The 72,089-nt window shown below is 43.2% G+C and overlaps 1 protein-coding gene across 3 annotated transcripts; it reads left to right on the top strand.

Moving 5' to 3' along the window:
* The first annotated feature begins 39,322 nt into the window (after positions 1-39,322).
* On the top strand, positions 39,323-60,517 carry GJB7 (gap junction protein beta 7). Of its 3 annotated transcripts, none has more exons than XR_006388804.1 (2): positions 39,323-39,461; positions 47,205-47,259. XR_006388804.1 is itself a non-coding variant. In XM_044291372.1 (2 exons), exon 2 carries the CDS (start codon positions 59,563-59,565, stop codon positions 60,319-60,321), a length of 759 nt encoding a protein of 252 aa, XP_044147307.1. In that variant the 5' UTR covers positions 39,323-39,461; positions 59,543-59,562; the 3' UTR covers positions 60,322-60,517. The 3 variants fall into 3 exon arrangements, 2 of the variants coding, with proteins under 2 accessions (XP_044147307.1, XP_044147308.1); XM_044291372.1 differs by lacking the exon at positions 47,205-47,259 and adding an exon at positions 59,543-60,517; XM_044291373.1 differs by lacking the exons at positions 39,323-39,461; positions 47,205-47,259 and adding exons at positions 47,295-47,346; positions 59,543-60,517.
* Positions 60,518-72,089: the final 11,572 nt, after the last annotated feature.

Genomic DNA, 72,089 nt, shown 5'->3' with positions numbered 1-72,089 from the left:
CCTAATGAGAAAGATTCCATAATAAGGATTTGGAGAAGGGGCAGAGGGATAGCAGAGCAGGGAGAGGCCGGTGCTGCTACTAGGGGGTCATACCATGGGGAGTAATAAAGCCCAGCATAATGCCCACCCAGTAGTAATAATTCTCCTTATAATGTGACAGTGCAAAAATACCCCCTTGTAATGCCCCCAGTTGAGCTAATGTCCCCATAGTGCCCCCATAATGTGCCAGTATAAAATACCCCTATATAGTGCCCCCAGTAAATTCCCCCATAGTGCTCCTCTGCCCCCTTCCTGCTAGTGCCCCCCATAATGTACCAGTATAAAATGCCCCATATATAGTGCCCCAGTAGATGCCCCTCAGTGTCCGGTCTCTGATAGGCTGCCGGCCTAGTGTCCCCCATAATGCCCCCCCAATAATGTGCCAGTAAGTGTCCCCATAGATGCACCCCCATCATGTGCCAGTATCAAGTGCCTCTCCCCCACCCCCACATGTGCCAGTATCATAGTGCCAACCCCCCCCCCACATGCCAGTTTCAAGTGCCTCTCTCCTCCCCCCCATGTCCCAGTATCATAGTGCCACCCCCCCCCCCACACAAAAAAGTGCCAATATCAAGTGCCTCTCTCCCTCCCCCTCCCCCAGTATCAGGTTTCTCTCTCCCCCCCCCCATGTGCTAGTATCAAGTGCCAACCCCCCCTCTCCCCTCCAGGTGCTAGTATCAGGTGCCTCTCCCCCCCCATGTCCCAGTATCATAGTGCCATCTCCCCCCCCCCATGTCCCAGTATCATAGTGCCATCTCCCCCCCACAAAAAAGTGCCAGTATCAAGTGCCTCTCTTCCCCCCCCCACCCCATATGCCAGTATCAGGTGCCAACCCCTCTCCTCCCCATGCGCCAGTATCAGGTGCCAACCCCCCCCTCCCCCCAGGTGCCAGTATCAGGTGCCACTCTCCCTCCCCCCCATATGCCAGTATCAGGTGCCACTTTCCCTCCCCCCCCCATATGCCAGTATCAGGTGCCAACCCCTCTCCCCCCCATGTGCCAGTATCAGGTGCCTCTTCCCCCCCATGTGCCAGTATCAGGTGCCAACACCCCTCCCCCCCAGGTGCCAGTATCAGGTGCCAACCCCCCTCCCCCATGTGCCAGTATCAGGTGCCACTGCCAGTATCAGGTGCCTCCCGCTCCCCCATGGCAGTAACAGTCGGGTATTAAAAATAAAATAATAAACACTTCTACTTACCTCCATGTCAGCGATGCGATGCAGCCACTTCCTGTGTCCCGCCTTGTATGTCCATATATGGAGTCAGTGCTTGTATTTCAGAAAAGATTCTGCTGGGATTCGAACCCACGACCTTCAGCTTCAGAGGCAAAGCAGCTAACCACTAGACCATAGCAGCTGCCTTGCTGCTGACTGAAAAAATATGAGACTTCTACTGTTATATCTGGCTAAGTGTACATCTATACACATGACAGCTGCTCATATATAGAGATATAGCAGAGCTGAATGTGCTGAGACAGCTGTCATATACACATATAGCAGTATCTCAGATATATCTCTATATGACAACTGTCCCAGCACACTCAGCTCTGCTATATCTCTATATATGACAGCTGCCCCAGCAAACCCAGCTCCACTACATCTATACACATGACAGCTGCCCAAACACACCCAGCACTGCTATATCTCTATATGACAGCTGCCCCAGCACACTCAGCTCTGCTATATCTCTATATATGATAGCTGCTCCAGCACACCCAGCTCTGCTACATCTATATATCTCTAAGTATTGCTATACAGTAGATCGATATATAGAGATATAGCAGAGCTGAGTGTGCTGGTGAAGCTGTCATGTGTATAGATGTAGCAGAGCTGGCTGTGTTTCGGCAGCTGTCATGTGTATAGATGTAGTAGAGCTGGGTTTGCTGGGGCAGTTGTCATATATAGAGATATAGTAGAGCTGAGTGTGCTGGTGCAGCTGTCATGTGTATAGATGTAGCAGAGCTGGGTGTGTTTGGGCATCTGTCATGTGTATAGATGTAGTAGAGCTGGGTTTGCTGGGGCAGCTGTCATATATAGAGATATAGCAGAGCTGAGTGTGCTGGTGAAGCTGTCATGTATATAGATGTAGCAGAGCTGGGTGTGTTTGGGCATCTGTCATGTGTATAGATGTAGTAGAGCTGGGTTTGCTGGGGCAGCGGTCATATATAGAGATATAGCAGAGCTGATTGTGCTGGGACAGCTGTCATATAGAGATATAGCAGTGCTGGGTGTGTTGGGGCAGCTTTCATGTGTATAGATGTAGCAGAGCTGGCTGTGTTTCGGCAGCTGTCATGTGTATAGATGTAGTAGAGCTGGGTTTGCTGGGGCAGCTGTCATATATAGAGATATAGCAGAGCTGATTGTGCTGGGACAGCTGTCATATAGAGATATAGCAGTGCTGGGTGTGTTGGGGCAGCTGTCATGTGTGTAGATGTAGCAGAGCTGACTGTGTTTCGGCAGCTGTCATGTGTATAGATGTAGTAGAGCTGGGTTTGCTGGGGCAGCTGTCATATATAGAGATATAGCAGAGCTGAGTGTGTTGGGGCAAGTGTCATGTGTAGAGAAGTAGCAGAGCTGGCTGTGTTTCGGTAGCTGTCATATATAGAGATATAGCAGAGCTGAGTGTGCAGGGACAGCTGTCATATAGAGATATAGCACTGCTGGGTGTGTTGGGGGCAGCTGTCATGTGTATAGATGTAGCAGAGCTGACTGTGTTTCGGCAGCTGTCATGTGTATAGATGTAGTAGAGCTGGGTTTGCTGGGGCAGCTGTCATATATAGAGATATAGCAGAGCTGAGTGTGTTGGGGGCAGCTGTCATGTGTATAGATGTAGCAGAGCTGGCTGTGTTTCAGTAGCTGTCATATATAGAGATATAGCAGAGCTGAGTGTGCAGGGACAGCTGTCATATAGAGATATAGCACTGCTGGGTTTGTTGGGGGCAGCTGTCATGTGTATAGATGTAGCAGAGCTGGCTGTGTTTCGGTAGCTGTCATATATTGAGATATAGCAGAGCTGAGTGTGCAGGGACAGCTGTCATATAGAGATATAGCAGTGCTAGGTGTGTTTGGGCAGCTGTCATGTGTATAGATGTACAATTAGCCAGCTATAACAGTAGAAGCCTCATATTTTTTCAATGAGTTGTAATGCAGCCTTTATGGCTGTGAGGGTAAATGCTTTGCCACTGATACACTGCTAGATTGGAGGTTGTGGGTTCGTAATCCCAGACCAGGAGACTTTAGCAGACAGTAAAATTAGATCACATGGCTGCTGTGAAGGGGCCCTGAACACGATATTTAACTAACTTGAAAATAAACTGTCACACACGCTGCCGGGGCGCCGGGCCCCCTTGGCAGCCCGGGCCCCGAAGCAGCTGCTTCCCCTGCTTCCCCGGTAGTTACGCCACTGGTTGCTTCTCATCCAAGAGTGGGCTCACTCACAATTTTGCCTAAAAACGCAGCCATGAATAAAGAATGGCACCAAAACACCCTCCAACAGCAACTTCTTCCAACAATCCATCAACAGTTTGGTGAAGAACAATGCATTTTCCAGCACGATGGAGCACCGTGCCATAAGGCAAAAGTGATAACTAAGTGGCTCGGGGACCAAAACGTTGACATTTTGGGTCCATGGCCTTGAAACTCCCCAGATCTTAATCCTATTGAGAACTTGTGGTCAATCCTCAAGAGGCGGGTGGACAAACAAACAAAAACCCACTAATTCTGACAAACTCCAAGAAGTGATTATGAAAGAATGGGTTTCTATCAGTCAGGAATTGGCCCAGAAGTTGATTGAGAGCATGCCCAGTCGAATTGCAGAGGTCCTGAAAAAGAAGGGCCAACACTGCAAATACTGACTCTTTGCATAAATGTCATGTAATTGTCGATAAAAGCCTTTGAAACGTATGAAGTGCGTGTAATTATATTTCACCACATCACAGAAACAACTGAAACAAAGATCTAAAAGCAGTTTAGCAGCAAACTTTGTAAAAATAATATTTGTGTCATTCTCAAAACTTTTGGCCACGACTGTAGACTTTTTATATCCACTGTAGCTGTATGGGGCTTGTTTTTTTGTGGGACAAGTTGTACTTTCTAATAGCACCCTATGTGGTAAAACTGACCCATTATTTTCATTCTACGGACAGTCCAATTACATCGATACCACATTAGTATAGTTTTTTCTTGCATTTTAATACTAAAATAAAAAAAATTGTAAAAAATTAGTTTTTTCTTTTCCTCGTCATATTCTGACCTCTATAACTTTTTTGTAGTTATGTGTATGGAGCTGTATGAGGGCTAATTTTTGGCGGGGCCATCTGTACTTTTCATTGACACCATTTTGGGGTGTGTGTGACTATCACGTAGTGATGTGGGAGGGAACACCACACCGACAACAGGAGGGAAGGGAAAATGAACTAGGCGTCAAAGCTAGGGAAAGGGAAACGGACACACCCTATGGAAACCCTAATCCTAGCCCTGACTTCTATCCGTATGAATGGACCTTGAGAGTAAGGCCCCATGCACACTGCCGTTTTTCACGGCCGTGTGCGGGCCGTGGAACCGCGGCCTGGATCCCTCCTGAGAGCAGGAGCGCACGGCGTCACTGGTTGCTATGATGCTGTGCGCTCCCTGCTGCCGCCGCAATACAGTGATACACTGGTATGATCTATACCAGTGTATTACTGTACTGTGCCGGCAGCAGGGAGCGCACGGCGTCATAGCAACCAGTGACGCCGTGCGCTCCTGCTCTCAGGAGGGATCCAGGCCGCGGTTCCACGGCCCGCACACGGCCGTGTGCATGGGGCCTAAAACTGTTCATACACTGGAACCTAAGACCCTGGAAACCCTGAATTGCCCTGGAGTAGTGTCTGGGCTTAAGACGGTCTGTTCCACTAAGCTACACCTGAGACAAGAGGTGTGGTCATTACTAGCAACAACAATGAAAACAAGTGAGACCAAAAAGGGCTGTCAGATCACATCACATGCATCCAGTCTCTTACATCTTTTTACACCTGTCACGTTAGAGACCGTGACAGTATCCCCTATTCTACGGGTGACCTCTGGACACCCAGGACCGACTTTATCCGGATGAGCTCTGTGAAAGGCTTTTACCAGCCGACTAGCATTAATGTCGGCCGTTGGAACCCACATCCTCTCCTCTGGTCCTTAACCCTTCCAGTGAACGAGATATTAGAGGGATCTATGGAGAATTTGGGAGTCCACTATCCTGGTGATCTGAAATTCCAGATTACTGTCCACCATGACAGGAGCGGGTGGCAAGGAGGACTGTTCAACAGGTTCGACATATCTCTTCAACAACGACTTATGGAACACATTATGAATCTTCAAAGCCTGAGGAAGTTCATGACAAAAGGCTACAGGGTTAATAATGGCAGTGATCTAATATGTAGAAAAGTGTAGAAAGACTGAGCACTCGCCAGCTAGACCAATTGGAGAACAAACGAATATGTAGCAAAATATTTTATTTAATATTTAAATAAAGCCCTGAATCTAAAAATGTAGCGGAATCAATAATATAATATACAATAAAAAATTTGATGTTCACATATAATGAATACACCTGTAGTAAAAAATGCGGTTATATATATATAGCTTAAACAATAATAAAAAACATGTTAGGGCAATTGTTCACAGTGCATATGTAGAAAATTGGAATAAATATTTGGTAGACTGCTGATCAGTTCGGGGAATATGCCAAATATAATGTCCAGATCGGGATATTGTAATAAATATGCGATCAGTCACTGGTTAATACAATAGATGCGCCAGATATGGTATCCAATAGTTGTCAGTAATCGAAGAAAAATTGATGTCCCTGTGATAGTTCACTTCTTATATAATACTTTGATGCAATGTAGCTAGGTGGACATGTGTTTAAAAGGGTATAATACACCTGTTAAATGCCGTCTAGTGTGAGCGTAGCCGTGGCGTCCCACGAGGCTCACTAAGTTAGATTCGGCGGTACCTTAGTCTGGTCGTTTGCTTGAGGAGGTTCAAATGAGCGTGTAGCTCTCGGCGTGGATAATCTTCTGGTGATGTTCACCGATGCTGCAAGCCTGGACCTGGTTGGTAGATAACAAGGTGTTCCCTCCACACTAGCAAAGTGTATTTCCGGCAGGGTTAAAGTTCAATTGTCGGGATGTTGGGGTCTCGTAGGTTTTTTTCATCAGCTGATGTCCGAGTACAGTAACCAGATGCGTTTCGGGGTCCTTTCCTGGCCCCTTCCTCAGTGGTGGTCTGTAAGAGGGTTTTGACCCTCTTTTTATACCCAACATCCCTTGAAGTGAGCTGGTGCAAAAGCAAAGTAGTGGATTTTGGATCTGGTCATGTGAAAACTCTGGCATGGAACAGTCTAAATAGTTGTTATTATTTTTATTTGTATAAGGAAAGGTATTTCCAAATATTGTACTGAAAATCGGTTTTAGCGATCCTATTATCTGGCATTTCTTAATTAAATCCCGTTTTCATTTTGCAGTGGATTCCATATAATTTATCAATGCGGTTTTTTAAATGCGGTTTTTTGAAACGCAAATGCGGTTTCTTCAATGCATATGCGTTTTATTGTCCCCTATATTTGTAGGTGCAGGTTATAATGATTTTCATCAATTTTATGTCATACAATGCAATATGGGGATGAAAAATTAATAAAAGATTTATAATAAATTTATAAAATACAACATTTACAATAACAGACAGTATATATACAAGTAAAAAGTCTTAAATGTAAAGTATTCAAAAATATGCAGTCATTACTTTTATAAACTGCAAAGGCACAAGATATGGTAGTTCTTATCGGTTCTATATTTTAAGCTAATGCGTTCCATATAGTGTAACGATATATGAATGTAACAATATGATTAAAATGATGCAGAACATGTTAAAACTGTATTGGAACTCTAATTCTTGTTCATTGTTTCTAACTTGTTTGTAGAGTCATTGGAGAGGACAGTATGCGGATGGGGGCCACCCACCAAAGGTGGACCAGAGTGGGTATTAATTCCACCTCTGGGCCACATCGGGAGGGGGGCCCCCACCCTCACAGGGGTACTTTTATAAAAAGCCGAAAAGTTCAGATTCGGCATTTAAGCCCAGGGGTATAATTGAGTTAAAATTAAATATAAATCGTGTCTCAACACGAGACATATGTTTAATGTTATCGCCTCCTCTCCAATGAGGTTTAACTTTTTCAATGGCAGCAAAGGAGAGACAATCTGGGTTTTGGTCGTGGTACACCTTAAAATGTCTCGACACTGAGTGTTTATCAGATCCACTCCTAATTTTATAAAAATGTTCAGCAATTCTTTCTTTTAAAGTTCTTTTCGTGCGTCCTATATATTGTTTTTTGCACGGACATTGCAGGATATAAATTACATTTTTGCTGTTACATGTTAAAAAGTCCTGTATTTCATGTTTAAAATCATTAGAGGTGGATGTGACATTTGTTGTTTTTTTATTAAAATGTGTCTTTTTACAATTTGGACAGGTGTTACATCTGTAGAATCCTTTCAGATGGAGCCATCCATGTATGGATGGATCCTGAGTGGAGATACTAGATTTTACCGTGGGGGCAATTTTTAAACCCAAATTTGGGGCCTTGGTATAAATTATAATCGGTTTATTTGGTAGTAGTTCTCCGATGATTTTGTCTTTCTGAATAAAGTGCCAGTGTTTATTTAAAATTTTTTCAATTTTTTTGTATTGTGTGTTAAAAGGGAGAACTATGTTTGTACGTTCCAATCCTGACATTTTTTCTTCTTGTTCTATCGGATTTACAGTGTCTTTGGGCATTTTATTAAAAAAGGACTGTCTATCCAATTGTTTAATCTTATTTAATGATTCTTCAATACATTTTATGGGGTACTTTTTATCCATGAACTGTAATTTTAGGAGTTCTGCTTCTTGCTCAAAGGTTTCATTCTGAGTACAATTCCTCTTCAAACGTCTGAATTGGCTGCTTGGAATATTGAGCAGCCACCTGGGTAAATGACAGCTAGAATACAGGATAAAACTGTTTCTAGCTGTGGGTTTTTGATATGTGGAACATGATAATTTATTCTGTTCAACTCTAATATTGAGATCCAGAAATTCTAAATTTGTCTTACTGATATTAGAGGAGAAGCGGAGGTTCCATTCATTATTATTAATTTGATCTAGGAAGGAGGTTAATGTGGTTTCACTTCCCTTCCAAATAAAGATCACGTCATCGATATAACGGTACCATAGCACCAGGTCCGACCCCAGCCTGTGGTCTATCTTTATTGTTTCCCACTCGGCCATAAATAGATTGGCATAGCTGGGGGCGAACCTGGTGCCCATCGCTGTTCCAGTAATCTGTAAATAATACTCTGCATCAAAATAAAAGTAATTATGTTTTAAAATCAATTCTACTCCCTCTGATATAAAATCAATTTGTTCATTGTGAAACAATTTACTGTTTTTAAGTTGATTTTTCATCGCCGCTATTCCTTGTACATGATCAATTGATGTATATAATGTCTGTACATCTAGGGTACCTAGGATCCATTGAGGATCAAATTTTAATTTTTCAATAATATTTACAATTTGTGTTGTGTCTTTAATGTATGACCTCGTTTTTTTCACAACTGGTTGCAGTAGGTTATCAATGTATTGAGAGAGGTTTGCTGTTAGGGAGCCAATTCCCGAAATAATAGGGCGGCCTGGTGGATTAATTGGGTCTTTATGCACTTTGGGTAAACAGTAAAAAACTGGGAGTTTACATTGTGTGTTTAAAATAAATTTAGCTTCACGATCTGATAAAATCTCATTAGTTGTGCCTTTATTACAATAATTTTTTAAAATTGTTTTAAAATCATCTGCAGGATCCGCATGGAGTTTAACATAAGTATTTGTATCCGACAATTGTCTCTTACATTCGTTGGTATAATTTTGGGTGTTCATAATTACAATAGCCCCGCCTTTATCGGCAGGGCGTATTGTGATATTTTCCATTGATTGTAGCTTTTTTATTGCTTGAACTTCCGAATTTGAGAGGTTTGACCTAGTATTTTTAAATTTTAATACTCTTAATTCCTGTTCTACATTTTTTCGGAATGTGTTCATTTCGGTACTTATTTCTTGTCTAGGATATTTTAAAGACTTTGGTCTTAAGTCTGTGTGTCTGTATTTTGAATTTTCATCTAGAGTCGGGGCAATCGGGTTTTTGAGGAAATATTAAGACATAATTTTCTAATGTATTTTTCGATTCCTATATATATGTCAAATTTGTTCGTTTTAGGGGTAGGGGCAAATTTAAGGCCTTTGTTCAAAAGTTTAATTTGAGGTTCAGTTAAATTGACATTACTTAGATTAATTATGGCATCTTGTTCCAATTTTATTACTTCTTGTGATTGTGCTCTCTTTCGTTGACTTCTCCGTGTTTTCCTCTTCCTGTTTGGTGTGTGTGTTTTTTGTGAATTTTCTGTTGTCTCTCTGGTGACCAATTGTGTTCTTGGTATTCGTTGTGTCTCTGAGATTCTCGACGAATTCTGTGATCCCACATTATATTCTCCTGTCCGCTCCTCAAATTGTATGGGTGCAGACTGGGTGGGGGGGAATAGTGTATCCTGTTCGGTGAGTGTCTGGTATCTTTGTGATAATGTCTCGTCCGTACTCTGTGGTGTGGTGGTGTACGGTCTAAAAAATGATCATTCGTTAAAGCCTCATATCTATTAGAGGTAGGGATATTCGGTTTCATTTTTGTGGTGTCTTGTGTATGATGATTTGTATTCGTGTTAATTGATTCTGAATCTCTTGTGTTAGGGTGTGTGTCTGGAGATGACACGTTCCCAACAAGTTGGGTCTGTGAATAATGGGGTTTTTTTCTGTCATAATTAATAAATTTATTGAATTTTTTATCTATAATGTCATGTTCTAATTTATCAATGCTTTTGCAAAGTCTTTCTTGCCATATATTATATTCCTCGTTTTTTGGAAATTTGTCTATAGTGTCTTTTACTTTAGAGATATTGGTTGTAGTCTCCTCCAGTATTTGGGTTCTTCTTCTAATAATGAGTTGGATCAGTGCTACTGATTGGTCAAAGAAGAATTTATCCCATTCTTTAGAGAAATCAGTATTAACAAGATCTTGTGCTGGAATTTTTGAGAATGTTAGGCCCTTAGGGATATAACCCTTTTCTATAAATTGTGTAAGGGATCTGATTTCCCATCTTTGTCTAAGTTGTTTGTGGAGGAGGGTCTCAAGCTCTCTGAATACCTCTGTAGTAGTTTGGTCCGTATTTATCCTTTCTTCTCTTGAATCAAAATTGAATCTTTCAACTTTTTGACGTTTGGTCTCCATATGATTCCAGATGTCCATAATTGGATGTAGAGGAGCTCACCAGTTGGGTGAAGAAGATCAAAAAGGAATATATTTATGGTATGGTGGCTCACTCCGCATACAGTTGTGGAAATGGGTGCTACTAAGTCTATTTATGACTCACCCAGTCATAGGTAGAATAATATATAGAAAAGTGTAGAAAGACTGAGCACTCGCCAGCTAGACCAATTGGAGAACAAACGAATATGTAGCAAAATATTTTATTTAATATTTAAATAAAGCCCTGAATCTAAAAATGTAGCGGAATCAATAATATAATATACAATAAAAAATTTGATGTTCACATATAGTGATCTAATATGGACCAATAGACCTTGTGCCCAACTTCCAAGAAGGTACTTTCAACTTAATGTTTCTTGTGGGTACCCTCATAGAATCTGTATAAAACGTATCTGCCCACCCGTGCTACTGTGGCCACTTGACACTCCTTACCCGTGAGGGAATCACTGCTAGGTCCCCAGACACAGTCTGCTTCTTAGACTGGTGAAATCTGAACACACATATATAAGAAAAGTCTGGTTTTAAAACAACCAGGGTGAGAGCCTGCGCTGATTGTGGTGTAGTCAAGGGCTTAAAGACACAAGAACTGATATAAAGTTGTATGGATTGGTACCTTGTAGAAGAATGATGTATGCGTGAGTCCAAGGACGGGATGGGCAATGGATGTAAAGATCCGGAAGGCCGAGTATGTGTCACCTTAGCACATGTATAAGTACTACAAGCTGACACATAGTCCTCAATACACTTATGCAACCTCGGCCACCAGAATCTACATGAGATGAGATCGACAGTGGATCTGCTCCGAAGATGTCCTGTGAGAACTGTACAGTGATGTTACTCAAACACCTTGTGACGTAATTCAGAAGGAACAAACAACTTCCTTGGAGGGCAGGAATCCGGTGTATCTCCTTGGGCCTCCAACACCTTTGCCTCAAGGTCTGGATATAGGGAGGATATTACTACTTCAGACAATATCGGACCAGGATCTTCCGAATCACCCCCCCTCCCAAGGAAAGCTACGCGTCAAAGTATTAGCCTTGAAGTTTTTAACCCCAGGGCGATAGGTGAAATTAAATCTGGTAAAAAAACAACGACCATCTGGCCTGCCTTGGGTTCAGTCGCTTAGCCGACTTCAGGTAAGCCAGATTTTTTGTGATCAGTAAGCACAGTAAGGCTCCATTCACACGTCCGCAAATGGGTCCGCATCCGTTCCGCAATTTTGCGGAACGGGTGCAGACCCATTCATTCTCTATGGGGATGGAATGGATGCGGACAGCACACAGTGTGCTGTCCGCATCCACATTTGCGGAGCGCGGCCCCGATCTTCAGGTCCGCAGCTCCGCAAAAGATTGAACATTTCCTATTCTTGTCCGCAGCTGCGGACAAGAATAGGCATTTCTATAGGGGTGTCGGGCGGGTGTGTCTCGGATCCGCAACACACAACGGACGTGTGAATGGAGCCTAATAGGATGAATTGCTCCTTCCAACCAATGACGCCATTCCTCAAAAGCCAACTTAATGATCATCAATTTTCTATTACCCATGTCATAATTCCTTTCTGCAGCCAAGAGTTTCTTAGAGAAGAATGCACATGGTCGCCATTTACTAGGTGAAGGACCCTGCGACAAGACTGCTCCTACCCCTACCTCGGATGCGTCAACTTCCACAATGAATGACTATGACACATCTGGTTGCACCAGTATAGGAGCAGAAGCAAAACATTCATTTACTCCTGAAAAAGATTGTAATGCCTCATCAGACCAGATTGAGACATCCAAACCTTTCCTAGTCATGTCCATTAAAGGTTTAACCACAGTCGAGTAGTTCAAAATGAATTTACGTTAATAGTTGGTGAACCCCATAAACAGCATAAGCGGTTTCAGATTTTCTGGTCAATCCCAGTCCAACACAGCACAGATCTTCTCTGCATCCATACGAAAACCTGAAGATGAGAGTAAGTAACCCAAGAATTGCACTTCCTGAACTGCAAATACACACTTCTTGTCACGAGTTGGAGGTCCCAGGAGAGACCTCCGCGTCGTCAAGCAAAAACATACAGCAATACGGTACAGTCACAACAGAGTTTATTGCACAAACAGAATCCAAGGAGGGAAACACAGGGACATTGAGAGCTCTATGTACCGTCCGCACAGTTGGAGGAAAACCCCCACTGCGCCACTGTCTAGTAATACTCCAGAGGGGCGTGACTAAGCAACTCCTGGTATTCACTAGGGCCCCAGATGGTGGGGTTAGGCTTTGCCGCAGGGAGTTGCCAGGTTCCACTCTGGAGCATGAACTAGACAGTGACAACAGGAGCAAACGGACAACAGGTACCAGAAGGTACCGACGGTACATAGGCAAACATAACAAACAGGCAAATACAAGCAGGCAACTAACAACACAAGCAGGAGTTCACGCAAGGGAACAGGAGTGGCAGTGAGCAGAGAAGGACTAGCTCCACCAGTGGTATACTGTGTGGCCTTGCCCATAGCACTCTGCAGCAAGGCATACTGCAGCAAGGGCTTGCTGAACAGAGACATATGAATACACACAAGGAGACTCAAACATAACTGGCAGAACAAATAACAGAAACACAGGAAAGAGGACGGCAGTAGGAAACTCACAGAGCACAGACAGACATGGATCCCATGGGTCAGCAGCATGGGAGAGTGAGTACAAACAAGGAGCAGAACAAGACAACACACACCAGGAGAGCTGACCCAGAACTGAGGAATCCTCAGCCTTATATACAGGTTCCATGGGTGCAGCAGAGAGGCCACACCCATGGAGCAGACAGAGAGGATTAACTCCAGATAGGAACACAGGGGATTTAACTCATAAAGAATCACAAAGAACACACAGAAACAAAACTGCAGCGAGGAGCACCGAACGAGCAAGGACAGATAGTCACAGCCAGAGATAGTGGCTGTGACACTCCCACCCCTCAAAGCCCCCCCCCCCTCTCCTCCCAAACAGAAAGGGGAAGAAGTGGGGCAACAACCCAAACAGAACCAGGTTAGGGAACGAAAATCAGAGGGGTGACTAGGTACATGGGCAGAAACACACACGACGACCGCAACTAGCCCAACCCTTGAAAACCAGCCTACACGGAGGGTCCGCAGCCAGTACACCAGGGGAAGATAGCCAGCCAACACGGCATACACGTCAAGTGAACCGCACCAAGAAGTTACCTCCCCCTCCACTCTCCCTCCGGAGAATGACATGTCTGCCAAGAACTGATTGGGCCAGACATGCAGACACCCCCTTTCGGGGGAGTGGGACAGGAACAGGAACCAAACTCAAATCCAAAGCAAAATTGAAATCAAAGGGGTTCGGACGTACACGAACAGAACACATAGGACGACCACAGCCAGCACGCAGTCCCTAGCAACCAGCCTACACGGTAAACGCAGCCAGTACGTCAAGGGGAATGCAGCCAGCCTACATGGCCTCACATGTCGAGGTGGACTACAGCGTGCTAATACCTCCCCCTCCACTCTCCCTCCGGAGAATGGCATGTCTGCCAAGGACTAATTGGTCAGACATGCTGACACCCCCTTCCGGAGGCATAGGGCCAGAAGCAGATACCTGCGCCGATAACGGAAAACACGGCCGTAGGCAGAACTGCAAGCTAAAAGGCTAAACCGGACGTCACCCCTGGCAACCAGCATACACGGGGAACACCACAGCCAGTGCACCAAGGCAACCAAATCCGATACCTAAAGGCACCATAAAGAGGGAAACAAACAGAAAGCACACACCACAGAAATGCAGAAAACAAAAACTCTGTGAAAGTTCACTTGTTTATTCTGTCATGAGTTGGAGGTCCCAGAAGAGACCTCCGCGTCGTCAAGCAATAAACAAACGGAAATCAGGTACAGACACACAAGAGTTTATTGCACAAACAAAATCCAGGGAAGGCAGCACAGACAAAACATGAGCTCTATGTACCGTCAGCACAGTGGGAGCAAACCCCCACTGCGCCACTGTCTAGTAATACTCCAGAGGGGCGTGACTAAGCAACTCCTGGTATTCACTAGGGCCCCAGATGGTAGGGTTAGGCTTTGCAGCAGGAAGTTGCCAGGGTCCACTCTGGAGCGTGAACTAGACAGTGACAGCAGGAACGAATGGACAACAGGTACCAGAAGGTACCGACGGCACATAGGCAAACATAACATAGACAGGCAAATACAAGCAGGCAACTAATAACACAAGCAGGAGTTCACGCAAGGGAACAGGAGTGGCAGTGAGCAGAGAAGGACTAGCTCCACCAGTAGTAAACTGCATGGCCTTGCCCATAGCACTCTGCAGCAAGGCATGCTGCTGCAAGGGCTTGCTGAACAGAGACATATGAATACACACAAGGAGACTCAAACATAACTGGCAGAACAAATAACAGAAACACAGGAAAGATGAACTAGTAGGAAACCCACAGAGCACAGACAGACACGGATCCTATGGGTCAGCAGCATGGGAGAGTGAGTACAAACAAGGAGCAGGACAAGACAACACACACCAGGAGAGCTGATCCAGAACTGAGGAAACCTCAGCCTAAGGCCTCATGCACACGACAGTTTTTTTTCACGGTCGCAAAAACGGGGTCCGTGGGTCCATGATCCGTGACCGTTTTTTCGTCCGTGGGTCTTCCTTGATTTTTGGAGGATCCACGGACATGAAAAAAAAGTCGTTTTGGTGTCCGCCTGGCCGTGCGGAGCCAAACGGATCCGTCCTGAATTACAATGCAAGTCAATGGGGACGGATCCGTTTGATGTTGACACAATATGGTGCCATTTCAAACGGATCCGTCCCCATTGACTTTCAATGTAAAGTCTGGAGTTCTTTTATACCATCGGATTGGAGTTTTCTCCAATCCGATGGTATATTTTAACTTGAAGCGTCCCCATCACCATGGGAACGCCTCTATGTTAGAATATACTGTCGGATATGAGCTACTTCGTGAACCTCAGATCCGACAGTATATTCTAACACAGAGGCGTTCCCATGGTGATGGGGACGCTTCAGGTTAGAATACACTACAAACTTTGTACAAGACTGCCCCCTGCTGCCTGGCAGCACCCGATCTCTTACTGGGGGATATGATAGCACAATTAACCCCTTTAGGTGCGGCACCTAAAGGGGTTAATTGTACTATCATATTCCCCTGTAAGAGATCAGGGCTGCCAGGCAGCAGGGGGCAGCCCCCCCCCCTCCCCAGTTTGAATATCGTTGGTGGCACAGTGTGCCCCCACCATCGCCCCCCCTCCCTCCCTCTATTGTATTAAATCGTTGGTGGCACAGTGTGCCAACCACCATCGGCCCCCCTCCCTCCCTCTATTGTATTAAATCGTTGGTGGCACAGTGTGCCAACCACCATCGGCCCCCCCTCCCTCCCTCTATTGTATTAAATCGTTGGTGGCACAGTGTGCCAACCACCATCGGCCCCCCTCCCTCCCTCTATTGTATTAAATCGTTGGTGGCACAGTGTGCCAACCACCATCGCCCCCCCCCCTCCCTCTATAGCAGTAACATTGGTGGCAGTGTGCGGTCTCAACAGTAGAAGATTCATACTTACCTGCTTGCTGCTGCGATGTCTGTGTCCGGCCGGGAGCTCCTCCTACTGGTAAGTGAAAGGTCTGTGCGGCGCATTGCTAAAGAACTGTCACTTACCAGTAGGAGGAGCTCCCGGCCGTTCACAGACATCGCAGCAGCAAGCAGGTAAGTATGAATCTTCTACTGTTGAGACCGCACACTGCCACCAATGTTACTGCTATAGAGGGAGGGGGGGGGCGATGGTGGTTGGCACACTGTGCCACCAACGATTTAATACAATAGAGGGAGGGAGGGGGGCCGATGGTGGTTGGCACACTGTGCCACCAACGATTTAATACAATAGAGGGAGGGAGGGGGGCCGATGGTGGTTGGCACACTGTGCCACCAACGATTTAATACAATAGAGGGAGGGAGGGGGGCCGATGGTGGTTGGCACACTGTGCCACCAACGATTTAATACAATAGAGGGAGGGAGGGGGGGCGATGGTGGGGGCACACTGTGCCACCAACGATATTCAAACTGGGGAGGGGGGGGGTCTGCCCCCTGCTGCCTGGCAGCCCTGATCTCTTACAGGGGAATATGATAGTACAATTAACCCCTTTAGGTGCCGCACCTGAAGGGGTTAATTGTGCTATCATATCCCCCTGTAAGAGATCGGGTGCTGCCAGGCAGCAGGGGGCAGTCTTGTACAAAGTTTGCAGTGTATTCTAACTAGAAGCGTCCCCATCACCATGGGAACGCTTCTGTGTTAGAATATACTGTCGGAAATGAGTTTTCACGAAGTGAAAACTTAGATCAGAAAAAGCTTTTATGCAGACGGATCTTCGGATCCGTCTGTATGAAAGCAACCTACGGCCACGGATCACGGACACGGATGCCAATCTTGTGTGCATCCGTGTTCTTTCACGGACCCATTGACTTGAATGGGTCCGTGAACCGTTGTCCGTCAAAAAAATAGGACAGGATATTTTTTTGACGGACAGGATACACGGATCACGGCCTCGGCTGCAAAACGGTGCATTTTCCGATTTTTCCACGGACCCATTGAAAGTCAATGGGTCCGCGAAAAAAAACGGAAAACGGCACAACGGCCACGGATGCACACAACGGTCGTGTGCATGAGGCCTTATATACAGGTTCCATGGGTGCAGCAGAGAAGCCACACCCATGGAGCAGACAGAGAGGATTAACTCCAGATAGGAGCACAGGGGAGTTAACCCATAAAGAATCACAAAGAACACACAGAAGTTAAACTGCAGCGAGGAGTGCCGAACGAGCAAGGACAGATAGTCACAGCCAGAGATAGTGGCTGTGACACATCTCCAACTTAGCACACAATTTATTCTCTCTTAGGATTTGTAACACCTGTCTCACGTGATCCTGATGAGTCTCCATATCTGGAAAATAAATTAGTATGTCAACCAGATACACAACAACAAACCTCCCCACCAGATGATGAAAGATATCCTTAACAAAATGCTGGAAAACCACAGGAGCATTAGTTAACCCAAACAGCATGACCAGATTGTCCCTCTGGGGTATTAAATGCTGTCTTCCATTCATCCCCTGGTGGAGAACAGTTTGGCACCAACAATCTGATTAAACAATTCAGGAATAAAAGGAAGGGGTACGGATCATGGACCGTAATCTGATTGAGATCACGGAAGAGTTCTGTCTTTCTTCTTTACAAAGAAAAACCCTGCTGCCAGTAGGGATTTGGAAGGTCTAATATGTCCCTTAGCCAAAATTTAGACAATATACTCTCGCATGGCCTCTCTTTCGGATTTAGAAACATTATATAACTTAGATTTGATAAACTTTGCTCTGGGAATAAGATTGATAGAACAATCATATTCCCGATGTGGGGGTAAATCCTGGCAACCCATCTCAGAAAATACATCAGAAAAATCAGAAATGAAAGTAGGTACAGCTTTAGTGGTTAAGACAGAAAGAGATGCATTAAGACAGTTGTCCATGCAATTATCACTCCAATCGAGAATCTGTCTCGCTTGCCAGTCAATGGTAGCATTATGTTTGCTTAACCAAGGTAAACCCAGAACCAACGGAGCAGGCAGACCCTCCAGCACAAAACACAAAATGGATTCCTGATGAAAATAACTTACTCTTAAATGGATGCCCTGCACCATCTGTTTCAAACATTTCTGAGTAAGTGGTGCGGAGTCAAATGCAAACACCAAAATATTTTCTTCTAATTCACTTGTTGTTAACCCATGCATATGGACGAACTGACCATCAACTAGGTTAGCCTTTTCCCCACTGTCAATAAACACCTCAATTCCCACAGTTTTAGACTCTAGCGCCACCTCGGCAGACAGAAGAAATCGGGTACTACCAGTAAATGACAAAAGTAATTTCTCTGACTCCCCACCCACACCACCAAGAGTAAGATGGGGATTAAGTTTTTTTTTTTTTTACACCTTGACGCTGAACGTAAGGACAAATATTAACAAAATGTCCCCTTTTTCCACAGGAAAAACATACTCCCTTCTTATGACTAAAACTCTTACAAGCAGACCAGGGAGATCCGATCCGGATCATCGTAGATAAGACCTAGATCTCTGAAAAATTCATATACCTACCGGAGGGACTGTGATCCGGTCAGTAGAGAAAAAACCTAAGACTGAGAGTCCCCTTTAGGCAACAAAATTATAATACCAACTCTTTGACTCTCATCCCCAGATGCCCTGCCAGACATCTTGGAGAACAAAAGATCGGTAATGTTAAAGTGCAACCTGGAGATTCTAGTTTTGCCCAGCAAGAAGACTGTAAGACTGCCCCATACCCATTAGATTGTCAGAGGATCCAGTTGATAAAAGTATCCAGACATGTATTCTGATTGCCATATTTCAAGTTATGAAGGAATTTTTGTTGTCTAGCTTACAGGGATGTTTAAAGAATATAATGGACATATAGTTATGAGTCAACTCTATTTCTGTGAAGACTGGCTGTCATAACTATTAATGTGCTGTATTCCATAATCGGAACCTAATAGGAGAGCCGACCAGTCCCTGTAATATTCTGCCCTTACATATGACAGGATATTGAGGTGACTGACCTGCATTAGGTAGGAATTGACCAAGTAGAGAAGATCAAGAGTAGGATAGGAACATAAGTTGCTGAACCAGAGAATGAACATGTAGTGGCCAATGGCTGCACCAATTCCTTCATTTGTATAAGGCCATGCACACATTTAGCTTTTTTACAGATCCAGGTGGCCATTCCACAATCTATAGAACATGTCCTATTCTTGTTCTTATTGCAGACGAGAATAGTAATTACTATTGATGGGAGTGAGAAAACCATAGCGTGCACATATAAGACCATATATTATTGTTTTCTTTCCTTTGCCTTTTTGTTTTCTCATGTGTCAGTTGTGCTTTTTCTTTATGGAAAGACATCAGATTAGTTATCTATGGTTCCTAAACGGTAGTATCCGTTCTGCTATTAGAAATGCACAAGGACATCACTAAGTGCTAGGAACATTGAAGGGACCACTTCTTGGTCTGTACAGATCACCTTACTGCTTATCCTTACAGGCAGGATTAGAATGACAGATAATACCTCTGTGTACAGATAACACAGGATCCTTCATTCACAATAGATATCACAACTTATCATCTCTCTCCGAACCTCTGCACAGGTCACAGAACATGCCTAGAAAACTCTCCCATAGAAGTCACATCTTCTGTCCATTGTTTCTATGGCCCATGGGGCTGCCGTAAAGCAGTTCTTTAAATGCTCTCTAAATGCTGTTAAGAACAGCTTAGGCAAGATGAAAAGTCTGCTATCAGAAAATAAAAACAGACTAGAAAAATAAGGAGATGTGTTGATATCTGGTTTTAACCAAAAAAAAAAAAATGGGATGACACATTCTCTTTAAATCAATCTGTTTGCACGTTACAAGATGGCTTAGTGTGAACGTAGCCTTAGTTGCCATAGTTAGCTGCGCACACCTGCCAGATCCTTTCAGTGTTATATGCATGTTTAAACAGCAGTCTTATTTATTTATCATGTTTACCCTCCTGGGCACACTTTTTAATTATTACGTTTCTTTGTTCAGCTGCCGTTCCATGATGTCAAACAGCAACATACTCAAAATGCTTTTCAATTTACAGCACTGTAACACAATCTCTGATGTACCATCTGCAATCATTATATACTTTATGTACAACTCACTGGCCTTGAATTTAATGAAAACAAAATGTTAGTTCTGCCTATGCTACAGATATAAAGAACAACTATATAACTATATAACTAGCAAGGATTGCTACAACAGTGTAATTTGTAAATAGTAATAGCCCACACTACATTTATTTTTTTTATTACACACTATATGGACAACAGTATAGTACACAGTTGTGTAAAATCAAGCACCTAGATGATCTGAAGAGCTCATTGGATTCTAGGGTAGAACTGTAATAGGATGCCACTATTGTAGCAAGTCAGTTTGTGAAATTTGCTCCTAGATATTCCACAATCTTCTGAGAGCGGTATGATCACAAAGTGGAAGCGTTTATGTGCCATAGCAACTCAACAATGAAGTGGCCGACCACATAAAGTTACAGAGCAGGTTTGTGTAGTGCTGATGAGCATAATGCATAAAAGTCACCAATGCTGTTCTAACATCAGCACACAAACTGTGCACCAGGAGCTTCATGGCATTGGTTGCCATTGCCGAGCAGCTGCATAAAGAATTTACATCACCAAGCACAATGCCAAGCGTTGCATGCTGTAAAGCATGCTGCCACTGGACTCCAAAGAAGTAAAAACATATTCTGTGAAGAATCACTATCTCTGTCTGGCAATCTGATGAACTAGCCTGGGTTTGGCCAGGAGAACATTACCTCACTCATTGCATTGTGCCAACTGTGCAATTTGGTGGAGGGGCAGTGCTATAGGATTGCTTTTTAGTGCTGGGCTAGGCCCCTTAGTTCCAGTGAAGGGCAATCTTCATGCTTTGGATAATTATGAAGAGCTGTATGCTTCCATATGTGTGAAGTTTGGGGAAGTTATTTTCTGTTCCAGCATGACTTGGCCCGAGTACACAAAGCAAGGTCCATAATGGCATGGTATGGTGAGTAAGAACTGGCCCTTAAAAATCCGGCAACCTCAACCCTATCAAGCACCTTTCAAATGAACTATAACGGAGATCCAACATTATTATTATTTATCATTAAAGCGCCATTCATTCCATGGCACTGTACATATGATAAGGGGTATACATACATAATACAGACAATTGCACTAAGGATGAACAAGATGAGTTACAGACTGGTACAGAAGGAGTGAGGGCTTACAATCTACAAGGCATGGAGGAAGGACACAGTAGGTGAGGGTAAAGCTTGTCATGGCAGTATAGCAGCAGCAGGGTCACTGGCTGTAGGCTTGTCTGAAGAGGTAAGTTTTCAGATTTATTTTGAAGGATTCCACTGTAGGTGAGTCTGATATGTTGGGGTAGAGAGTTCCAGAGTATGGGGGATGCACAAGATAAATCTTGGAGGCGGTTGTGGGAAGAGGTGATAAGAGGAGAGAAGGAGGTCTTGTGAGGATCGGAGATTATGTGTGGGGATGTATTGGGAAAGTAGCTCAGAGATGTATGGAGGGAACAGGTTGTGGACGGCTTTATACATATTTGAACTGAATTCACTGGGCAATGGGGAGCCAGTGAAGGGATTGGCAGAGGGGATAGGCATAGGAGTAACGTGGGAGAGGTGGATTAGTAGGGTAGCAGAGTTAAGGATAGACTGAGGGGTGTGAGAGTGCTAGATGGAAGGCCACAAAAGGAGGATGTTGCAGTAGTCTAGGCGGGAGATGATGAGGGCATGTACAAGCGTTTTGAAGCAGAGGTCAGAATCCAAGGTCACTCCAAGGCAGCGGACTTGATTGACCGGGGAGAGTGTGCAGCCATTGATCATGATAGATAAGTCTGTTGGGGGGTTGAGCAAGATGGGGAAAGATGATAAATTCTGTTTTATCCATGTTAAGTTTAAGAAAGCAAGAGGAGAAGGATGATATGGAGGATAGGCATTGTGGGACTCTGGATAGTAAGGAGGTGATGTCGGGACCAGAGAGGTAGATTTGTGTACCGTCAGCATAAAAGTGATACTGAAAGCCATGGGACTCTATGAGCTTTCCCAGGGGGCGGTGTAGATAGAAAAGAGCAGGAGTCCTAGGACAGAGCCTTGTAGGACACCAACAGAGAGGGAATGAGACGAGGAGGTGGTGTGAGAATGGGAGACATTATATGTCCGGTCTATGAGCTATGATGTGATCCAGGAGAGGGCCAGCTCAGTGATGCCAAAAGATGAGAGAGTTTGTAACAGAAGGGAGTGGTCGACGGTGTCAAAGACAGAGGACAGGTCAAGGAAGAGGAGGGCAAAATAATTTATTTGGGTTTTGGCTTTTAGCAGGTTGTTGGTGACTTTGGTAAGAGCAGTTTCAGTTGAGTAGTGGGGTCAGAAACCAGATTGATTGAAGCCGGTCAAAGCAGGAGCAGGAAGAAAGGTGAGAGGACAGTTCAGAATGGACATGTTGTTCAAGTAGCTTTGAGGCATATGAAAGAAGTGATATGGGGCGATAACTGGACAAAGAAGATGGGTCAAGTGAAGGCTTTTTGAGGATGGGTGTAATGGTAGCATGTTTAAAACCAGTGGGGAAGACACCAGAAGTTAGTGATAGGTTGAAGAGATGAGTTAGGGCTGGGATAAACACTGTGGTAGGGTTAGGGATGAGGTGAGATGGGATTGGGTCAAGTGCGCAGGTGATGAGATGTGATCTGAAGAGTAGGGTGGAAAGTTTTTCTTCTGTAATGGTGGAGAAGCTGGTTTTGGGAGAAGAGGACTGAGCAGCTGTGTAGAGGGTCAGCTTAGATGAGAGGGTGGGGGAGCTGGGGGACAGAGAAGAGAGTTGAAAGTGTCAAAAAGTTGTTTAGGGTTGTGAGACAGGGAAGATAAGAGAGATGAGAAGTGGCCTGTTTTGCATCAGCGAGTGAGGATTTGAAAATGCTTGTATGTGGTGAAGTGATTCTTAGAGTCTGACCTCACAAATGCTCCAAAATCTTGTAGGACGCCTTTTCAGAAGAGTTGAAGCTGTTTGAGATGCAAATGAGGATGTGATCAACTCCATATTAATGCCTATGGCATACAGCTGCTGTAGGTATAATGCGTGGGTGTCCAAATGTTTTTGTTCATATAGTGTATATTAACATAGAAAAACACTGGTTAACGTCCTTCTCCTAGCTACCTACTTGGCCCGATTGGTGATTTCTTGCAGCATCTGCCAATTAACTGTCAGTTTCATCTGATCTGTGACACATCCTTTATAATGACTCCAGATGTTCATAAGACTGCAGTACTGGACTTCACATATAGCAGTTGCCTTTCCCAAGTACTAATGTGTGGGTATTACATTAAAACTGAATTGCACAACCATGTAGTCATAAAAAACATACATAAAGAACTTATGAAGGATGACACCAATAGAAGACAAGAACCAAATGATGATGGCCACAGATATAAGAGATTGGAGTCTGGCAATTGAATCTATGGGAGATGGTAAAGGCATAAAGGATGAGTGCGGATTAATGACAGTGAACAGAAAAAAAAGATACAGTTCACTGAACTGACCCTGATTTGAAATACAACACAGTAAGGTTACTTTCACACTAGCGTTTTTGCTGGATCCGACAGGGTTCTGCAAAAACGTTTCCGTTACTGATAATACAACCATCTGCATCCATTATGAACGGATCTGGTTGTATTATCTTTAACATACTGTGGGGTTTCGCTCTGGTAGATGGGGTAAGCGGGCGCAGTACAGAGTCAAAATACAAGTTCTTAACTCAATACGTCAGTGTTTATTCACACTTGAGGCAATTGCACAAAGCAGCATGTAACTTTGCAGTCTTAGTGTTAATTCACACACAATGGAAAGTTCATATAACACAAGTCACCTTGCTGGCAGTTCTGCCTCCAGTAGTCCACAGCAGGCTTTAGGGGACTTGTTTCCCCAGCGTGCGGCTCTCAGCTCTACAGCACGGCACAAAGCCTCAGATCCCAAAAACATAGACATATCTGCTGAGCCCAGCTGCCTATTTAAGGACAGCCAGGTGCTGCCAAAAACCAGGACCGGCACTTAAACCATCCCAGCCGCACATGCTTGGAGGAAAATACCTGCCTTGCCAGACACAACCCCTCACTGTGTCACATACCTCCCCTTTGTTCAACCCTAAGGGGGTGGACACATGCATTTCCCTGCAACCGGCCTACTCTGTGTTCTACCGAGAACTTAAAGTTCTGCAGAGACAAAAACCATCTGGCGACCCAGGCATTCCTATCTTTGGCTTGGCTCATCCACTTGAGAGGGGAGTGGTCGGTCACCAAGCGGAACTTTTTCCCCAACAAATAGTATTGGAGAGACTTGAGTGCCCACTTGATAGCCAGGAACTATCTCTCCACTATACTGTACCTGGTTTCGGCTGGGGTAAGCTTGTGGCTTAGGAAGATAACGGGATGCTCCTTCCTGTTGACTTCATGAGACAGTACATCACAAACATCCATTTGTACCACGAACTCCCTCTTGAAGTCGGGCGTCCCCAAAACCGGTGACCCACACAGGGCCAACTTCAAAGTGGCAAAAGCCTCTTCAGCTCGATTATCCCAGCGAACCATCTCTGATTTTCGTCCCTTCAAGAGCCCTGTCAAGGGCGTGGCTAGAGGAGCAAAGTGGGGAACAAACCTCATGTAAGCCCACTATTCCCAGGAATTACTTTATTTGCCTTGGGGTGACAGGTCGGGGCCATATCCCAGGTACTTAGTCTCTTCTAATCGCACATTTTTGGGGGTTAGCGGTTAGGCCAGCTTTCCAAAGAGAGTCCACTACAGCCTGAACTTTGGGTAGGTGACTTTACCAGTCGGTACTGTGGATGACAATATTGTCCAGGTAAGCCGAAGTGTAGCGACGATATTGACGAAGCACAATGTCCATTAGTCGCTGAAAAGTGGCGGGGGCGCCATGCAGACCAAAGGGTAAGACCTTATATTGATACAGCCCCTCAGGCGTGATTAAGGCAGTTTTCTCTTTGACAGACTTGGTAAAGTGCACCTGCCAGTTCCCTTTTGTGAGGCCCAAAACAGAAAAATACCAGTCTTGTCCGAACTTCTCGATGAGCTCATCCACCCTGGGCTTGGGATAAGCATCAAATTTGGAAACCTCGTTAAGTTTTCGAAAGTCGTTACAAAACAGCAACGTCCCGTCCGACTTGGGTATCAATACTATAGGACTGGCCCACTCACTTTTTGACTCCTCAATGACGTCTAGCTGCAACATTAGCTGCACCTCCTCCGATATGGCTTGGGTACCCAGTATGGTTTTAATTGGACTTTTGCCTAAAGGCTCAGTGACAATGTCATGTTGGATTATGGAAGTGCGTCCAGGGAGGTCTAAGAACACATCCGTGTTCCGACTAACGAACTCCCTGGCCTCTTGAGTCTGTTTAGAGGAGAGGCTGTCAGCAATTTTTACTGTGGCAGCTGCCTCTTTTGCATCAGACAGAGGGTCCAGGACCTCTTATCCTAGAAAACCCAGGCCACAGGCTGTCTTCTGTACAGGTTTCCCTATCTTTCCACGGTTTGAGTAAATTCACATGGTAAACCTGCTCCGGCTTTTGCCGCCCTGACTGGTGTACCTTGTAGTTTACATCTCAAATTTTCTCGAGTACCTCGTAGGGCCCCTGCCACCTAGCCAGGAACTTACTGTCCACGGTGCCTGTGCCGCGAGTCACTAGAGAATATATTGGCCTCAGATCAAGCCCCCAACCTTTAGCCATCTATCAGCCCCCATGTCAGCCATCAACCCCTTATGTCAGCCATCAGCCCCTTATGTCAGCCATCAGCCCCTTATGTCAGCCATCAGTCCCCAGCCCCCATGTCAGCCCCTTATGTGAGCCCTCAGCCCCTTATGTGAGCCATTAGCCCCCAGCCCCCCATGTCAGCTTTAAGCCCCTTATGTCAGCCATCAGCCCTTATGTCAGCCCCCAGGGCAAATAAAAAATAAAATAAAAAAATACACTTACCTCTCCTGCTCCTGGTCACCATCGCGATCCTCTTCATCCTGCTGTTGGCTGTGTATCGCTGCGCACAGTGTGAGGTCACATAGCGACCTCGTGCTGTGCGCAGCCCTGCACAGCCAATAGCCAAGCCGAGGACCAGGAAGCGGTGAGTACAGATCCTTCACCGCTTCCTGGTCCTCCTGCTTCCTGGTCCTCCTGTACTAATGAAGCGCTTCCATAATGGAAGTGCTCCATTAGTACCGCATTAAAGACTTCCCTGATCGCCACGGCCCGGCAAACAATCTTCCAGGGCCCGGTCCTGGGCCGCGGCCCGGCGGTTGGGGACCGCTGCTCTAAGGCACTCTGGTACTTAACACTGACCTCCATAGCAGACCTTCCCCTTAACTGTGACCTCCACTGCTCCCTGCCCCCTTAACAGAGACCTCCACAGCACTCGCTCCTTTAACAGTGACCTCCACAGTACCCCGTCCCGTTAACAGTGATTTCCACAATAACCCTCCCCCTTAACAGTGACCTCCACAACACCGCGTCCCCTTAACAGTGTACTCTAAGGTACTCTGGCCCTTAACACTGACCTCCATAGAAGACCTTCCCCTTCACTGTGACCTCCACAGCATCCTGCCCCCTTAACAGTGACCTCCACAGCAGCCCAACCCTTCAACAGTGACCCTCACAGCGGCCACCCCTTTATTAGTGACCTCCACAGTACCCCATGTCCTTAACAGTGATTTCTACAACACCCTATCCCCTTAACAGTGGCCTCTACAGCAATCTGCCCCTTAACACTGACCTCCATTGAGGACCATCCCCTTAACTGTGACCTCCACAGTAGCCTGCCCCTAGAGTGGCCAGAAGTCCGATTTTAGGCCGGACAGTCCGGCTTTCAGACTGCCTGTCCTCCCTCCGGCGCTGGGCCTGGACGGACACAGCGATGTCATTTTGAACAGCTCACTCTCAGACAGCAGCACTGTGCTGTCTGAGCGTGAGCTGCAGGGAGAAAGTCACCCTCCCTCTCACCTCTGCAGTTGACAGAAGTAGATTTTTACCTTCATTTTATCAATCACTGTCAGCTGCAGAGTGGAAGGGGGCGTGGCCTAACCGGGTCAGGGCACGGCAGCTTAGCGGGACCTGGTGGCGGGGATTTTAAGCCCGTCTTTTGAGGGTGGCCTGAATGGCCACCCTACCTTCCCCCTGAACTGTGACCTCTGCAGCACTCCGTACCCTTAACAGTGTCTCCACAGCGCCCTGCCCCTTAAAAGCTGACCTACAGCAGTGAAGAAAAATGGCTGGGTTGTTATGGAAACCTGGTGTAAAACTGTGTGTATGTGGAGACTAAGGGCCTGCAAGCTTCTATTGGCTGATAAGGGTCATGTGATCAGGCTTCTATTGGCTAATGCATTTTTTGGGAATATCTCAGGAACAGTATGCTAGAGAGATGAGACCTCGTCTAAAACCTTTCCAGACACCTGATGTACCTGTGTGCCAAATTTCGTGATTGTAAATGCGACGGTGCGGATTCCTTTAGCGGACATACATACACGCATACACTTAGCTTTACCTAAACAAAATCTCTTTTGTTGTATGATAGGGAATTTTATGTCTATTGCAGAGAAACCAGTCTGTCCAGTAATCAGAAACACAACGTACAAATGAAAACACTGCCAATGAAACCTATGATGTATGATGTTTGTATAACCTTCCAGAAAGATCTACTAACTGCAAATATGTGTGTATCAGAGATTTATCACTGTATGATCTGTGGTGTTACATAGGACTGCAAGTGACATCTACTAAATTATCCATACTCAGAGAGTATGGATAATTCATCTGTGGTGTTACATGGGACTGCAGGTAATCTACCACATTATCTGTTCTTAAAGGGGTTGTGTCACTTTAGCAAGTGGCATTTATCATCTAGAGAAAGTCAATACAAGGCACTTACTAATGTATTGTGAATATCCATATTGCTTCCTTTGCTGGCTTTATTCATTTTTCCACCACATTATACACTGCTCATTTCCATGGTTATGACCACCCTGCAATCCATCAGCGGTGGCTGTGCTTGCACATTATAGGAAAAAGCATCAGCCTATGTGCACTCCCGCAGTCCCAGCCACCAGAGAGGCCGGCACTTTTTCCTATAGTGTGGTCATAGTCATGGAAACGAGCAGTGTATAATGTGATGTAAAAATGGATCAGGTACTTCTGCTGGCTAGCGATGGAAAGTGCCCTTCTGCATTCAACTGTATTGCCATCCTCAGGATGTATCTCGGGCAGCAGTATTTTATGTTGGACTGTGCTTTTTGGTACTGCAGAGGCAGTATTTAGTGCTGCACTACAGTATTGCTGGCCCTGCCTACTTATGTTGGCCTTGCCTTCTGTCGATTTGGACCCACCTGCAACATGGGGACACTTTTAGTTTTTTTTAGGCTGGCTGGCCATATACTTAGCATTACATGTTGACCCTTCAAATAAGGCTACGTTCACACTAGTGTTTTCAAGTCCGCTATTGAGATCCGTCACAGGATCTCAATAGCGGAAGAAAACGCTTCCGTTTTGTCCCCAATCATTGTCAATGGGGACAAAACTGAACTGAACGAAACAGAATGCACGAAAATGCATTCAGTTCCGTTTGGTTGCGTCCCCATCGCGGGCAGAATAATGCTGCAAACAGCGTTTTTCTGTGCGCGATGTGGTGGGGAGCAAGACGTCCTGACACACAATGTAAGTCAATGGGGACAGATCCGTTTTCTCTGACACAATAGAAAATGGATCCGTCCCCCAATGGTGACTTTCAATGGTGTTCATGACGGATCCCTTATGGCTATATAAGGCGTAATACAACCGGATCCGTTCATGATGGATGCAGGCGGTTGTATTATTGTAACGGAAGCGTTTTTGCAGATCCATGACAGATCCGCAAAAAACGCTAGTTTGAAAGTAGCCTCAATGCCAGGCCATGTACTACAGAAGCAGTGGCTGTCCACTCTGGCTAAGGCCTATGCACACGACAAAAAATACGGATGACGTCTGTGTGCATTCCGTAATTTGCGGAACGGAACAGCTGGCCCCTAATAGAACAGTCCTATCCTTCTCCGTAATGTGGACAATAATAGGACATGTTCTATTTTTTTGCGGAGCGGAAATTTTTGTGAACGCATTGAAATGAATGATTTCGCATACGTCCACAAAAAAAACTGAAGGGACACGTAAAGAAAACACGTTTGTGCGCATGAGCCCTAATAGAGGGGGTCCAAACATATACACTAATAGTGGTGTGACAGCCCCTTTCAAGTGGTAAAGTTCTGAAACCATTCCGTTTAAAGAATAGGCAACAACAAGGAACAGCTGAAAAAATAAAAATATTTCTCAGGGCAACCTTAGGCGAATTAAACAGAGAGGAGATTGTTAGAGAACCATTTAGTTTATGGAACGTGTAACTTGAAAAACATGTTAAACGGTAGGTATTCCCTTTGTTCATTGAAGCCTTTTATGAATGCGTCTGCTTTTCCAGAATGATGAAATAACGTAACACAGGTTCAAGTATTCTCAGAAACAGTGCGACAAAAAAATTACCTAAATTTCCACTGGTATGCAGCGAAAAAAATAATCTGGTTTCAGATAATACACCTTAGGCTACTTTCACACTAGCGTTTTTGCTGGATCCGGCAGTTCCGTTACTGATAAGGCTACTTTCACACTTGCGGCAGAGTGATTCAGCAAGCAGTTCCGTCGCTGGAACTGTCTGCCGGATCAGGCAAAACGTATGCCAACTGATGGCCTTTGTAAGACTGATCAGGATCCTGATCAGTCTTAAAAGTGCCTGATCAGTCAGAAAAATGCATTGAAATGCCGGATCCGTCTTTCGGGAGTAATCTGGCAAAACGGATCCGGCATGCGCAGACCGGAAGGACAGATCCGGCATTCCGGTATTTTGATCCGGCACTAATACATGCCTATGAAAAAAAATGCTGGATCCGGCATTCAGGCAAGTCTTCAGTTTTTTCCGCTGGAGATAAAACCGTACGCATGCTACGGTTTTATCTTTTACCAGATCAGATCAAATGACTGAACTGAAGACATCCTGATGCATCCTGAACGGACTACTCTCCATTCAGATATGCCTGATCAGTTCTATTCCAGCATTGAGCCCTTTCGGCGGAACTCAGTGCCGGAAAAGAAAAACGCTAGTGTGAAAGTACCCTAACCCTAATACAACCATCTGCATCCGTTATGAATGGATTCGGTTGTATTTAACATAGCCAATGACGAATCCATCATGAACTCCATTGAAAGTCAGTGGAGGACTGATCCGTTTTCTATTGTGGCAGAGAAAATGGATCCTATTGACTTGCATTGGGGGTCATGCCGGATCTGTCTTGCTCCGCATCCCAGGACGGAAAGCAAACTACAACATACTGCGGTTGTTTTCCGGTATGGGAGCGCAACTAAATGGAACGAAATGTATTTTGGAGCATTCCGTTCTGTTCAGTTCAGTTCTGTCCCTGTTGACAATGAATGGGGACAGAACTGAAGTATTTTTTTCCCCGTTATTGAGCCCCTATGCGGGATCTCAATACCGTAAAACTAGAACGCTAGTGTGAAAAGTAGCCTTAAAAGGAACCTGTCACTGGCCTAGAGCCATGAAACCACCAGCATGACATTATGCAGCTGGAGTTTTAGCATTTCAAAACTTTCCATATAGAAAGCAGTCCTTTCTGCTATGCACAGATGAAGCCAAAGAGCGTACTCGCTTTACTGTGCGTGAAACAAGATGTCCCGTCTTTGGCTTCATCTGAGCATTGGGTATGTGACGGATAACACATATAGTGGAGAGTCTTCCAGAATAGATTAGTATTTCAGAAGATACATGGAGCTGTCATTAGAGGGGCAGCATTCCTCAATGACTGGGGTAGGCCAATAGTAGAAAAAAATCGTAAAAGGGCATTAGATATATGTTCTTTGTGTTTCACTGGTGTGATCTCTGTATTGCGGATTGTGCAGTGCTACCTCAGGATAGGTCATCAATATCAGATTGCCTGGGGTCTGACTCCCAGGCCGCCACCATTCAGCTGTTTGAAGGGGTCACAGGACTCTTGCAAGCACTTTGGCATCTTCACTTTTTAACTGCATGCCCTCTGATAGGTCATCAATATCGTAGCACTGCACAATCCCTTTAAATGTTATGCCCCTGTACATCTATTTAGAATGAAGTACTCGCCACTTAGGCTACTTTCACACCAGTGTTTTTGCTGGATCCGGCAGGGTTCAGCGAAAATGCTTCTGTTACTGATAATACAACCATCTGCATCCGTTATGAACGGATCCGCTTGTATTATCTTTATCATAGCCAAGACGGATCCATCATTGACTACACTGAAAGTCAATGAGGGACGGATCCGTTTTCTATTGTGTCAGAGAAAACTGATCCGTCCCCATTGACTTGCATTCCAGGACGGAAAGCTATCCTGCATGAGAACAGAACGGAATACATTTTGGAGCATTCCGTTCTGTTTAGTTACGTTTTATCCCTGTTGACCATGAAAGGGGACAAAAAGGAAGCTTTTTGTTCCAGTATTGGAGTCCTATGTAAGAGATCTTCACCAATACCACCTGAGTGCATAACTCCCAACTATTTGGATGGTTAAAGGAAATAGACATTAGCAGGGGTGGGATTCACATTTTTAACAACAGGTTCCCTTCTCAACGGTGGACACGCGGTGTCACTAGACATGTTTACATACACAAACACCCTATATATGCAACACACATGCACATAAATACACCATATACATGGTACACACACATACACATAAATACACTACACACACATAAATACACCATATACATGGTACACACATACACATACACACACACAATAAATACACCATATACATGGTACACACACATACACCATAATACACTACCACACAACACATAAATACACCATATACATGGTACACACACATACACATAAATACACTACACACACATAAATACACCATATACATGGTACACACACATACACCATATATACACTACACACACATACACATAAATACACCATATACATGGTACGCACACATACACCATATTACACTACACACACACAACACAAAATACACCATATACATGGTACACACACATACACCAATATACACTACACACACGTAAATACACATACACAGTACACATACACCATATATACACACCAATAAAACACCAATATACATGGACACACACATACACCATATATACACACACACATAAATACACCATATACATGGTACACACAATACACCATATATACACTACACACATACAAAACACCATATACATGGTACACACCAATTAATTACACACACACACATAAATACACATACATGGTACACACACATACACCATATATACACTACACACACAAATACACCATATACATGGTACAACACATACACCAATATAACTACACACATAAATACACCATAACATGGTACACAACATACACTATATACACTACACACACATAAATACACCATACATGGTACACACACATACACCATATACACTACACACACATAATACACCATACACATGGTACACACACATACACCATATATACACTACACACACATAAATACCCATAACATGGTACACACACATACACCAATACACAACACACACATAAATACACCATATACATGGTACACACACATACACCATAATACACTACACACACATAAATACACCATACACATGGTACACACACATACACAATATATACACTACACACACAAAACACCAATAACATGGGTACACACACACACCAATATACACTACACACACATAAATACACCATATACATGGTACACACATACACCAATATATCATACACACACATAAAGACACCATAACATGGTACACACACATACACCATATACACTACACACACAAAAATATACAATACATGGACAACCAACAACACATATACACACTACAACCACAGAAAATACACCATATAAGGGTACACCACATACACCATATATACACTACACACACATAAACACCATACACATGGTACACACACATACACATATATACACACACACAAAATACACCATATACATGGTACACACACATACACCATATATACACTACACACACATAAATACACCATACACATGGTACACACACTACACCATATATACACTACACACACATAAATACACCATATACACTGGTACACACACATACACCATATATGACACTACAACACAACATAAATACACCATAGAAATGGTTACACACACAACATACACCATATATACACTACACAACACATAAATACACCAGACACATGGTACAAACACATACACAATATATACACTACCACCACATAAAACACCATATCCATGTTACACACACATACACCATATCTATTACTCCACACACTATAAATACCCATACACATGGTACACACATACTACACCTATATCACTACAACCACACCATAAATACACCATATTACATGGGACAAACACATAAACCATATATACACTACACACACACTATAAATACACCATATACATGGTACACACACATAAACAATATATACACTACACTACACACACATAAATACACCAGTACACATGGTACACACACATACACAATATATACACTACACACACATAAATACACCATATACATGGTACACACACATACACCATATATACACTACACACACATAAATACACCATACACATGGTACACACACATACACCATATATACACTACACACACATAAATACACCATATACATGGTACACACACATACACCATATATACACTACACACACACATAAATACACCATATACATGGTACACACACATACACCATATATACACTACACACACATAAATACACCATATACATGGTACACACACATACACCATAAATACACTACACACACATACCGCCCAACTAAGGAGCGAAACTATCAGCGGTGCGCAAAGCAATGGAAGTGAACATCTCCTGCTGCTGTGCCGCCGGAGAATGGTAAGGATACTTTCACACTGGCGTTTTTGCTGGATCCGGCAGGGTTCAACAAAAACGCTTTCGTTACTGATAACACAACCATCTGCATCCGTTATGAACAGATCCGGTTGTATTATCTTTATCAGAGCCAAGACGGATCTGTCATGAACTCCATTGAAAGTCAATGGAGAACAGATCAGTTTTCTTGTTGTCAGAGAAAACTGATCCATCCCCATGACTTGCATTGTGGGTCATGATCCATCTTGTTCCGCATCTCAGGATGGAAAGCAAACCGCAGTATGCTGCGATTTGCTATCCAGTATGAGAACGGAACTGAATGCATTTTGGAGCATTCTGTTTTGTTCAGTTACGTTTTGTCCCTATTGACAATAAATGGGGACAAAACTGAAGCGTTTTTTCTCGGTAGTGAGACCCTATGACAGATCTCAATACCAGAAAAAAATTAGCGCTAGTGTGAAAGTAGCCTTACTTGAGGTAACTGACACATTTGACATGATGAGACTTAGAAGAGCAGCTAAGTCTAGGTCATCTGTTCTCTCACCTTCACATTTATCAGTTACGTCCGGCTGGCTACTTCAGGCTAGAAGCCGGACACAACTGATATATGCGCACAGTACTTCAGTGCACAGTTCCGGCATCTATACCCCGATAGCGGCAGACAGGGTATGCAGCCTTTCTTTGTCTGGCATTATTATAATGTCCAAATTAATACACTGATATTGCCTAAAATATTGAAATGTGCGTTTCGTCTTTAACTTTCTGCTTTCTGACGATCATTTCATCTTCAACTTGCACAGTAACAGTAATTATGACCACCTGCACGACACTGTATGTGTAATGGCACCTAGTGATAGACTGTGATGGACTGTTGTGTGTGCCAATGTGCTTAAAGGGAACCTATCATGTTGAACATGGTGAGCTGCAGGCAGCAGGTTATAGAGCAGGAGGAGCTGAGCAGATTGTATAGTTTTATGGGAAAAGAATTAATAACACTTGAATTTTATACATTTATATTCCTGCTCATTCTGAGCTTTGAAATCTACTCAACTCTTCCTGCTCCTGGTGTTTGGAGCTTACATTGCATGCATACTATGCTTAATCCTCACATAGTGCACTGAATACTTGGCAGGAGAGTGGCACTCCGGTCCCCATATGACCAGTCCTGGCCATCAGTGGCATTGATTAATACTGCAAATAGACTGTGCATGTGCTAGTTCTCCTGTTTGTCTAAACTGTTAGTCCATGAAGACTACTGATGGACTGGTCATATGATCCACCGTTAGCGGCCATTTTGGCCATGTGAGATGAAACGTCACTAATGCATGGGTGAATGGAAGTTCCAAAACTTGATTACTCCAGTCCTTTTGCCAATTTATGCAAAAGGTTTCCTTATATATAGTTATACAGTATAGGCTACTTTCACACTCGTGTTTGGTGCAGATCCGTCATGGATCTGCATCCGTTCAGAAAGGATCCGTTTTGGACCACTTGTGAGAGCCCTGAACGGATCTCACAAATGGAAAGCCAAAATGCCAGTGTGAAAGTATCCATAGTTATACAGTAAATAAAAAACAATTTTGTAATGTCCACACCAAAAAAAAAATCTTTTATGCATATTGCCTCCTTTGTTGGTTTGATTCATTTTTCCGCCGTATTATACACTGCTTGTATCCAGGGGGTTACAACCACCGCTGCAGCGCAGATCTAAGGTGGCCTGGACAGGAGCTCCTGCACATGGGTATCTATGTGAGCTCCCATGGTCCCGTCCACTAGAGAGGCTGGCGTCTTTTCCTATAGTATACAAGCACGGCCACCGCTGCTGGATTGCGGGGTGGTTTGTAGCCACTGGAAACTAGCAGTGTATAATGTGATTAAAAAATGAATCCACCCAGCAAAGGAGGTAATATGGCCAATCACAATACATTAGTAAGTATATTGTGATAACTTTCACTACATGATAAATGCCATTTGCTGAAGTGAGACAGCCCCTTTAAACAGAAATAAAAGCTTGGATTGCAGTAATTTGCAGGTTACAATAAAATTTCTAAAAACGGTCAAGGTATCATTAAAACAAGATTTTTTTTGCTCTTAAGCACAGTTGACATTTGCATATCTTGCAAGTTTTTTTCATTTGGAGGGACAATTCATCTGCGCACCTACTGCTGATTGGGCACATCGTGCAGCATAAGGGTCCATTCACACGTCCGTAGAATGGGTCCTGATCCGTTCCGCAACATTGCGGAACTAATCCAGACCCATTCATTCTCTTTGGGGCCAGAAGAGATGCCGACAGCACACAGTGTCCTATCCGCATTTCCGGAGAGCAGCCCCGATCTTTCGGTCTGCGGCTCCCCAAAAAATAGAACATGTTCTATTCTTGTCGGTAATTGCGGACAAGAATAGGCAGTTCTATGGGCGTGCCGGCCGGGTGTATTGCAGATCCGCAATACACTACGGACGTGTGAATGGACCCTTAAGGCTCATTCACACGACCGTGCCGTTTTTTTGTGGTCCGCAAATTGCAGATCCGCAAAAAACAGATGCCGCCCATGTGCCTTCCGCAAAATGCAGATCGGACCAGGAGGCCCATTATAGAAATGCCTATTCTTGTCCGCAAAACGGACAAGAATATGACAGGACTCATAATTTTTGCGGGGCCATGGAACGGAGCAACGAATGCGGACACCACATGGATGCGGACCCATTGAAATGAATGGTTCCGTATACGGCCCGTATACGAAACGCCCGTATACGAATACGTTCTTGTGAACAAGCCATTAACCCGATGACCAGGCATGGTATTCAGCCAGTTCCTTCCAGTTCTCTAGATCTGGTTGTTAAAAGAACCGTGTTAGGCTACTTTCACACTAGTGTTAATATTTTCCGGTATTGAGATCCATCTTAGGGTCTCAATACAGGGAAAAAAACGCTTCCGTTTTGTCCCCATTTATTGTCAATGGGGAAAAAAATTTAACTGAACAAAACGGAATGCTCCAACATGCATTCCAGTACGTTCTCATACTGGATGCTGCAGTTTGCTTTCTGCCCTAGGATGCAGAGCAAGATGGATCCGTCATGACCCACAATGCAAGTAAGTCATGGGGACGGATCAGTTTTCTCTGACACAATAGAAAACGGATCTGTTCCCCGTTGACTTTCAATGGAGTTCATGACAGATCCGTCTTGGCTATGATAAAGATAATACAACCGGATTCGTTCATAATGGATGCAGATGGTTGTATTATCAGTAACGGCAGCGTTTTTGCTGAACCCTGACGGATCCAGCAAAAACGCTGGTGTGAAAGTAACCTTACCGTTCTCCGGCAGCACAGCAGCAGGAGATGTTCACTTCCATTGCTCCTTAGTTGGGTTGTATGTGTGTGTACCAGGTTTATGGTGTATTTATGTGTATAAATAGAATTGAAGTGGGGCACACTCTTTTAAGTAAAGGGATCTTTATTAACAGTCTATACCAGTGATGGCTAACCTTGGCACTCCAGCTGTGGTAAAACTACAACTCCCAAGATTCCCCGCTTGCTTGGCTGCTCTCAGAACTCTATAGAAATAAATAGAGCATGCTGGGAGTCGTAGTTTCACCACAGCTGGAGTGCCAAGGTTAGCCATCACTGGTCTATACAATAAGTTTATAATACAATAGTAGATAAAAGAGAAGATAGTGGCCTTATAAATATAAAATAAAATAAAATAATATTAAATTACAATATATAAAATATAAATCCCAATTAATGCACTAAAAAAATTCATATAATATTCAATAAATGATCGGTATAAATTGTGTATTAGCATAAAAATCTTACACTGATATTTATAAATACATCCGAGGAATAGATAAAGAATCTTGATTAAAACCAGTCTTTTGTGACTCAATTGGTGACTGAGCAAAGTCTTTCCTGATGCAGATAGTTTGTGTGCAATAAGTTAATGAAGCTGCAACATTGTATCGATACACTTGTGTATGCTTAATCGAATTCCAAGCAATGTAGCTTTCAACAGTTCAAATAATAGCGTATAGCTATAAAGACATACAGCGGCGTCCCGCTGTGTTTGGAGAGAGCGATCGCTTGTGTAGAATCAATGCAACCTTACCCGGAGGTCTTTGGACCTGACGATGAGTCCTTGACTCGGTACGGTCAGCTTGTGATGTCCCGGTCTCAAGGGCTGTTACTGAATTGTGGCGTCAGTCAGGTTATATTCCACGTGGTCTTTGGCGTCTCCGATGACGCAGTAAGTTAGCTCTTACAATTGCTTCTTCTTGTAACAGTGTCCAGACCTTTACCGGGGTTGCAGTGTCCTTGCTGTCCTTAACGGGGATTCACACCAGACGCGTTTCGGGGCTTTAGAGTATTGACCCCTTCCTCAGTGGTTCTGCTTGGATCCCCACCTCATTCGAGTGCGACATTATCTTATATGTATTTATGTGTATGTTTGTGTACCAGGTATATGGTGTATTTATGTGTATGTTTGTGTACCAGGAATATGGTGTATTTATGTGTATGTTTGTGTACCAGGTATATGGTGTATGTATGTGTATGTGTGTGTACCAGGTATATGGTGTATTTATGTGTATGTTTGTGTACCAGGTATATGGTGTATTTATGTGTATGTGTGTGTACCAGGTATATGGTGTATTTATGTGTATGTGTGTGTACCAGGTATATGGTGTATTTATGTGTATGTGTGTGTACCAGGTATATGGTGTATTTATGTGTATGTTTGTGTACCAGGTATATGGTGTATTTATGTGTATGTGTGTGTACCAGGTATATGGTGTATTTATGTGTATGTTTGTGTACCAGGTATATGGTGTATTTATGTGTATGTTTGTGTACCAGGTATATGGTGTATTTATGTGTATGTGTGTGTACCAGGTATATGGTGTATTTATGTGTATGTGTGTGTACCAGGTATATGGTGTATTTATGTGTATGTGTGTGTACCAGGTATATGGTGTATTTATGTGTATGTGCACTCAGGTGGTATTGGGGAAGATCTCTTACACTTCACTTTTTGTTTCAAAGATAACATATGGGTGTGGGCACACATTTCTTATGCGCTTGCAAATTCCTATTGGACAAGAGGTAAGTTTATGCTGCTTTTATTTGTGTAGTAAATATACAAGGTTTTTATCATCCTCCTTGGGTTCTTATGTTCTTTCGCAACAGCAGAGGTGTTCTTTTCTGACTAATACACACAACAGATGATCAGGTTACACTTGTTCGCCATCCCTTAGTAACAGCGTTGTGGCTTTGTGACAGGCGGAGGAAATGGCTTTAGTATGAATGTTTAATGCGTTGAGCATGCTGTAGTCTCTCCGTCTTTACTCACACGTCAGGTAGGTCTTTATCATTTTCTCAGTGTTATTATGATTATTTTCTCATTCCTTTTACCCGGGGAACACACACAAGGTCAGGAAGATGTGGCTGTGCTCTGTATTTAGTGTGTGACCATCATGTTTTCGACTGATCATACTTTTACATAATTTTACCATTCATTATTTTGTATCTGATATAGTATTTCAGTAAACCTTCAAGCAAGAGGTGGGTAGGTTTTTCTCGGGCATCATGTATTGTTGTTACAGTCTGGAAAATATGAGCATGGCTTTCTGCAAACCCATACAGAGCTATCACATACCCGAGAGCAGTGCAGTAACTGAAGACATTCAGGACTCTAATCTTTTTATTTAATACTGTACAGATTACCAGTAACAGTTCTAATTTCTACATAGTTTTGCAACGTATTATCTACTGGGGGCATTTAAAGAAATTGTTCTTGTCTGGCTCCGATACAGTGTCAATATCATTTATTGACATTTAGAATTCTTCTATATGTTTGCTGATCATATCTTTTCTTGTAGACTAGTCTATGCTTATCAAATCAGATAGTAGTGTGTATTTTTCATACTGTTAGATGACAAAATAGAAGAAATATATTAGTTACATTTATCAATATAGAACTCTCCCCCATGTGATTGGTAATAATTACTGTCTTGTTATTTGTGTTCTGCCAAAACAAACTGAAATTGCATTCTCATGAGGACAGCTATGTAGCAGGCAATGCAATTTCTCAAGGGGAAGCTGACATGCTTGACTATCATCTGCATAAAAATGATTCCTTAAAGGGGTTGGCCACTTTCTGGCTACTTGTGACCAATGTGTATGTAAGATGACTTTATGGCACTAAGTAGTACAGCCTTTGTTGATATTCGTAGCCATTTGCTGTATTTCAAAAGCCATGCCTCCTTGTTAGGCAAATCTTCTGTGTGGTCCACCCAGAGGTCCTGTCCATAAGATGTATGCCGATGGAGGGTCATGTGACCAGGCAAATCATCTCCATATGATGTCTCCTCCATTCAAGCACACTGCACCTGTACTAAACTCCCAACAGTACAAGTGCAGATGGCAGGTGCAGTATATTTAAACACAGGAGACATCACATGGAGGCGATTTGCCTGGGTACATGATCCTCCATCAGCAGCCATTTTATTGACAGGACCTCACTGCGGACAGCACAAAAGACTTGGCAAACAAGGGGTCATAACTTCTGAATTATAGAAAATGGTGCAGAATTTCAACAAAGGCTATATTTGTAAGATGACTATATGGCACTAACACATTGGTCATCAGTAACCAGAAAGTGGTTAGCCCCTTTAAAGTGTACATATACATGTGTTTGAGTAAAACAGTGGGGTGTAAAGCACTACATTAGTTTAACTTAAAGGGGTTATCCAAGTCCTATAATTCCCCCCATATGACTTAGCTGCTCACAGAAGTTGTACTTACCTCGCTCCCCAGCACTCGGACCGCTTCTCATACCGGCATAGTCGCTGCTGCAGCTCCTTGTCGCGCGGATAGAAACATCTGGCGTCGGGGGAGGGGGGCAGCCAATAGCATGCCACGACAGGAACGAGCCTCCCTAGCATTGTGGGTGAGAAGCGTCACAGGTGCCGGGGAGTGAGGTAAGTACAACCTCTTTGAGGGGCCCGGGCATATGGGGGTGGGGGGGGGGGGGCATTAGAGAACTTGGATAACCCCTTTAATGATGAGAATGGTTGATAATTAAGTATGGATATTGATTTTTAATGATGTAATAATCACTTGTGTCTTACTCTTGATCATTGATAATAATTACAGTGGGACAAAAAGTTAGTCAGCCATCAATTGTGCAAGTTCTCCCACTTAAAAAGATGAGGCCTGTAATTTTCTTCATGGGTACACTTCAACTATGAGAGACAGAATGGGGGGAAAGAATACAGGAAAATCACATTGTAGGATTTTTAATGAATTAATTGGTAAATTCCTCTGTAAAATAAGTATTTGGTCACCTACAAACAAACAAGATTTCTGGCTCTCACAGACCTGTAACTTCTTCTTTAAGAGGCTCCTCTGTCCTCCACTCGTTACCTGTATTAATGGCACCTGAACCTTGTTATCAGTATAAAAGACAACTGTCCACAACCTCAAACAATCACACTCCAAACTCCACTATGGCCAAGACCAAAGAGCTGTCAAAGGACACAAGAAACTAAATTGTAGTCCTTCACCAGGCTGGGAAGACAATCTGCAATAGGCAAGCAGCTTGGTGTGAAGAAATCAACCGTGGGAGCAATTATTAGAAAATGGAAGACATACAAGACCACTGATAATCTCCCTCGATCTGGGGCTCCACACAAGATTTCACCCCGTGGGGTCAAAATGATCACAAGAACAGTAAGCAAAAATCCCAGAACCACACGGGGGGACCTAGTGAATGACCTGCAGAGAGCTGGGACCAAAGTAACAAAGGCTACCATCAGTAACACACTACGCCGGGGACTCAAATCCTGCAGTGCCTGACGTATCCCCCTGCTTAAGCCAATACATGCCCAGGCATGTCTGAAGTTTGCTAAAGAGCATTTGGAAGATCCAGAAGAGGATTGAGAGAATGTAATATGGTCAGATGAAACCAAAGTAGAACTTTTTGGTAATAACTCAACTCGTCGTGTTTGGAGGAGAAAGAATGCTGAGTTGCATCCAAAGAACACCATACCTACTGTGAATCATGGGGGTGGAAACATCATGCTTTTGGGCAGTTTTTCTGCAAAAGGACCAGGACGACTGATCCGTGTAAAGGAAAGAATGAATGGGGCCATGTATTGTGAGATTTTTAGTGAAAACCTCCTTCCATCAGCAAGGGCATTGAAGATGAAACGTGGCTGGGTCTTTCAGCATGACAATGATCCCAAACACACCGCCCGGGCAACGAAGGAGTGGCTTCGTAAGAAGCATTTTAAGGTCCTGGAGTGGCCCAGCCAGTCTCCAGGTCTCAACCCCATAGAAAACCTTTGGAGGGAGTTGAAAGTCCGTGTTGCCCAGTGACAGCCCCAAAACATCACTGCTCTAGAGGAGATCTGCATGGAGGAATGGGCCAAATTACCAGCAACAGTGTGTGAAAACCTTGTGAAGACTTACAGAAAACGTTTGACCTCTGTTATTGCCAACAAAGGGTATATAACAAAGTATTGAGATGAACTTTTGTTATTGACCAAATACTTATTTTCCACCATAATTTGCAAATATATTCTTTAAAAATCAGACAATGTGATTCTCTGGATTTTTTCCCTCATTATGTTTCTCATAGTTGAGGTATACCTATGATGAAAATTACAGTCCTCTCTCATCTTTTTAAGTGGGAGAACTTGCACAATTGGTGGCTGACTAAATACTTTTTTGCACCACTGTAGGTTATATTCACATAGTGAATATACACGTCAGAAAAATCCACTGTGTATTGGCCAAGAAATCTGAGGGTGACTCTTGGATTTCTACCCCAGATGTATAGTTTTAACGTTGCAGTTCTGATAGCAGATTAGCACTATTCAATGAGAGGTGGACACCTGCTGAAGGTTTCTATGTGGAATTTGCACCTAGAAAGGAAATGTTCTTTCTTGACATGGTTCCAAATCATATGAATGGCAACACAGATTCCCAATTAAGATCAGGGAACTTGCAATGCACAAGGTTTTCTTGTATATATCTGTGCATAATACATTTGTGTGAACATGCCCTAAGTCAGTCTTTTACAAGTGGCACAAACACAGTTCCTTATGCAACTGTGTGATTCAGATTCCCATTCTCTCTTTACTCCTTAAAAGTCCCTCTTGTTGACCCGATAAATGAATTGCATCAAATGGTCATCTCATAAACACAACCCCTGTCCATATGTTCTAATAAAGTAGAGCCAAAATGGAGGTCTGCTCTATAAGAGTGACTGAGGCTGAGGTGGCTTGTCCAGGCATTACCTGGTTGGTAATTCATGAGACTGACATCAGACTTTTACATTGAAAAGCTAGACATGGCTTCCCCGATGATAACAGCTAATCGCCGGGGTTAGGCTGGGTTCACATCTACGCTGTTATTAAAAATTTTCTGTTCCTTTATTATACTGGATCGGTCACATAATGGACATGAATGGTGTCCAAAGGACCCTGTGGACTATAAGATTTCAGTCATGGTGTTTGTATCATTGACAGAATCTATAATGGAGGGTCCTAACAGACCTTAAACTGCAGATGTGAACACAGTTATGAACACTAAAATATACAGGGGGGACTGGGAACTTAAATTGGCCCTTGGAAAAAAAAAAGCGGCCCTATGTTGTCCAAATTGACAGAAGGTGTGGCAACACAAATAGGTGGGGCCAGCAATACCATAGCGCAAAATGCCAGCCTAGCAGAACCATATATTGCCCCAAAACCTGTGCTTCTGTTGTGGCTATCAATAGATGCCATTTTCTGTCCTCCTCCAGTTGTCATTGATTTAGATATGGAGCAGGGGGTTCAGAGGGCATGTGTGGTCGCTGGTGGCTACATAAGTTTCTGATTCTTACAGCATTAATTACCACTGAGAGCTCATTATGTACCCGGCCAGCGGTCGAGGGAGGGCTTGGGTGGCCCCCTGGGCATCGGCACACCGGGAAATTTCCCTGTAAGGTCTATAGCCAATACACCCCTGAAAATGTGACTACATTAGGGCTGTAGCTTAAAATGGGTAGACTTTGTGAAGCAACCAATAACGTACTATAACACCCCCGAAAGTCACTGTCTGGGAGTAGAGGAAGATTTAAAAAGTTAAGTACCAGTATATTGTGTTTTTTTAATCACAAATACTTTTCAGTTAAAATTAATTTCTAGGCCTGTGCAGCCCCAAACCTCAGTAATCAGCGCTCTGATGTGTTTTCACTCCTGCCTAATGTAAAGGATATGTCCGATAGGTGTGGGTCCCACCGCTGTGACCTGCACCTATAATGAAAATGAAGCCCTGAAATTGGTGGAGGGCACACTGTGCATGCACAGCCACCCTCCATTCATTTTCTATGGGGCAGCCAAAAATAGCTGAGCACTGGCTTGACTATTTCCGTCAAGACCACAATAGTGAATGGGAGCAGTGGCCAGTCATGCACGGTGTGCTTCCATTAATGTCTATGGGGAGAGCGCTTGGTGGTGTTGAATCCTCCAGCCACCAATTTGCGGGGCTCCGTTTCTGATATAGGAGCGGGTGGGATCCGGATTTATAAGACAATGGGAACATATCCTAGCGATATGCCCCCATTGTGTGTTGTGAGTCAACCCCTTTGATGGTCCTGCACACAACCATATTGTGCTAAAGTGGAAGCAGGGAAGCAGCTGCTTCAAGGCCTGACCTCAGAAGGGGCCCGCCCTGGAGGAAGACTGAAAGATTTTATTGTCAGGTCCCCCTCTACAATAATATAGAGGTGACAGTATATACAGGGTCATGACATACAATATATACGTGTATGAAACGGATGAAGCGGCTGCCTGGTCTGGTCTGAGAAAGCTATCTTGACTAGCGGCAGGAGTGAGGGTTGCATGGGAGGGGGGTTGCCGGTGAGGGGGCCCGTTTAAAAATAACTTTTAGTAAAATTTTAAAATGAATGGCACACTGACCCATACATGTAAGTGGGGCTAATCACACATCTGTGATGTGAAATCCCACTGCAGGTCATGTTCTTGTCCATTTTTTATGACAAGAAAAGTCCTTTCGGTTGATGGAAATGAGTATAATTTGAAGTGCATGCAGGAGCTATACGTTTTTCCAGGATACGTTTTGCATAGACAGAAAATCCGATACAACTGTGTGCATGAGGGCTTACCGGATATTGTTTGCCTATTGTTAACCCCTCTTAGGATCGCTGCACTGCAGGCAGCAGAGAAACATCTCATGCTAAGACATAGCAACATAAAGCAGAACCCAAGTGACCTCTGAGCCCCCTTTCCAATGCTGCTAAAATACAGGTAATCTCCTTGCAGCTGATTCCTGCTCCCTAGTCCTGTGGCAGAGAAGGCCCCTATTCCCTCTGGGCAGCTTGCTGTACCTGCTGAACAGACGGCATGTCTACCCCTCAGGTTAGAATTATAATGCATACAACATGCAGTTACACAGCTAATCACATGTTGTTCTGACTTTGTTTTCTTAGATTTGAAAGATGATGCGATTATCCTTTCGTGAGCAGTTGTGTACAGTATCAAGTAAAAGACGTACTGCACATATTAGAAATGTACATAATGGCAAAATATCTGCGTTGTCACTTTTAATGCTTCCAAATTCTTTTTTCTACATAAAAGGTGTGGATAAGTGTGACGTGCTGGGTGCTTTAAGCATGGTTATGTAGTCAGGCCTTGAGAAAAAGTGCTGGATGTGAAAGCGCTGTTGGCCAGACTATATGTATGCCATGAAGTCCTGAAAATAAAGCATTTTGGCTCATTTTAATGGCGAGCGCGGTAGAACTATTTTCCCTTGGATGATTTTGATTATGAAATAACTGCCAGCACAACAAATTGATAGCATTATGGCTCTATTGGTCTCATTAGTGTGATACTACTATTGTTACTGGAGTCTGTTCAGCAGTACCAATGGAGAGTTCTCTGGTCAGGATTATGTACGGTATGAACAATAGTGCCCAGAAGTGATACAAGAACTAGAAAGAGAGAAGGATAGCACACATAGGAACGATCGCAGAGCAAGGATAATAAAGTCGGCTAGTATTCTGCGCTCAGGGCGCGACAATCTGCTGGGGCCTAAATGAAGGTGCCACTTGTGAGCCCCACCAGACTGGATACTGGAATTCAGAAGTCCCCCTTCTTTTCTGAACTCCAGAAGTGATACAAATGATATTTGACCAAAAATTAGAGGAGAATGATTACTTACACAAATTATAAAGGTGCTAGTTTTTCTCTTTGTAACGCTGAGTATCTAATGTATACAAAAAAAACATGCCTCTAGTCAAAATTATTCTTCATGAGAATACCTTATAAACATATTTGCAGTTGTCATTTGTTAGTCTTGGAGGTTGGGTTCACAATATGCAATTTTTCCTTTTTTATGTAATTCAAAACAGAAAAGTAGATTCAGTATGCAGCTAGATAAAGAACAGTATCTCACTGTCACCCTCAGCTTTCTTAGTTTCATTCACATTTTTTGTAGGGAAAAGTAATGTTAAAACTATAGTGTTATGCAAAGCATTTGAAGCGGAATTCGGTCCTAAGTTTAGGAAAACTTTGATTCGCAAAAAATCTTAATTTTCTTGCTCTTTGTGGCAATGAATCCGGTTTTCCTAAAATGGTGGCTGCACGTGTTACAAAGCAAAACTAAGTGTAGAGGAGACAAGCCCGGTAACACAAGATCACCCATAATGCCATGCAGCCAGCCAGCACGCAGATAGCCATCCCCTGTGATGTCACAGCCTTATAAGACCCTTATCCTGCACAGTCTCCACCACTGTACTGTGAGCTGAGCATAGGGAGGGACGTGGCAAACTCTCATGCACTAGGGACAGTGCTGCTGAAAACTATTAATAGAAGAATATTGGAGAGGGAGAGTGCAGGGAGACTTATGCTGTGTCAGTTTTATTTATTCCTACATCAGCTGTGAACTAAGATATGTAATTCAATACCAATAAGGTGGAAGCCTTTATTATTCCACTGCCAGCGTGCCTATCAATACCATCCAGTGTGCACCCCTTAGGGGGGGCTTGGCCTTAATGATGACCTTCCTCATCTTTTGCTGGCTTTACTTCCTAGAAAACGCAGCAAGATGCAGAGAGAGGAGGAGCTGGATGTTCCTGATGACATATTCTCATCGATATTAGATGTGGAAAAGGAGGAAAAGCAGATGGCAGAAGGGCTCCTGTCTGTAGGGCAGGAGAGCGCTGGAGTTGGAGAGGTGGGTACAGCCCCTGTTCAAAGGTGTAGTAAAGGTGCCGCGCAGCCATTAGCAATGAAGAAGGACTATATAGTGCAGTCTTAATTATTAAAGGGGTTGTCCGAGTTATGAAAAAAATAATATAGCACTGAAAATCTGATATATAAGCTAAGCAAGTTTTATGCAAAAAAAAATTTTTTTTTTCCTCATTTCCCTTTTTCTTTTCTGGCCCTTTGTTTACATGCAATAAAAACTATCTCTGCCCCTCCCCCTGCTCTGCTAAGGGAGTGAATACAAGTGCTGCCCTGAGTGACATTTCTGCCTGCTGGGAGACTCTGCAGCATGTTGTATGTGTAGGACTACAAGTCCAAGCTGTATAATGACACTGCTAAGGGAGTGAATACAAGAGCTGCCCTGAGTGACATGTCTGCCTGCTGGGAGACTCAGCAGCATGTTGTATGTGTAGGACTACAAGTCCCAGCTGTATAATGACACTGCTAAGGGAGTGAATACAAGTGCTGCCCTGAGTGACATGTCTGCCTGCTGGGAGACTCTGAAGCATGTTGTATGTGTAGGACTACAAGTCCCAGCTGTATAATGACACTGCTAAGGGAGTGAATACAAGAGCTGCCCTGAGTGACATGTCTGACTGCTGGAAGACTGAGCAGCATTTTGTATGTGTAGGACTACAAGTCCCAGCTGTGTAATGACACTGCTAATACACACAGGATCTTCCCCCTACCTTCTTGTGTAATGCTCTCTCTAGTATATCAGCTCCAGTGCCCAGCATTGTCTCCTCGATCACTGCCTGCAGAGCTGTGCAGCTGAAGGGGTTAAGAATCCTAGCAGAGAGTAGACGGCAGTGAAGGGGGGGGGGGGGGGGCGTGGCCAGCACAGTGACCTCTATAGGCTTGTAAATCATCAGAGCAGAGAGAGAAGCTGACATCACAGGTCATGTGACCCTCAGTGAAATCTGAGAAACCAGCACTGGAGATAAAGTGAGTGAATTGGAAAGCTGTTACATTTGCTTAGTTAGAAACATAGAAAGACCAAAAAAATAACTCGGACAACCCCGTTAAATGAAAGGCAGCTGTGGGCTAATTGGCCACAAGGTTCTTCACCACATCACTGCTGCGTATGGCTGTACCCTAAGGCAAAGTCACCTGGGTATACCTGATTTATAGCAATTTGTGATTAATTAATTAGTAATGAATCTAATTTATTGTTTAACTGAGGCGAAGCTGGCAAATCAAATTTTTCAAAACTTCACTCATCTCTAGCTATGGAGTAAACTTGTTCCGCCACATAAATGATTGGTCAGATGTGACTATTCTGTAGAGAACAAGAAGAGAAATTAGGGAAACTGACCTTTTGAGGGAAGTGCATGAAAAAAAATCTATATTTTCATCCATCCATCCATCTATCTATATTTGCTGCTTATGTTGTTTTATAGCAGGTTTTGTTGATTTATGATAACATTTATTAAAGGGGAATATTGGAAATGTATTATGATACCTTTCAGCTAGTTTTTGATGTTAAAAAAAAAATTATAATAGTTGCACGGCCCCGTTTTATGACTTTTTAAAAGACCTGTGTGTCTAAATCTAGGTGCATGTGTCATTTTTATGCCGTCCTTGACACTGGCGGGGGTGGAGTGGGGAATTAGTGGGGACAGGACAATCAGCCCCAGCGAACTCACTAACATTTATGCCAAGAAACAGGACTAAATTATCACCGAAATCTACTCCAGTTAGGGGCTGGAATAAATTTCAATCTATCTAGGCGCATGGACTGGTGGAGGATGCACCTAATTTATGATAAGGCCTCTGCCTGGTCAATGATGAAGCACATCCTCCAGCAGCGCATGATCGGTGCATGCTCAGCCCATTGCTATCACTGCACCTGCATTTCTTGTTCCTAACACAGTCTTTGCTAAATGGAGGTGGAGTGGGCAGGCAGATTCTGAGAAGGAGGTTTACTGGGAGGATTTCAGCTGTCTGAAGTGACTGCCCTATGAAAAATGTAGCCAACGGGAATGTATGAAAGGTCTGATGTAGAAACTGAAGAGCACCTCTGGCGATCAAATAGTGCAAGAAAACAGTATAGTTAGTAAAAAGTTAGGCCTCATTCACACGTCAGTGTTTTGGTCACAGATTTCCATCAGTGATTGTGAGCCAAAACCAGATGCAGGTCTAAAACACATTAGAGGTGCAGAACCTTCCCTTCTATCTTTTGTCTGTAAAGGCTCCAATCCTGGTTTTTGATCACACTTTACTTGGGTGCAACCTTTAAACAGCATACAATCGCTGTGGTGTACCTGCAATAGATGCAGACCATGCAACTGCTATCTTCTCTTCCTTGTGAAAACACAGAATTTGTATACATCCGCCACGAGGGGGAGCTCAATGAAAAGAGATAATTACAGCTTCCATGGTGATTGTATTAATTCCGATTCACTGAGCTCCTCCCCCTAGTGGTGGCTGCAGGCAGCCACTTAGCTTTGTAATAGAAGAGAAGCAGGAGATTACGCATACCTCCCAACTTTCGAAAATTGCAAACTTTAGAAAATTTAACTCCATCCAAAGCATAACTATACAGACCCAGTCCCCTTAATGCCCACACATAGTAATTATCCCCCCTTGTGCCAGCACACTGTAGTAATGCCCACACTGTGCCCCCTTCACAGTATAAATGCCCGCATTATGCCCCCTTTAGAGAAAAAATAAATAAAGAGTAAATCCTCACCTAGTTCCTCCAATGATAAGCAGCAGCAGGATACTGTTCCACATCACACTGCTGTGTAAGACGAGTACAGGCTGATTACTAGTCTGCCCCGCTCCTCCTACAAAGACCACCAGCTCGATGCGTGATAGGGGAGCGCCGGCAGCTAAGCTGAATGGTGAAGCAGGGCGCGGATGGCTCCCTGCTTCGCCATTGCAATCAGCTGAGTGGGAAATACATCAGCTGTTTCGGGACCGCAGGACAACCACTGAAATCTGGGACGGTTAGGAGGTATGGATTTATCTATGTATTTTTGACAGTTTTATCACAATGGAGGTTAAACTTACTGATCTATAATTACCAAAGAAAGACTTGGAACCCTTTTTGAACATATAAGCAACAGAATGGGGCCTATGACACATAATTCGCACTGATGGCACAAAACTCACACTGACAGTATGGGACTGATGGCAGGAACACCCACTAAGTTAATGGTATGCTGGAATAAAACCACAAAAAGCAATTGTGAATGGAGAGTTACTGTTAAACTTTGTAAGAATAGAGAGCGAGTACAAAATCATTTTCCATGAGAAAGAAGGAGTTAATGTTGTGGTCGCTGACAGAATTACATGTGTGATGATTTGCCTCGCAAAGGATAGGAAACAGCCTAGATATAATGCAAAAACTGCACTTTGCATACTGCTGACATTCACTGAGTGAAAATAATGTGTGCCGCACATTCCCTTCTCTACAGTATAATCCAACATTGGACCCCTGTCCCAGAGAAGTCCAAACTGACATGTTAAGGAACTGCATTATTTGAACTAACCAAATTGTGCCTACCACTATTGCTGTAAGGCCTCATGCACACAACCGTTTTTTTTAAGGTCCACAAAAACGGGGTCCGTAGGTCCGTGATCCGTGTCCGTTTTTTCTTCCATGGGCCTTGATTTTTGGAGGATCCACGGACATGAAGAAAAAATCATTTTGGTGTCCGCCTGGCCGTGTGGACCCAAACGGATCCGTCCTGACTTACAATGCAAGTCAATGGGGACGGATCCGTTTGACGTTGACACAATATGGTGCAATTGCAAACGGATCCGCCCCCCATTGACTTTCAATGTAAAGTCAGGAGTCCCTTTTATACCATCGGATCGGAGTTTTCTCCAATCCGATGGTATATTTTAACTTGAAGCGTCCCCATCACCATGGGAATGCCTCTATGTTAGAATATACTGTCGGATATGAGTTAGATCGTGAAACTCAGACCCGACAGTATAGTCTAACACAGAGGCGTTCCCATGGTGATGGGGACGCTTCAAGTTAGAATATACTAAGAACTGTGTACATGACTGCCCTCTGCTGCCTGGCAGCACCCGATCTCTTACAGGGGGCTGTGATCAGCACAATTAACCCCTCAGGTGCCGCACCTGAGGGGGGTTAATTGTGCGTATCATAGTCACCTGTAAGAGATCAGGGGCTGCCAGGCAGCAGGAGGCAGACTGCAGTAGCGTCCTGGTTGCCATGGTTACCGATCGGAGCCCCAGCGATTAAACTGGGACTCCGATCGGAACTCTCCGCTGTCACCAATGATCGGGGGGGGGGGGGGGCACCAATGAAACTAATACAATAGAGGGAGGGATGCACACTGTGCCACCAATGAAACTAATACAATAAAGGGGGGGCCGCACACTGTGCCACCAATGAAACTAATACAATAGAGGGAGGGAGGGGGGCCACACACTGTGCCACCAATGAAACTAATACAATAGAGGGAGGGAGGGGGGTCCGAGGGGGGTCTGCCCCCTGCTGCCTGGCAGCCCATGATCTCTTACAGGGGACTATGATACGCACAATTAACCCCCCTCAGGTGCGCACCTGAGGGGTTAATTGTACAGATCACAGCCCCCTGTAAGAGATCGGGTGCTGCCAGGCAGCAGGGGGCAGTCATGTACACAGTTCGTAGTATATTCTAACTAGAAGCGTCCCCATCACTATGGGAATGCCTCTGTGTTAGAATATACTGTCGGATCTGAGTTTTCACAAAGTGAAAACTCAGCTCTGAAAAAAGCTTTTATGCAGACGGATCTTCGGATCAGTCTGTATGAAAGTAACCTACGGCCACAGATCACGGACGCAGATGCCAATCTTGTGTGCATCCGTGTTCTTTCACAGACCCATTGACTTGAATGGGTCAGTGAACTGTTGTCCGTCAAAAAAATAGGACTGGTCGTATTTTTTTGACGGACAGGAAACATGGATCACGGCCGCTGATGAACAACGGTGCATTTTCTGAGTTTTCAATGGACCCATTGAAAGTCAATGGGTCCGCAGAAAATCACGGAAAACGGAACAACGGCCACGGATGCACACAACGGTCGTGTGCATGAGGCCTAAATCAAATGTGGCAGTTTTTTAGTCTAAGCCAGAAGTGGATCCAGCAGGAAGAAGTAGAAGTCATTCTTTTTTATTTGTCATTCCCTTCCTATTCACTTATGGCTTTGGCTCAAAAAACTATCAAAAAATGCTATGAAAAGTTTTGTGTTACATACAGTGGGGCAAAAAAGTATTGTCAGCCATCAATTGTGCAAGTTCTCCCACTTAAAGATAAGAGGGGCCTGTAATTTTAATCATGGGTACACTTCAACTATGAGAGACAGAATAGGGGGAAAAAATACAGGAAATCACATTGTAGGATTTTTAATGAATTAATTAGTAAATTCCTCGGGAAAATAAGTATTTGGTCACCTACAAACAAACAAGATTTCTAGATCTTGGCTCCTCTGTCCTCCACTCGTTACCTGTATTAATGGCACCTGTTTGAACTTGTTATCAGTATAAAAGACACCTGTCCACAACCTCAAACAGTCACACTCCAAACTCCACTATGGCCAAGACCAAATAGTCTAGCAGCTAGGTGTGAAGAAATCAACTGTACGTTGGGGGGTTGGGGGGGGGGGGGGGGGTTCCTCTCTGCTTCCATAAAACACAGCTCTCAGTGGAGTAAATGCCTGTTCAGCTTCTCTCCTCTGGTGTAATGATTCTAGCAGCTCCTGCTAGGGGAATTTCCCACACAGGCAGTGTGTGAGGCTAGCTGTGATTGGTCAAAACTCTTGCTGTGTGTGAGGCTGGCTGTGAATGGTCAATACTCCTGCCCAGCAACAACAGTTTAACTCTATGCTTGCTGTTGTGTCATTGAGCTTACCTTACATTATATAATGAATCTTAAAGGCATATTATCTTTTCTGCTTCTGTGAACACAATATATATATATATATATATATATATATAACAGTTATATGACATCTAAACATGAAGTCACTGTAAATAACTCTGCTTTTGTCTTTAACATACAAACATAGGAACTGTATTAAGGTTATTGGCAGGTTAAGCTGTATAAACATATAAGCTATATTAGCAACCTAGGACAGGTCTTAGCTGGCCAGCTATACTCCAGTCTCAGGAAATTTATACCAGCTTGAAAAATGTAGAATAGGTGACCCACGCCTGTATTTCGCATGCATTATGTGAGTATTACATTGCAATCAAGAATATAATCTCGAATTCGTGAATACGTGATGAATATTCTACAAAATATTTGCGAAATATCACAAATTCGAATATTGCCCCTACCGCTCATCACTGATTATTACTACCAAGATGCATAACTTTATATTAATCCACATTGAACCTCATTTGCCAAGTTGATGCCTAATAATCACAGCTCTTTAAGAACTCTTGGTTGTAATCCACCTAGACCCGGAGCCTTGTTCACATTTACCTTATTTAACTTAGCTTGTACTATATCTACAGTTAGCCAATTGAGTATATTACTTGATGTACTAACAGCCCCAGCACCACAGATATCAGCTCCTTTCTCTTCTTTTGTATATAAGAGCTAAAAAAAAAACTTTTGTAACTCTGCCTTTTTCTTATCTTCAGTGACCAACCATTATTTAGGGGAACTACCTGCTCAGACCTTGGTTTTTTAGCATTTATATATTTAAAACATTTGGGGGGGGGGGGGGGGGAGTTTGCTCTCTTTTGCCACCTGCTGTTTATTTTGTATTTTTGAAAATGTTATCTCTTTTACAGATTTTATTAAGTCCTTTGTAAACTACAAAGACTACATCTGATCCCTCAGATTTTAATTTAAATGCCCCTTTTTTGTCAATTATTGTCCTTTTTACAGTAGCCGTAAGCCATGGGGGTTTAATTCTAGCCGTTTATACTTGTTACCTAAAGGAATACATTTTTAGTGCAATTACTCAATGTGGATTTAAATCTCTCACATTTATTATGTGACAGTAGCTGCTCCCAGTCTATGCCCTGAAATGCTGCCCTTAACCCAGGGAAATTTGCCTTTTTAAAATTCAATGTTTTTGCTCTGCCTGACAGAGTTTGCTTCTTATAGTTTAGGGGGAATAAAATTGTATTGTGGTCACTATTACCTAGTGTTTCTCGAACAGTAACATTTCCAACAAGCTCTGCATCATTAGAAATTATCAGATCCAGAGCATTGCCCCTAGTGGGAGCTTCTATAAACTGGCCCATAAAGTGCTTCTGCAGCAAGTTGAGGAATCTTTTTCCCTTTGCGGTTGAGGCAGAACCATGACCCCAGTCAATATCTGGGAAGTTAAAATCTCCCATTATGACCACTGTAGCAGCCTGTGCAGCCTGCTCTATTTGGTTATACAGTTGAGCTTCTATCTCCTCTGTGATGTTAGGGGGTCTATAGATTACACAAAGTATTATTTTTTTCAGTGTTTCTATCCTTTTCAACTTTCACCCGTAAGGTTTCAACATCCTCACCACCCGCACCCACAATTGCCTCTTTAACATTTGTCTTCAGATCACTCCTCACATACAGGCACATGCCACCGCCTTTTCTATTGACCCTGTCTTTCCTAAATAGTGTAAAACCCTCAATATTTACAGCCCAGTCATGCGAAGAGTCCAACCATGTCTCAGCCCCACCAACTACATCTATGTGTTCTTCTAGTACCATAGCCTACAGCTCCCCCATTTTGCTAGCAAGACTTCTGGCATTTGTGAAAATACATTTTAAATTACTATTACTTGTAAAGTGAATATTCAGGATTTCTGGTTACCTTGGTTGATATTAGTATGTAACAGGTTCTTGTTACCAGCAGCTCTATTTTTCATTGGTGTACAGTTCTGTCCAGTCTTCTCCCTACTTTCCTAACTAACCCAGCACCCACTGTCCTCTCCTTTATCCCACTCTCTATCTACCCCTATTAGTATGACTCCCCCCAGATCCTAGTTTAAAAGCTCCTCCAGCCATGTAACCAGTTTTCCCCCAGACCAGTCGTACCCTCCCCATTAAAGTGCAGCCCATCCCTACTGCAGAACCTGTAACCGACAGAGAAGTCGGCCCAGTTCTCAATTAACCCAAACCCTTCCTTCCTGCACCAGCGTCTGAGACACTTATTACTCCCTAAGCTCCCGTTGTCTCTCTGGTGACACTCGTGTCACTGGTGGTATTTATGAAAACACTACCTTGGAGGTCCTGGACTTGAGATTCTCAACACATTATATAGTTCCATTACACACAGAGTTATCTATTTCAAAAGTTTATATCTTTTAATGTTTATGATTATGGCTTACAGCTAATGAAAACCCAAAAGTCAGTATCTAAATTTTTTTTAATATTATACAAGACCAATTAAAAAATATATTATTTTTTTTATAACTGAAATGTTGGCCTACTAAAAAGTATGTATATGCACTATGTATGTACAGTCGTGGCCAAAAGTTTTGAGAATTACACAAATATTCGTTTTCACAAAGTTTGCTGCCAAACTGCTTTTAGATCTTTGTTTCAGTTGTTTCTGTGATGTAGAGAAATATAATTACACGCACTTCATACGTTTCAAAGGCTTTTATCGACAATTACATGACATTTATGCAAAGTGTCAGTATTTGCAAGTGTTAGCCCTTCTTTTTCAGGACCTCTGCAATTCGACTGGGCATGCTCTCAATCAACTTCTGGGCCAATTCCTGACTGATAGCAACCCATTCTTTCATAATCACTTCTTGGAGTTTGTCAGAATTAGTGGGTTTTTGTTTGTCCACCTGCCTCTTGAGGATTGACCACAAGTTCTCAATGGGATTAAGATCTGGGAAGTTTCCAGGCCATGGACCCAAAATGTCAACGTTTTGGTCCCCGAGCCACTTAGTTATCACTTTTGCCTTATGGCACAGCGCTCCGTCGTGCTGGAAAATGCATTGTTCTTCACCAAACTGTTGTTGGATTGTTGGAAGAAGCTGCTGTTGGAGGGTGTTTTGGTACCATTCTTTATTCATGGCTGTGTTTTTGGGCAAAATTGTGAGTGAGCCCACTCCCTTGGATGAGAAGCAACCCCACACATGCATGGTCTCAGGATGCTTTACTGTTGGCATGACACAGGACTGATGGTAGCGCTCACCTTTTTCCTGATGCCCCAAACAATCGGAAAGAGGCTTCATCGGAGAATATGACTTTGCCCCAGTCCTCGGCAGTCCATTCACCATATTTTCTGCAGAAGATCAATCTGTTCCTGATGTTTTTTTTGGAGAGAAGTGGCTTCTTTGCTGCCCTTCTTGACACCAGGCCATCTTCCAAAAGCCTTCGCCTCACTGTGCGTGCAGATGCGCTCACACCTGCCTGCTGCCATTCCTGAGCAAGCTCTACACTGGTGGCACTCCGATCCCGCAGCTGAATCCTCTTTAGGAGACGATCCTGGCGCTTGCTGGACTTTCTTGGACGCCCTGAAGCCTTCTTAACAAGAATTGAACCTCTTTCCTTGAAGTTCTTGATGATCCTATAAATTGTTGATTGAGGTGCAATCTTAGTAGCCACAATATCCTTGCCTGTGAAGCCATTTTTATGCAACGCAATGATGGCTGCACGCATTTCTTTGCAGGTCACCATGGTTAACAATGGAAGAACAATGATTTCAAGCATCACCCTCCTTTTAACAGGTCAAGTCTGCCATTTTAACCCAATCAGCCTGACATAATGATCTCCAGCCTTGTGCTTGTCAACATTCTCACCAGAGTTAACAAGACGATTACTGAAATGATCTCAGCAGGTCCTTTAATGACAGCAATGAAATGCAGTGGAAAGGTTTTTTGGGGAATGTTAATTTTCATGGTAAAGAAGTATGCAATTCATCTGATCACTCTTCATAAGATTCTGGAGTATATGCAAATTGCTATTATAAAAACTTAAGCAGCAGCTTTTCCAATTTCCAATATTTATGTAATTCTCAAAACTTTTGGCCACGACTGTATATGCACTCAATACTTGGTTGGCGCTCCTTTCTTATGAAAGTGTGGCATAGAGGCGATCAGCCTGTGGCACTCTTGAGGTGTTCTGGAAGCCCAGGTTGCTTTGATAGTTGGCTTAAGCTGGTCTGCATCGTTAGGTCTGGTGCCTCTCATCGTCTTCTTGACAATACCCCATAGATTCTCTTTAGGTCGGGCTAGTTTGCCTGCCAATCAAGCACAGTAATACTGTGGTTATCAAACCAGGTATAGATACTTTTGGCAGTGTGGGCAGGTACTAAATACTGCTGGAAAATGAAATCAGCATCTCCATAAAGCTTGTCAGCAAAGGGAAGCATGAAGTGCTCTAAAATTGACTGGTAGATGGCTGCACTGACTTTGGACTTGATACAGCAGTGGACCAACATCAGCAGATGACATGGCTCCCCAAACAATCACTGTGTAAACTTCATACTGGACCTCAAACAACTTGGATTGTGTGCCTCTCCACTCTTGCTTCAGACTCTGGGACATTGATTTCCAAATGAAATGCAAAATTTACTTTCATCTGAAAACAGGACTTTGGACCACTGAGCAACAGTCCAGTCCAGTGTGTTTGGTCACAGACCAAAGTAGTGCATGTCTTGGTGAATTTTTCTCTGATCCACAGTCAGTAAAAAAAAATACTGTTTTGTGAACAGACTCATTAAAATCAATGGGTAGGTGCATGTGCTCTCTGTGGAAAATGCAGACAGCCCGTTAGTAGAAAATGAAAATAGGCCCGAGGGTCTAGTTAAAGGCTTAGGAAACCTTTGCATATGTTTTGTGTTGATTAGCTGATTAGTGTGACACCATGAGTCTGCAATTTTGAACTTTTTCACAATACATTAATTTTCGGAGATACTGACTTTTGGATTTACATTAGCCGTAATACGCAATCAACATTTAAAGAAATAAACACCTGAAATAAATCAGTGTGTAATGAATCTATATAATATGAGTTTCACCAGTCTAGAGCATCCATCCAAATTTCATTACCTGAATTGCTGGTCTATGGCCTCTTTCACATTAGCCTTATTTAAAGTAGATCTGCTCAGCTATAATTGACTGTCCAGGAATCTGCTTTTTTAGCTGAGAAAAAAAGTCCTGCATGTAGTACTTTACTGTCCACGGTTTTGGATTGAATCTATGACAGAGGCTCTGAATGAAGCAAATGACACAGATATGAACAAGCCCTACGCTGGCTGTTTTTCACAGTTCCTTTGAAAAATAAAAGGTGGAATCCGATTGGTTGCTATGGGCAACTAAGCTAGTTTTCCTTTACACCGGTTTTGATGAATCTCCTTTATGTTAAAAATCAAACATTTTGCAGAAAAAAATGGTTTCAATCCTGTCTCAACTTAGCAAAATAATTCATTCTATATCTATAATGGCACAATTTCTTTTTGTTGAGGTAAAGTTATAAAGGTGATTATTAAACTAAAAAAATTGCAGGTCAGATCAGTTTTGAAAATGGAACATACAGGTCTAATGCACATGACAAAGCCCTATCTGCGGCTCTATAGTATAAAACTATAGGCATTCAGTATGGAAAAAGCCCAGGAGCCTACAACTACCCCTTTTATACATCACATCAAGCTGAATGCCACAATATAGTAATACAGGTACAGTATAGGCCAGTGGTGGCGAACCGGTGGCACTCAGAGCCCTCTCTGTGGGCACCACACCCTGGAAAAAGTCTATGGTGTACCAATATGCCTTCGACTTTTCCTGCCATTCATCAGCACAGGGCGCACTATGAACAGCACAGGCAGCGCACTGAATGTAGGCAAGCTATTACAGCTAAATGATAAAGTATATGGAAGATATACTATATTAGACTGTAGTATTCAGGTTAAATTGCCGATTTGGCACTTTGCGATATATATGTGCGTTTTGGTTTAGAGTTTGGGCACCCAGTCTGCAAAAGGTTTGCCGTGACAGGTCTAAGCCCATAGCGGACGATAATCAATGTCCTACAGATCCTATAACACAGCCACGTGCTTGCAGCCATACATGCATTTAGATTGATGGTGGTCTGAATACATTTAACCAGGAAATGCTGAGAATACACAGGAGAAAATAAACGTAAATAACAATACAGTAGCATATGAATCCTAAACTATCTTATTTATATAACTATAGTTATAAGCATTTCTATAATTATATATATTTTTTCTTTCCACAGAACACTTCCCCTGCAGAGATATGAGCTGGTCTTTTCTTCGAGACATACTAAGTGGTGTTAACAAATATTCAACAAGTATTGGAAGAGTCTGGTTGTCAGTGGTCTTTATATTCCGACTCCTAGTGTATGTTGTTGCTGCAGAAAACGTTTGGAAAGATGAACAGAAGGAGTTTGAGTGCAACATCAAACAACCCGGGTGTGAAAATGTCTGCTTTGACCACTTCTTTCCTATTTCTCAAATTCGCCTTTGGGCTCTACAGCTGATAATGGTGTCTACACCTTCTCTCCTTGTGGTACTCCATGTAGCCTATCGTGAAAGTCGAGAGAAGAGACACAACAAAAAACTGTACAAGAACACAGGAAGCATGGATGGTGGCCTGTTTTGTACATATGTTGTTAGCCTCCTATTCAAAACGGTGTTTGAGTTTGGTTTCCTGCTGCTCTTTTACAAATTATATGGTGGGTTCAGTGTACCACGACTAGTGAAGTGCGACATTGATCCTTGCCCAAACCTTGTAGATTGCTATATCTCTAAGCCTACAGAGAAGAGGATTTTCCTGTACTTTGTAGTAATTACATCAGGACTCTGTATTGTACTCAACCTCAGTGAGCTGCTGTACCTCATCTTCAAAGCAGTTTCTAAATGTTGTCTAAAACAGTATGCTGATAAACTGAGCTCAAGCCAGTGTGGCTGTGAAAACCAACACCGGAGCATGGACCAGGATATTATCTTAGAACAATTCACCAACAATTCTATTGAACACACTGCAAACTCATAAACAGATTGTCTACATGAACTTTTTTTTAATATATGGCACTAGTACTATAAGATATATATATGTGTATATATATATAATGTTGTCAGGATCAAACATTATAAGTTATATGATCTGATCCTTTCTGAATAATTATTACATTTCCCATTTTTGTACTGTAATAAATATCTACAATAGAATTGGTTTACATGAATCCTCAAAAAACGGATATGGGCAAAACATTTTCTCTAAAAAAGAGAATTGGCTGTAAACACACATATTGCTGTTGCATTAGACATATGATGCCCTTTGGGCAGACTAGATAGGCCAAATGGTTCTTATCTGCCGACACATTCTATGTTTCTATGTTTAATATACAGGGTGGGCCATTTATATGGATACACCTTAATAAAATGGGAATGGTTGGTGATATTAACTTCCTGTTTGTGGCACATTAGTATATGTGAGGGGGGAAACTTTTCAAGATGGGTGGTGACCATGGCGGCCATTTTGAAGTCAGACATTTTGAATCCAACTTTAGTTTTTTCAATAGGAAGAGGGTCATGTGACACGTCAAACTTATTGGGAATTTCACAAGAAAAACAATGGTGTGCTTGGTTTTAATGTAACTTTATTCTTTCATGAGTTATTTACAAGTTTCTGACCACTTATAAAATGTGTTCAATGTGCTGCCCATTGTGTTGGATTGTCAATGCAACCCTCTTCTCCCACTCTTCACACACTGATAGCAACACTGCAGGAGAAATACTAGCACAGACTTCCAGTATCCGTAGTTTCAGGTGCTGCACATCCCGTATCTTCACAGCATAGACAATTGCCTTCAGATGACCCCAAAGATAAAAGTCTAAGGGGGTCAGATCGGGAGACCTTGAGGGCCATTCAACTGGTCCACAACGACCAATCCACTTTCCAGTAAACTGTTCATCTAGGAATGCTCGGACCTGACACCCATAATGTGGTGGTGCACCATCTTGCTGGAAAAACTCAGGGAACGTGCCAGCTTCAGTGCATAAAGAGGGAAACACATCATCAGTGTGTGAAGAGTCGGAGAAGAGGGTTGCATTGACAATCCAACACAATGGGCAGCACATTGAACACATTTTATAAGTGGTCAGAAACTTGTAAATAACTCATGAATGAATAAAGTTGCATTAAAACCAAGCACACCATTGTTTTTCTTGTGAAATTCCCAATAAGTTTGATGTGTCACATGACCCTCTTCCTATTGAAAAAACTAAAGTTGGATTCAAAATGGCCGACTTCAAAATAGCCACCATGGTCACCACCCCCCTCACATATACTAATGTGCCACAGACAGGAAGTTAATTTCACCAACCATTCCCATTTTAAGGTGTATCCATATAAATGGCCCACCCTGTAGAAGCATTCTTAAAAGGGTTATCCTACGAAAAGTATTATTATGAAATGAATAAGGACCTTTCAATTGCAGTATTAAGCAATATGCATACAATAAAAATATTGTTAGGGTTTTTATTTATATTACATTCTCTTCCCTGGTAGCACCCCTTTCTGTTTCTCTTATGGCCAAAATGTAGGTCCACCTTTATCTACAGTTGTAGACTGATGTGCTCAGTAGTTCAGTGCTACATAATGCTTGAGTCCCCCTTTGGAGGTATACACTTTCAATGTATAACTGAGATAGAAGGCTCTGATGTATTCCATTGTATAGGCACACAGTAGCATACATCACCACGGGGTGGCCCAAAAATATATGTTGCACAGGTAAGCCAACACATATCAGGTGGTGGAGGTCAAAAGGGCAAACTTTTGGCCTCCAATGAGGTGAATGAGACTCTAGGGATGTGCCTAAAATATACAGATTCATAATTCTACCATTTAAAAAAAAGCTATAAAAAGGACAGAACAAAAAGAAAACGAGTGAAAAGGGACAACAGGTTTTCGTTCTTTAGGTCTTTTGTTAAAATGATCAGTTTACTATATGGCCCAAATATAACAGGCTTTAAAACTTAAAGGGTTGAGACTTAGCACACCTAATATTTTAATGTAGACACAGCAGTATTTATGTCATATCAAATAGGATGCTTCTTTAACCACTTCAGCCCCGCTAGCTGAAACCCCCTTCATGACCAGAGCACTTTTTACACTTCGGCACTACACTCCTTTCACCGTTTATCGCTCGGTCATGCAACTTACCACCCAAATGAATTTTACCTCCTTTTCTTCTCACTAATAGAGCTTTCATTTGGTGGTATTTTATTGCTGCTGACATTTTTACTTTTTTTGTTATTAATCAAAATGTATTGATTTTTTTGCAAAAAAATGACATTTTTCACTTTCAGCTGTAAAATTTTGCAAAAAAAACGACATCCATATATAAATTTTTCGCCAAATTTATTGTTCTACATGTCTTTGATAAAAAAAAAAATGTTTGGGCAAAAAAAAAAAATGGTTTGGGTAAAAGTTATAGCGTTTACACACTATGGTACAAAAATGTGAATTTCCGCTTTTTGAAACAGTTCTGACTTTCTGAGCACCTGTCATGTTTCCTGAGGTTCTACAATGCCCAGGCAGTAGAAAAACCCCACAAATGACCCCATTTCGGAAAGTAGACACCCTAAGGTATTCGCTGATGGGCATAGTGAGTTCATAGAACTTTTTATTTTTTGTCACAAGTTAGCGGAAAATGATGATGATTTTTTCTTTTTTCTTACAAAGTCTCATATTCCACTAACTTGCGACAAAAAATAAAAAATTCTAGGAACTCACCATGCCCCTCACAGAATACCTTGGGGTGTCTTCTTTCCAAAATGGGGTCACTTGTGGGGTAGTTATACTGCCCTGGCAATTTAGGGGCCCAAATGTGTGAGAAGAACTTTGCAATCAAAATGTGTAAAAAATGACCGGTGAAATCCGAAAAGGTGCACTTTGGAATATGTGCCCCTTTGCCCACCTTGGCAGCAAAAAAGTGTCACACATCTGGTATCGCCGTACTCAGGAGAAGTTGGGGAATGTGTTTTGGGGTGTCATTTTACATATAACCATGCTGGGTGAGAGAAATATCTTGGCAAAAGACAACTTTTCCCATTTTTTTTATACAAAGTTGGCATTTGACCAAGATAGTTTTCTCACCCAGCATGGGTATATGTAAAATGACACCCCAAAACACATTCCCCAACTTCTCCTGAGTACGGCGATACCAGATGTGTCACACTTTTTTGCTGCCAAGGTGGGCAAAGGGGCACATATTCCAAAGTGCACCTTTCGGATTTTGCAGGCCATTTTTTACACATTTTGATTGCAAGGTACTTCTCACACATTTGGGCCCCTAAATTGCCAGGGCAGTATAACTACACCACAAGTGACCCCATTTTGGAAAGAAGACACCCCAAGGTATTCCGTGAGGGGCATGGCGAGTTCCTAGAATTTTTTATTTTTTGTCACAAGTTAGCGGAAAATGATGATTTTTTTTCTTCTCTTTTTTCCTTACAAAGTCTCATATTCCACTAACTTGCGACAAAAAATAAAAATTCTAGGAACTCGCCATGCCCCTCACGGAATACCTTGGGGTGTCTTCTTTCCAAAATGGGGTCACTTGTGGCGTAGTTATACTGCCCTGGCAATTTAGGGGCCCATATGTGTGAGAAGTACTTTGCAATCAAAATCTGTAAAAAATGACTGGTGAAATCCGAAAGGTGCACTTTGGAATATGTGCCCCTTTGCCCACCTTGGCATCAAAAAAGTGTCACACATCTGGTATCGCCGTACTCAGGAGAAGTTGGGGAATGTGTTTTGGGGTGTCATTTTACATATACCCATGCTGGGTGAGAGAAATATCTTGGCAAAAGACAACTTTTCCCATTTTTTTATACAAAGTTGGCATTTGACCAAGATATTTTTCTCACCCAGCATGGGTATATGTAAAATGACACCCCAAAACACACTCCCCAACTTCTCCTGAGTACGGCGATACCAGATGTGTCACACTTTTTTGCTGCCAAGGTGGGCAAAGGGGCACATATTCCAAAGTGCACCTTTCGGATTTTGCAGGCCATTTTTTACACATTTTGATTGCAAGGTACTTCTCACACATTTGGGCCCCTAAATTGCCAGGGCAGTATAACTACGCCACAAATGACCCCATTTTGGAAAGAAGACACCCCAAGGTATTCCGTGAGGGGCATGGCGAGTTCCTAGAATTTTTTATTTTTTGTCACAAGTTAGCGGAAAATGATGATTTTTTTTTTCTCTTTTTTCCTTACAAAGTCTCATATTCCACTAACTTGCGACAAAAAATAAAAAATTCTAGGAACTCGCCATGCCCCTCACGGAATACCTTGGGGTGTCTTCTTTCCAAAATGGGGTCACTTGTGGGGTAGTTATACTGCCCTGGCAATTTAGGGGCCCAAATGTGTGAGAAGAACTTTGCAATCAAAATGTGTAAAAAATGGCCTGCAAAATCCGAAAGGTGCACTTTGGAATATGTGCCCCTTTGCCCACCTTGGCTGCAAAAAAGTGTCACACATCTGGTATCGCCGTACTCAGGAGAAGTTGGGGAATGTGTTTTGGGGTGTCATTTTACATATACCCATGCTGGGTGAGAGAAATATCCTGGCAAAAGACAACTTTTCCAATTTTTTTATACAAAGTTGGCATTTGATCAAGATGTTTATCTCACCCAGCATGGGTATATGTAAAATGACACCCCAAAACACATTCCCCAACTTCTCCTGAGTACGGCGATACCAGATGTGTGACACTTTTTTGCAGCCTAGATGCGCAAAGGTGGCCAAATTACTTTTAGGAGGGCATTTTTAGACATTTGGATCCCAGGCTTCTTCTCACGCTTTAGGGCCCCTAAAAAGCCAGGGCAGTATAAATACCCCACATGTGACCCCACTTTGGAAAGACACCCCAAGGTATCCAATGAGGGGCCTGGCAAGTTCATAGAAATTTTTTTTTTTTCGCATAAGTAAGCGGAAATTGATTTTTTTTGTTTTTTCTCACAAAGTCTAACTTTCCGCTAACTTAGGACAAAAATTTAAATCTTTCATGGACTCAATATGCCCCTCAGCAAATACCTTGGGGTGTCTTCTTTCCAAAATGGGGTCAGTTGTGGGGTGTTTGTACTGCCCTGGCATTTGAGGGTCTCCGCAATCATTACATGTATGGCCAGCATTAGGAGTTTCTGCTATTCTCCTTATATTGAGCATACAGGTAATGAGATTTTTTTTTCCGTATCAGCCTCTGGGCTGAAAGAAAAAAATGAACGGCACAGATTTCTTCATTCGCATCGATCAATGTGGATGAAAAAATCTCTGCCAAAAAAAAAAATGGAGGGGAAAGGCGTCTGCCAGGACATAGGAGCTCCGCCCTACATCCATACCCACTTAGCTCGTATGCCCTGGCAAACCAGATTTCTCCATTCACATCAATCGATGTGGATGAATAAATCATTGCCGGGATTTTTTTTATTTTTTTTATATATATACAAAGTGTTTGCCAAAGCATAGGAACGCCGCCTCCTCCTCAGCTCGTATGCCTCGGCAAACATATCTGTTACTGCAGAGGCGAAAATCCCGTCTTGCAGCGCCGCATACACCGACTTGCGTGTAATCTGACAGCAGCGCAATGCTTCTGTCAGAATGCACATCGGTGCTGCAGCCGGTCGATCGGTTGGTCCACCTGGAAGGTAAAAAAAAAAAAAAAAAAAAAAAAAACAGGCCGCAACGCAATAATTTTATTAACTTTGCAACAGAACATATAAACTTTAACTTTTTTAACTGAACATTAACCTTTTTGCTTACTGGTGTTTTTTTTTTTTTTTTTTTTTTACCTTTATAGAACAAACCTCTCCTTCCCCATGGGTCAATGTGCAAAGCGCAAATCGCCCAAAGATGTGGCGAAGTGCGTTATGCACTTTGTCCCATGTGAAAGGAGACGTTTGCAGCAGCAGTGAGTGAATGGGCCCTAATAGCCCTGTGTGCCTGTCCTAGTGAGATGATCCCTATACTAATAGTGTACCTGTGAGTGGTACTTCCAGAAACACTCTCCAAAGCATAGGGCAGGGTGGTCAGGACATTTAGGACAGAAATAGCGGGTGTCACGCCTTATTCCACTCCTGCTACAGACACGACATCTTTTTCGGGGTGACGGTTGGGTTGAGGTACCAGGAACGACATTGGGGAAATGTCGCTCGTGTAGACGGCTAACTACACTGGTGGATGGGGCCACGGAACCTCCTGGGTACAGGAGGTTCTCGATGATCTCTTCCTGAAATTTGAGGAAGGATCCAGTTCTCCCAGCCTTACTGTAGAGAACAAAACTATTGTACAGAGCCAATTGAATTAAATATACAGACACCTTCTTATACCAGCGTCTGGTTCTGCGGGAAACTAAATACGGAGACAACATCTGGTCATTGAAGTCCACCCCTCCCATGTGAAGGTTATAGTCGTGGACTGAGAGGGGCTTTTCAATGACACGGGTTGCTCGCTCAATTTGTATTGTCGTGTCTGCGTGAATGGAGGAGAGCATGTAAACGTCACGCTTGTCTCTCCATTTCACCGCGAGCAGTTCTTCGTTACACAGTGCGGCCCTCTGCCCCCTTGCAAGACGGGTGGTAACGAGCCGTTGGGGGAAGCCCGCGCGACTAGTTCACGCGGTACCACAGGCGCCAATCCGTTCTAGAAACAAATGCCTAAAGAGGGCCACACTTGTGTAAAAATTGTCCACATAAAGATGGTACCCCTTGCCGAATAAGGGTGACACCAAGTCCCAAACTGTCTTCCCACTGCTCCTCAGGGCAACCGACCGGCTCCAGGGTCTGATCTTTTCCCTCATAGATCCGAAATTTGTGGGTATAGCCTGTGGCCCTTTCACAGAGCTTATACAATTTGACCCCATACCGGGCGCGCTTGCTTGGGATGTATTGTTTGAAGCCAAGGCGCCCGGTAAAATGTATCAGGGACTCGTCTACGCAGATGTTTTGCTCTGGGGTATACAAATCTGCAAATTTCTGGTTGAAATGGTCTATGAGGGGCCGAATTTTGTGGAGCCGGTCAAAAGCAGGGTGGCCCCTGGGACGGGAGGCGGTGTTGTCACTAAAGTGCAGGAAACGCAGGATGGCCTCAAAACGTGCCCTGGACATAGCAGCAGAGAACATGGGCATGTGATGAATCGGGTTCGTGGACCAATATGACCGCAATTCATGCTTTTTTGTCAGGCCCATGTTGAGGAGGAGACCCAAAAAAGTTTTAATTTCGGAAACTTGGACTGGTTTCCACCGGAAAGGCTGGGCATAAAAGCTTCCCGGGTTAGCGGTGATAAATTGTGTGGCATACCTGTTTGTTTCGGCCACAACTATGTCTAAGAGCTCCGCAGTCAAGAACAGCTCAAAAAATCCCAGGGCCGAACCGATCTGAGCTGTCTCAACCCGAACTCCAGACTGGGCAGTGAAAGGGAAAACTACGGGTGCGGCTGAAGTTGGGGACTGCCAATCAGGGTTTGCCAGCACCGTACCAGCTTCAACTGCCCTTCTGGTGCTCGCTACTTCACCAGGTTGTACGGCAGTGCTGGTACTAGGTCCAGGGAGGGCTGGGCTGCTGGTGTATGCCTCACCACGTAATCCGACAGCACCAGCCCCACTCTGCTGCTCTTGAAGCGGATCCTGCGCAACCTGTGGTCTAGCGACACGGGGCCGGGTACGCCTGGTGGTATCAGGGACCTCAGCCTCCTCGTCCGAACTTTGGGTCAGAGAGCCACTGCTTTCTACAGGTTCGTATTCTGACCCGCTGGATTCATCAGATGAGGGTTCCCACTCCTCATCCGACTGGGTCAGAAGCCTGTAGGCCTCTTCAGAAGAATACCCCCTGTTTGACATTTTGGGCAACTAAATTTAGGGGTATTCCCTGAGACTACCCAAGAAAAAAAAAGCAAGCCTGTCTTACAAAGGGGAGGCTAGCGAAGTACTGGAGGCCGCTGCGGTTGATAAAAAATATCAAAACAGATTTTTTTATCGCCGCAGTGCGTGTAAAGTGATTGTGCAGTGATCCCCCAAAATTTTTTTTTGGTCACTGCGGTGGGGCGGGCGTGGGCGAACGCACGTGTGGGCGACCGATCAGGCCTGATCGGGCAAACACTGCGTTTTGGGTGGAGGGCGAACTAAAGTGACACTAGTACTATTATAGATCTGACCGTGATAAGTTTTGATCACTTCCAGATACTATAAAAGTACAAATGCTGATTAGCGATACGCTAATCAGCGAATAACGGACTGCGGTGCGGTGGGCTGGGCGCTAACTGATCGCTAACTACCTAACCAAGGGGCCTAAACTATACCTAAAACCTAACGGTCAATACCAGTGAAAAAAAAATGTGCCAGTTTACACTGATCACTTTTTTCCTTTCACTAGTGATTGACAAAGGGGTGATCAAAGGGTTAATTGGGGTTCAGGGGGGTGATCTGGGGCTAAAGTGTAGTGTTTGGTGTACTCACTGTGAAGCCTGCTCCTCTGCTGGATCCAACCGACGAAAAGAACCAGCAGAGGAGCAGGCAGCCATATAACAGATCATATTTACAAATATGATCTGATATATGGCTCTGTGATTGGCTTTTTTGAAAATCATCAGCTTGCCAGCCGCGATCATTGGCTGGCAAGCTGATGACGAAATGGTCCTCTTCGAAATGCCGGCGCGAACTGCGCATGCGCGGGCCGCATAGCGCGTCATCTCGCGAGATGACGCGTATATGCGTCGTTGTGCGCAGCGCTGCCGCCTCCGGACCGCACATCTGCGTTAGGCGGTCCGGAGGCGGTTAAAAGCAGCCTACAGACTTTGTATGTTTATATGGTAAGAAAATGACTTGGTATCTCCTAAACTTGTGTGTTATTCTGTTTAGTTTACATTTATGAGTCAGCAGCAAACCTACAATATATACAGACGTGGACAAAATTGTTGGTACCCTTTGGTCAATGAAAGAAAAAGTCACAATGGTCACAGAAATAACTTTAATCTGACAAAAGTAATAATAAATTAAAATTCTATAAATGTTAACCAATGAAAGTCAGACATTGTTTTTCAACCATGCTTCAACAGAATTATGTAAAAAAATAAACTCATGAAACAGGCATGGACAAAAATGATGGTACCCCTAACTTAATATTTTGTTGCGCAACCTTTTGAGGCAATCACTGCAATCAAACGCTTCCTGTAACTGTCAATGAGACATCTGCACCTCTCAGCAGGTATTTTGGCCCACTCCTCATGAGCAAACTGCTCCAGTTGTGTCCGGTTTGAAGGGTGCCTTTTCCAGACTGCATGTTTCAGCTCCTTCCAAAGATGCTCAATAGGATTGAGGTCAGGGCTCATAGAAGGCCACTTTAGAATAGTCCAATTTTTTCCTCTTAGCCATTCTTGGGTGTTTTTAGCGGTGTGTTTTGGGTCATTGTCCTGTTGCAAGACCCATGACCTGCGACTGAGACCAAGCTTTCTGACACTGGCTAGTACATTTCTCTCTAGAATTCCTTGATAGTCTTGAGATTTCATTGTACCCTGCACAGATTCAAGACACCCTGTGCCAGACGCAGCAAAGCAGCCCCAGAACATAACAGAGCCTCCTCCATGTTTCACAGTAGGGACAGTGTTCTTTTCTTGATATGCTTCATTTTTTCGTCTGTGAACATACAGCTGATGTGCCTTGGCAAAAACTTCGATTTTTGTCTCATCTGTCCACAGGACATTCTCCCAGAAGCTTTGTGGCTTGTCAACATGTAGTTTGGCATATTCCAGTCTTGCTTTTTTATGATTCGTTTTCAACAATGGTGTCCTCCTTGGTCGTCTCCCATGTAGTCCACTTTGGCTCAAACAACGACGGATGGTGCGATCTGACACTGATGTTCCTTGAGCATGAAGTTCACCTTGAATCTCTTTAGAAGTCTTTCTAGGCTCTTTTGTTACCATTCGGATTATCCGTCTCTTAGATTTGTCATCAATTTTCCTCCTGCGGCCACGTCCAGGGAGGTTGGCTACAGTCCCATGGATCTTAAACTTATGAATAATATGTGCAACTGTACTCACAGGAACATCTAGTTGCTTGGAGATGGTCTTATAGCCTTTACCTTTAACATGCTTGTCTATAATTTTCTTTCTGATCTCTTGAGACAGCTCTTTCCTTTGCTTCCTCTGGTCCATGTCGAGTGTGGTACACACCATATCACCAAACAACACAGTGATTACCTGGAGCCATATATATAGGCCCAATGGCTGATTACAAGGTTGTAGACACCTGTGATGCTAATTAGTGGACACACCTTGAATTAACATGTCCCTTTGGTCACATTATGTTCTGTGTTTTCTAGGGGTACCATCATTTTTGTCCATGCCTGTTTCATGAGTTTATTTTTTTACATAATTCTGTTGAAGCATGGTTGAAAAACAATGTCTGACTTTCATTGGTTAACATTTATAGAATTTTAATTTATTATTACTTTTGTCAGATTAAAGTTATTTCTGTGACCATTGTGACTTTTTCTTTCATTGACCAAAGGGTACCAACAATTTTGTCCACGTCTGTAGTTCACTTAGCTTGCTGTTTTGGTTACCCCTTTTTCATGTTTTTAAATGTTATTATGGTAATCTACTACAGTTTTTTGCATTTCCTCTATACAATGGTATGGACATTATGCAAGAAATTCACAGGTTACTCTCTTAAAATTGTCTCCAGTACAACCGCTGATGGCTTAATAATATTCCACTGCAGGTTTCAGAGTTCAGTCAGTACAAGAATAAAGATACTGGTTAGGGTAGGCATTAGAGATAAGTGAACCTTTTAAGATTTGGTTTGTTTCACGTTGGCAGAATTGATTAAAAAAATTGGCTCGGTCACAAATTGATTCTAAGAAAGAGAGAGCAAGCCAGCCTAGTATGTTATTCTGGGTTTCTCAGCAATATATATCTGTGGTGGGGGTTACTTTTATTACGGAGAGCTCCTAGTACGCATAGTATGTACAAGTATTGTAGGCCAGTCAATGCCTCTTTGGGTTTCTAATAACAGCAGATGTAAGATGTGCTAATTTTCATATACTTTTCCCAGAAACCCAGAGGAACATTGCCTAGCCTACAATAGCCATCATGCATATTAACTGGTCTCCATAATAGAAATAACATGCACCCAGAGGTCCCCCAAGGCCTTTTAACTAGAAAAGCTGATTATATCTGCTTTGCTATGATGAAGGGATTTTGTCCTGAAAGAGCTAGTTGCAGATGTGAGGCTGGCTTAGCTGTTTTCCCAGTTTTGCTACATACGGATGTTTAAAAGGCTGTGCAATGACTGGAAGGATAAGCTGTAATTGTGAAACAGTCCGTTTTTTTTTTTTTTATCCTTTTGGAAAGAAAGCTGAATTACATATTTTCACATGAGTATATCTCTGAAATTAATTGCAAAATATTTGGGGTTTGTTAGAATTAAGAATAAGCAAATCCATTTTACGATTAATTTCAGATGAACCAGAGAGAGACCCCCAAAGTAATTTTGAACTGACAGTGAGACAAGAGAAATAGAATATTCCACCCAGGATTGCATGTCTATCTATGAGACATGCAAGGTGGCTTGTTTTCCAGAAGTGCAAGAGAATCAGAATGTCTTAACAGAAAATTGGCTTGCTAGGATGACTGGCCTTGGAGGGTAATCTTTGGGATGCTCTTTATCATTAGGGAGGTAAAAAAATATTCATGATGAGTATTGTATGCCAGGCAACACTACTCTTGGTTTCTAGGAATATATGCAAATTCAA

The sequence above is a fragment of the Bufo gargarizans genome, chromosome 4 (genome assembly GCF_014858855.1).
Source record: "Bufo gargarizans isolate SCDJY-AF-19 chromosome 4, ASM1485885v1, whole genome shotgun sequence".
Taxonomy (NCBI): domain Eukaryota; kingdom Metazoa; phylum Chordata; class Amphibia; order Anura; family Bufonidae; genus Bufo; species Bufo gargarizans.
This window is presented reverse-complemented; position numbering and strand designations above follow the sequence as displayed.

What these genes read in the sequence shown, in the direction of transcription:
- GJB7 (XM_044291372.1), top strand. Translation starts at nt 59,563, where the DNA reads ATGAGCTGGTCTTTTCTTCGAGACATACTAAGTGGTGTTAACAAATAT.